The sequence below is a fragment of the Lutjanus erythropterus genome, chromosome 16 (genome assembly GCF_056507025.1).
Source record: "Lutjanus erythropterus isolate fLutEry1 chromosome 16, fLutEry1.hap2, whole genome shotgun sequence".
NCBI classification, from domain to species: Eukaryota; Metazoa; Chordata; class Actinopteri; order Lutjaniformes; family Lutjanidae; genus Lutjanus; species Lutjanus erythropterus.
The window spans coordinates 17111872-17182345 of NC_139332.1; the positions used below are offsets into that span (position 1 = coordinate 17111872).

Here is a 70474-nt window from a genome sequence, read left to right on the forward strand (position 1 = left end):
TGAGTAAATACTGCAAATATTTAGTAGTTAAAAAATCCTTCTGTTGCAGCTATCATTAAAGACAACACTTTTAAAGACTGCACAGAGGCACGTCTGGTATAAATTTGCATTTTTTCCCATTTAGCTCCATAAATTTGAAGCAAAACCTGGTTTACTTACTTTGAGCACCATGTTTAACAGATAAAGTTGTCATGACAGGAATGAAACCTGTTTTTGTGCCTCAGTGTGGATGTATGCAGTAATTTTGCTCCCCCGTCAGGCAGAGTCAGGGAACTGCAATCCAACAAGATCAGCTTCTGTCCTCTCATATAGAAAGATGTCTTCTGTAAGCCTGACCCTAAAATGACCTTAGAGTAGCTCAGAAGAACCCACTGGGTTATAGCAATCCTGCTTGCTATAAATTGTGTCTAAGTGTAAAGGCACATCAGCATAATTCCTAAATTATTACACACAATTAACCAAAACAGAATCTGATCAATTTTTCAGGCAAACTGCTCAATGCCGCTTTTCCTCTTCTTCTTGGACTTTGGCGTTTCAGGATCTTCACTAACTGTACTAGTTTCATGTTTCCTCTTTTTGCTTGACTTAAGGTAACCGTTGGAGTCACTGCCCTGGACGTCCAGAGGAGAAACCTTAACCTCCTCCTCCTCTTCTTTTGGATGTTTGTCCTTTTTCTTCTTCTTCTTCTTTTTCTCAACAGTTTCGTTGCCGTTTGCTTCACCCATTGTTCCGTTCATCTCTGGTGTCGTGGTGCCGTCCACCTGGCAGGAGAGTGCACCTGTGACCTCCATTTCTGTGTCCTCGTCTTTGACTTTGTCTTTCTTCTTTTTCTTCTTTTTCTTGGGGGTGTCTGCAGGAGACTCCTCTGTGGGTTCTGGGTTCAGTTCTGGGCTCGGTTCTGTCTTCGGTGGCTCTGGCTGGTCTGCGGTGACGCCAGACTCTGAGCTCTCACCCACAGCCAGCAACTCCTGCACCCTGAGGTGCACACAGACAAAACACAGTCAATCGAGGGTTAACCACACCTTGAAAATATCATTTATACAACCAGTTTCTACTTAAAAAAATTGTCATAATAAGGAAACTGTCAATCAACGGAATACTAACTGAATATTTTCTGTCACTGACTGATTTTATTTTTAACAATGATGGAAAAATCTAAAGACAGCTGGTCATTTTGACAGATTAAAACACTCAGGGTGATGTCCCGTATTGAGTGGTGGTGTGGGTTGTGATGAGGGAGACATTACCTTTAGCCGATAACCACAAACTCATTACAGTGACATCATATATTAAAATAAAAAAAAAATTAAGAAAAGAAAATCCATGAAGGGGGGGTCAAGAACTATTTACATTTTGCCAATCTGGGGATGTGATCCCTTTTTGGCAAATTAATGTGCTGCCTGTGTAGGGTTGCATAATCAAAAAAAAAAAAAACAATACATACAATACAAACAATATATTGTGATTATTTTGACAAATATTGATGTGATTTACTGTTTGTGGGAATGATCATTTTTGCATTTTCATTTTCACTGAAAAATACGACTAAAATCATGATGAGGAGACATTTGTTGGGGTCTGTACCAAAGAAACGTGTTTTCTAACATCTGGAGAACAACATTTGTAGGCCAGGGAACCAGCAGCACTACACTACTTCATTATAATGGTGTTTTGCCACACATTTTTGAAGCACTTCACCATACTGTGATTTCAAATAATTGTGCAGCTAATCACTTGCATCCCAGAGAAACTGAATACAATTATGAACTATGCTTCATCACGCACCTCTTTTAACTGTTTCCTGGTGTCGCTGGGGTAAACAAGGCTAAAGTTACCTCGAATTGGAAGTTACATTCTGCAGCTCAGTTTAGGAACAACATTTCAAGTAGCAAACATGTGATCAAACACGGCCCTGCTTCAAGCGCAGATGTGTCTGTGATTTGCCAAGGTGGAGAGCAGACAACCTCACACCACCAGTGCACACTAACCTGGTCCTGTCCAGTCGTCCTCTGATCAGCAGCACCCCCACAATGTCAGCGTCAAGCGCAGTCACCTCAAACTCCAGCTCTGCTCCGATCCTCGGCCCTGCGTCCCGCCAGGTTTCCACAGACACCAGGTTGGGTTTTGGGATGCTGGCGTTGAAGCATCCGTGCACCAGACATCCTACGTGGCTCACTCCTAGTTTATTCACCTTACCCTGTGAACAGAAACAGTAGAAAGAAAACAAGGATAAAAGTCAGACAGAGGTAAAGATGTGTTATTGTTTTCTTTGTTTACATGGGTCTGATAAACAATACCTGTTTGAAAAACCTGCAACTCTTGTTTTTTTTTACCAAAATGCACCAATCATATGCTCCCACAAATCCTGCACAGTTTATAACATTGTATTTTCCCATGAACATTTAATCACATGAATAGACTGTGCTGCATATTATTTTTGTTTACACAGTGATTCAAGTTTTTCCCTGAGCCCTGTTCATTGAAAGCCTTACAGCAAAACTACTGTGCCAAAACTGAGACGTACTGTAAGCAACTCTGGTTAAAAACCTCTGCTGAGAGCTGTAACTGTAAATCTCACCAGCAGTTTCTGTCCTTTCTTTGGCTGAAAGACAATAAAGTTGGCCTCTATGTCCATGTGGATGTAGCCGCTGTCGTCGTAGATGTGTCCATGCTGGCCCACTATCCTGATGTTATCATACGCCAGGGGGACGCCCTTTAGACTGAAAGAGTCAAACAGGTTGAGCTGAATTAGCTTAGTGGAGAACAGTTTGATACAGAACAACATGATATGATAAATATTAATGGTCAGATGAAACAAAGAGTCGTAATCCCATTTAGACATAATTTCAACAGAGCACAGGTCTGTTGTAGATTTCATCTTGTGCTTAAATTAAAAGTTGATAAATCAATTAGATATTTGACAGTAAATAAACACATTTAAGATTGTTCTCCACTACATTTATTGGATAATTTAAGCAACCAGTTTGTTAGAAATTTACACACAAAATGTAAGATCAGACTTGTGTTTCAAAATCAAAAATGCACATTTTGAACCAGTTACTCAAAATAATCCACAGATCTTGTTGTGAGAAGTTTTGTGCAGGGCTGCATGATTTAGTGAAAAAAAAAAGTCATTTTCCAGTTATTTTGACTGCAACTGTAATTGTGATATGCAATACGATTAGTGAAAATTTTGCATTACAATGTTCACTGAAAAACTATTACATATTACAGTCAACTACTTCCTTAGAGGGACAAAGTTCCAGTAGATTCTGCTGAAGAATTAAAGCAGTTCCTACATGAAACTGCTCACAACAAGGTCTGTGGATTATCTTGAAAAAGCCAGTCATGATAGTGATGTCAGTTAGATTTGGTTCAGTCACAGCTATAAAATATTAACTCATCTACCTATCTTTGCTCTACAACCTAGCCTTTCTTCTCCTCAGATGAACATAAACTGCAGATTGTATGAACCTCTTTTAAAAATACAAAATATATGAAATTTTGGGTAATTGGTATCAGCAAAAAAAAAAAAAAAATCCATATTCCTTGACAATAACACTAATACAGTAATATAGTTCAGCACTGACAGGGGGAGTCTGCTGCACAACTTGTGCGTTTACGTTTGATACTTTGAGTGCATTTTGCAGCTCATCAGGGATGTAAAAATCACAGTAAATAGATGACTCGATAGCATACCGAACTGTGATGATATCTACTGCATTAATTATTATATTGGTGTTTTATCTTATAAAGGACTAATGCATTGTTTTTGTTTTGCATTTGTGCAAACACAATCCAAGCATTTAGTGCCATTAAGAATTAATACCAATTTTTGGACTTACCAAAATTTGGAGTTTTGAGTCTTTGATATTGTTGCATCCCTATTATTCATACATGTGGTATACTTACTACATACTTACTATACTTATTTGCAGTGGAGCGTTTTTACCTCGAGGTACTGACACTTTTACTAAAGCAACAGGTCTGAGTATTTTATCCACCACAGAACAGGTCTAGTCTGGTTTTCAGTTCATTATCAGTAACATGGAGGTGAAAGTTTGGCCAGTAACTATAAAACTTGACTGTTTGAAAGACACAAGACTGTTAATCATGGTTGACTTTGTGTCAGTTTGTGGACGCTGTCTGCGTCGTGTCCTGACACAGCAGAGGTGTCATAAAGCTGAAAACTCGTGTCAAGTAACAGAAATAAACTTTGTGGTTGTTACCTCTGTGAGAACCTGAGCAGCTCAGCCTCCAGCTCCTCTTGTATACCCGTCCTCTTCTTGTTCAGGTACACGGGCGGCAGGCAGATGTGCCTGCGGTGCGTGTTCATCACCAGACACGAGTACTGCGCTGACAGCAGCTCGGAGGCGGCCGCAAACGACGGGATGGAGCAGGGGAGCGCGCCCGCGTCTCTGCCCGGCACAGACGACGCTTCGGCCGGCTGGTCTGGAGCACCGGCGGCGGAGACTTCGCCGGACATTTTCACATGTTTTGGGTCGTCTTCAGCATGCTCGAGGTTCGCCATACTGTTTAGGAAGACCGGAAGGAAGGAAGACACGTGATTTCCGTTTTGAAGAACGTTTCACAGCTGTTAAATTATTACATACGTTACTTTATATCGCCGCCTGGTGGCCAGGAGTGGAGATGACAGGCGGTAAAACAGTGACAGCCCAGTTTACAGACACATCCAGAGCTGTGAAAATACACACTGTAAAAATACTTCACTACAAGTAAAAGTCCTGCATTCACAAAACCTTACTGAAGTTAAAGTATGGAAATATTATCAGATAAACGTACTTAAAGTAAAAGTCTTCATGTTGCAATAAAATGTTCCCTGTTAGTGTTACTATGTCTGAATTAATATTATTGCTTTAATGTTACTGCTGTTTACTGGTGTAGATGTTTGAGGTTTAGTTCATTTTAAAGGGATAGTTCACCCAAACATTAAAATTCAGTCATTATCTTCTCACCCGCTTGTCAGCTGAAGGTCAGGTTTATTTTTTTTGGTCCATGAAACACTGCTGAAGTTCCACAGGAAATCAGTGTTGCAGAATCTCTCAAACACTGTAAGTGAATGGTGACCAGTTTTCAAATGTAAAAAAAAACAACTTAGTTTATTTAGATTTTGCATAATTAATATTTTGTTTGTGTAATGCTGTGGGCATCTGAAGTTAAGTTTACCAGAGCAGGGGTGGCATGCACAAACACACTCATTTTGCCATTTTTCTCACACCAAGAAACTCTGGCAAGATCTTTGCAGATTTGTCATTGATCAGGTTTTCAAAGAATTTGTTTTATTATGGCAGTATGTTGTATTTTGGTTTCTCTCAACAGCTTAAAAAACTGTCTTCTAACAAAAAGGCTCTTAAAACTTTATGTATCTCTTCATATTTTTATATAATGTATTATAATTTACTCCTGGCCCTTCTGTTATGTTCATTTTGTATACTGTCCCATGTATATTTGTTGTTTGTTAATAAAGTTTTTTTTTAAAAAAGACAGGAAACATGCTTTGTCTTTTCTTGCTTGTTTGTTGTTGGTTAAATAAACCATAAGAAACAGAGAAATTTTGCATGGACATAACTTCTTTTGCCTGAGTACATTACATGTCAGTGGTGCAGCAGTGCCTCTTTGAATTAAGTTTTATTTGATTTTTCAAGATAATTTTCAACATATTGGTGATTACAAAGGGGTTACATCAAAATATTTTTGGGGGGTTGCCTGGCAGAGGTGTGCACTCTATGAATACACACTTCAGTTTGATTTGCTTTTGGAAAGATGGATTACTGGGGCCTAAAAGCATATCAAGCAAAGCTCTACAGACCATAACAAAATATCTTTCTGGTGATCTGCACATCATTGTGATTTTTGTAAAATGATGAGACTTAATTACTGTAATTAAGCCATTTTGTAGGGTATGCAAGTTAGTATACATTAATTAACTTGATCATTCACAGTAGCCTACAACTTGTATTAAAAGTAGAATCAGTAGAATTTGTCTGTAGAACCCACACAGGATCTTGTAGCGAGATCAGACTGCCCCTTACTTCTCTAATAAACCCCACAGTCTAACAGACAAACAGCTTCTCAGATTCTTTAGGACAGATTGGGTTTGAAATGAAATGTTTGGAGCAGCAGTATTTCGACATGAATCTTTCCTGTTTTGAAACCACAAACATTTCCTCACCAACGTGTCCTTTGTTACGTAAAGTGAAAGCTGTGTCCTGACAAGCTTGGCAAGGATAAAGCTGTTCATCTCATAAGGGCCGATCATTGATTCTGCATCCTGTTCTTACCTGCAATGACACAGTAAGATCATTAGGGTGACCTGAGGTGTCAGTAAGTGCAACTAGTGCACATTCACACACACAAACACACACACACACGTAGACACGTGTAGAAAAATACACTTGTATACATGCACACAGAATAATCTAGAGTTACTGTTTTCTGACAGAGCAGCACCACAAGCAGTCACATGATTCAGCACTACACACACACACACGCAGTGCAGTGCAGAGCAGATCTGGTGCTCTCTGGGACGCCATGGCCCACTCCTGTCTGTTGTCACGGTGATATATAGTGACGTTGGTTTCTTAGTCAGCAAGAGCTCCCAGCGGCTTCTGCTGCTATGGGCCCTGGTTAACACACACACACACACACACACACACACACACACACACACACACACACACACACACACACACACACACACACACTGTGCAGTGCTTTCCGGAGTAGGCAAACACCATAATGAGGTATTGAACAGCATGATGTTGTCAGAATAATTGTATATCTTCATTAGAGGCCACAGCTGTGCGTCTGTGTGCAAGCATGTGAGCGTATGTGATAATGTTTTTATTGTCAGTGTCTGTGCTATTGCTTTGTGAAGCACTTTATATTTACAGGGTTGAGAGGTGCCGTAAAACTGATTTACATCACTGCTTAAGTTTATGATGAGAGTGGGAACTTCAAGCAGAGCTGAAGGCGTCACTGTGTTAAACTGTGGTCCCGCAGGAACACACCGGCTTCCTAAATCGTGCTCCCCACTGATTATGTTGACAGTGTGGTGCACATGTTGTCAATGTGGGATATTGTACACTTGGTTTTTGAGATTAACTACATGCATTTATTGAAAAATAATCATTTAGTGCATTGATTTAAATGTTGCCAGGTGGCTACCAGCTGAGTCATAACTCACAATGCGTGCATACTTACAGAAACATACCAACAGAGACACACACACACTTTATGTCTTGATTTGGAATGAATAGACATCATTAAGTACCAAGAGAATGATTAAGGCATTGTTGATTTTGTTTTTCACAACAAAAAAAAAAAAATATAATATATACCCCCAGACCTGTCTTTAGAGATGTCCCTTCTCTGTGTCTTTTACAAATATTTTAGTTTTCTGAACTTTTTCCCTGTTGTCAAACTGACCACTGTCAGTCTTGGAGACTGTGTCCGCCAGCCATGTTCACTGGTATCCAACTCTTATGCACACCCCTTCAAATAAAGTTTTACCAAAAGGTCTAATCTGCATATTTTGGGATCATAAGACCGAACTCATCTTGCTGCTCGCTGTGTGTCTGCAAATTAATCACTCGAATATTGCTGCAATAGGAATAATACTCTGAATTCCACTGAAATAATCCATGCCAGATAAACCACCACTCATATTTGTAATCCTTTAATTGAATTCACTTTTATAAGAAGCATTTATAAAAATATGTTTGATTTATAGATACGGCTGGATTCCTGATATACAAGCAGAGATATTCAGTACAGTACATTGCGCATCACTGTATTTTCATGTCAAAGCATTCCATTATCAGATGATACATACAGTCTAGTTAGTTACTGTAGGTTATCTCGAGATCTGCATTCCATAAACCCATTACAAGACAGAGAGAAGAAGAATAAGGACATTGAGACTGAAATAGCAGTAGCTCTTCAAAACAAGTGAATCAGCTGCATGCTTGGTTTGTGCTCATCACTTTGAGGCATCTGATTGGATAAAATCTATCCTTCCTGCTCATTAGTATAAAGGTCAGATAATGTCTTGCAGATGTTTGTCACCTGAATTATCAGCAAAATGGCAGCTCTCTATCCTGCTCTGAACCCATGTTTGCATAATTATTTAGAAGCACAAACGCCTCCCTCCTGTTTGTCAGTGTGTCCCTCTTGTACTCCGGCGGTGAAGAAAAGGCTTTTCCCTTCCTGCAGTCAGGATATAGTTACTGGGTATGCCGTAGGATATGTAGAAAGAAGTACATGCTGTATTTGCCGTCTGACAGCAAGCGATTCATGAACTGTCTCTGTTTCTGTGCGTCATGGCGATGCTGTGGTGTGTCCGTTGTAGGAAATCTGAGGAATGCCGTTACTGGAGTTGTCTAGGATCTCCTGTTGAGGGACACAAAAACACGCGATCACTTAACAAACGCTGCTCAAACATCAACTTTTAAATCCTCTCGGGCCATGAAACATGCATTTTCCCAGAGTCAAAGGCGATACTGTTGACGAACCTGGCTTTTGCTGTCATGTCCTACCTTCTCGGTCATCTCGTGCGAGTGGTGGAGCGAGTGTTCCCTCTCCAGGAACATCCTCTGTTGCTCAGAGCTGGCCAGGCGACAGGTCAGCCACGTGGATAAAGTACAGGAGGAGATCCCTGGACAAGACAGGAACAGGAAAAACAAGGAAATAATAGAGGAATTATTTATTGTAATGGGCCGTCCAATCTTTAGTATTTTATACTTCTTTAGCTACGGTCTTCTAGGATGGCAGTGTTGGTCTGTTGGTGGGTCAGCTGGTCCAGACTGAAATATCTCAACAACTATAAGTTTTGCTCTTTTTGCTCTGTGCTCCAATAACAGTTGAGCAAGCTTGGTACATCAGTCAACTTTCTCTTTTCCTATTTCCCGTACTTACGCTATATGCTGGACTTGTCTGTGTTGAAAAACTCAACATGATTAAAAGATGCTGCTGGGAGCTGGAGAATATAACCACACACGGTTGTTTAACAGCTATGGTACCATAGCTGATGAAAATCTGTCTTTCATGATTTAGACAGAAATCGTGTTCATGGATGAGATCATGTTGAAGTTTTATTTGCATTATATTTAGTCAGGTTTGCCAGCCTCCCTCCTCAACCTCTGACGTGTGTGACATATTCCTTCTTTTCCCAGAAGTTAAAGCAGCTAGCAAGGAAATTATCTTAAATAAATTACATATTTCTCTGGGTTTGACCATTGTTGGAAACATTTTGGGTACAAAATATGTAACATATGCATTTTAGACATTTTAATGGGGAAATGTTACATATTATAGCGTTAAACCTTTGATCTCTTTAGACACTTGAATGAAGACATATCGTAATTTTCTATATTATGAGATAATCCTCATGTCACCTACAGCAGACATTAACAGTTGTGTTCAGCTGAGTTGCATTCCATCTCACTGTGTTGTGTATTGTTTTTTTTTTTGTTTGTTTACCCAGACAGGCCAGAGTCATGGCAGCCAGATGGATCGAGTGCATGGAGTCTGGTCGTTTGTTCAGTGCCCGAACAAACTGGAAGTTGAGGATCCCACCAATCAGACCACAGATACAGCACGCTGAAAACAGGATCATCTGAGGGACAGAGACAGAGAGAATGGTTTATGTTAATGCAAACAGCAGAATTGATATCCTCTCGACAAAACTGTAAACAAACTGACAAAACGTGATGAGATGGGCGATATACAAACTGCTATTCAGCTTCCATTTCCATCAATCTGCTGTCTTTTGGACGCCGGCAGCTCTGATGAGTAATGCGTATCAGTCAAAATAAATCTCATTTCCTATTAGAAAATTGGATCGCTCTCAAAGCACACTGTCTCTTCCAGAAATATTGCACAGTCTGTAAATATGCTTGCATCACTCACATGCTGTATTTCTGCTTGTGTGTGTGTCTGATTTTACTTTCAGTATTTAATTGATCACATTTTACGGATTGCTTCCGTAGAATTGAAATCAAGTGGAAAACTCAAACCCAGGATGAGAATCAAACTAAAATGTTCTTTTTTCCAGCAGGATGTCATGGAAAATGATGAGGATAATAAAATCTAATCAATTTGATTTTTCTATCCCTTTATTATGTATACACGTGTGTGTGAGTGTGTGTGTTTTGTCTGGGAGTTCAGGTTCACTGCTCCCAGTACAGATGCCTTTAGTGCCTTTAACTGCATGGAAAAAAGGCATCTCCAATTTCAGTCATTACCCGGTGAAGTGTGGAAAGCGGCTGGCAGGAGTCCGAAGCCAAACCGACCTAATGTAATCATCACCCCACAGGCTGACAGGGAGGGAGGGGATGGAAGGAGATGAGGAGAGGAAGATGGAGAGAGTCGGAGCCTCGAAACGGGATGAGATTGAGCAGAGAAGGAAAAATGGGAGTGATAGAAAAGGGAAAGGCATGAGGATAAAGATGGTGAGAGAGACAATAGGTGGGGATGGATAGGGCGCGACAGAGGGAGAGAAAGGTTGAGGGATGTCTCTGTTACAGCAGATTGTGCTGACATTGATCCATCATTAGTGCCCTCCCCGCAGGAGACATTCAGAGTCAGAGAGAGAAACATGAGGACTCTGACATACAGAGAGACTGCGAGGCGATCACAGAGCAAAAAACAAAGAAAAAAAAAAAAAACACGGAAAGAATGACAGAAAGAGAAGAGGGGAGGTGACTGCCTGTCTCCTCTGGTTTCCTCAGACGTCTTTTACAGGACACACTGTATGCACCTGCTCAGGATGAAGACAACACACACACAAGTACCTTTGGGTATTTGGCAGAATTAGATTTGTAAACTTCCTGGTGTAGATTATGCAGACTTTGATTCATGCCACAGAACACACATAATCTTTGCCTTTTGCACAAGTACTTGTGTGTAAATTTGTAGTTGGTGCTTCACGAGTGACAGCACCTAATATTATCAAATGTTTTCATTGAATAGTGACATTATTTGGTGTTCAAAACCATCTTTCAAAGGAAAGAATGAGTAAAGATTTAGATTTCATCCTCAGCATCTCTCAAAGGCTCATCTGCTTCACCAAATGCCAATCATCTCAAAAATTCTGTTTTTGAATCTACTTTGAATTTGTTTCCAGATAGCTTTGAGTTTATTAAGTCAGCAACACGTCGCTGATAACATGAATATGATCTCTGATGAATGAGTGGGCATCAAAACGAACCAATCAGTGAGAATCTGAGCTCTAAACTTGCAAAAGTCTTGCAAAATTTCTATGAACTGTTTCTACACTGTGCCAACATATTATTTTTTACAGTGTGAAAATGCTGTGCCTAAGATCTGCTTAGGTTTAGGGACAAAAAACACTTGGTCAGGGTTATGGAAAGATCATGATTTGGGTTAAAATGCCACTCTCAGTTGTGTGTTAAATGTGAAGCTATTATGAATGTTCCTTGCAATTAATTTCCCTATTGATTAAATAATTTAGACTAGTCGAAAACTCTAAAAGCAAGAAAAAGATTGGAAACAGGGAGAAACCGTGTGCCTGGCTCAGTCAAAATGTAAAGAAATCCTCCCACCAGCACCCATAAGTTCACTAAGACATTAAAGCCTATGTCAGAGTCATGTTGCTGACTGTTTCATGGCAGCAAAGACTCCAGGAAGTTGCTTGAGTTGGATGAAACAAACAAGATAGAAAATATTCATCTGTGGCTTTTAGAGTTGGTTTATGGGGATTTTGCTGGCCACAAACATAGCCAGGTTAGCTGTTTCCCCATGTTTCCATTCTTTATGCTAAGCTAGCAGCGTGCAGGTGCATATTTACTGTACATATGTAAGAATGGTACTGATCTCATTTAACCCTTGGTTATACAGCAAATAAACAAGCTATCCAAAATTATTCTTTTAAAACACTCTAACTCTCCCATGTGTCATATCACTGGAGAGTCTTGCCTGTTTGCTGTAAATGTAATACTACCATGAAAGGACAAAAGACTACCGGGGTCTTGCGGAAACAAAACAACTAAATATACACATATACTTACAATAAGACCTGTCCTCTTTCGAGCACACAGCACTCCACACATCCCACAGACCAGAAACTGGAAAGAGAGACAGAACAAGAAATGAGTAAATGAACACTTTGAAAAGTAGTAATTACTTAAAATTACTGGCTAAGAAACTATCTGAATTTAAAACTATTTTTATCAATCCCCACTCAACCATCTTGACAACAGGAAGGGTGAATGTATTCTTTACACTCGGTTATTCAGATGCAATTTTCTCCCTCTAAAAATAGAGTGCGTCATCGTGGGTTTCTAGCAGGAAGCCATATTGTCCTGGATGTCAGTGATTCAGACTGAACTGGAACAGCACGGTGGTGGATTACGCTGGCAGAGTACACATACAAGTGGGACAGCACAATGAGCTGCAAGCTGCATTGTTTTTCTGAAAGTTGTTGGAAGCTGTAGTCAGTGTTTGAGTGAGTGTGTGTAGGTGTAGGTGTGTGTGCAAAGGGAGGGAGTGATGTCACTTCTTGGCTTCCTCTCATTTTTAATGAATTGTTCTGTCACAGTGTACTTGTTGGCTTGATGTAGTTTTAAATTAATTTATTGATTATATGGATGTACCTTAAAGGACCAGTTTGTCGGATTTACTGGCATTCAGTGGTGAGTTTACAGAGTGCAAACACCTGGCCTCACTCTCCTCTTCCATGCATGTAGGAGAACCTACGGGGGGCATGACAATTGTGACTGTAGGAATATGGTGGTGCAACATGGCGGCCTCTGTGGAAGAGGACCTGCGCCCTCTGTAGATATAAACAGTTCATTCTAAGGTTACAACAACACAATAATTCTTATTTAGGTGATTACACATTAATGAAAACATACTTATGAATATTATATTGCATTAAACACTGTTTCATAACTCGAAATGTACTGATGAATATCAGATATGAACGCTGATCACTCTCCCGTTTCATCAGAATCTATACCATTGGACATTTAATCTACCTTCTAGGACAGAGGTCAGTCAGTCTTAATGACTCCTAGTTCCTGTCCTGACAGGAGATCTAATCCTTTGGGTAACCATGGGAAGGGGTGGCTGACTCAGCATTCAACAGCTGCGAGGTTGATCACACAGACGTCAGATTGCATAACATCTTACAGCACTATGGAAGGCACACACACTCTACATGCACTCCAATATACAATCTATATAATATGATATCACACAATTCTTGGTTATTAACATGTATTACCTCACACCTATTACTTCTAGTATTTTAGATTCTCCAAACTTTTCTGACACTGATACGTTTCTTTAAGATTCATATTGCCAGAGCTCCAGGCACTTACAGAAATTCTCAGCAAGAGCTAAAAGTGTTGCCCCAGCTGGAGCAGCAGTCATAGTAAAGTGGCTGATTCAAGGTTATATATAGCTAATGAAGATGTCATAAACTCAACTTTTCATGGCTCAGCAGCAAAATCAAGACAATGAGGCTTAGAGTAGCAGTGTAACTGGAGGAGACATATGCAGAAGAGGGAGAGGATGATTGTGCGTAAAAGCTTTGACCCTCCCAAAGCACAGAGCAACAATTCAAGCATGAATTAATGAAACGGATCTTTACTTCCAGCACAGACATACAGAGGCATCCAGTGGGCCAAATGGCAGTGTGTGTCTCTCTAACATCTACGGGACAAAGATAAAGGATAACGGACAAATATGACCAAAAAATATTTATATATATACACACAAACACATACATATAAATGTATATGTATGTGTTTGTGTGTATATATATATACACACAAACACTCTCTATCTTATTTTTTAGCTAAACTAAGTTTTATGAACTGCCTGAAGCCCACAACCACTTCCTGTTCAACGAGGTGATATTGAAAAATCAAAAACTTTATATATATATATACATAAATCAAATAATTCTGTTTTGCAATTAAAATATATTTTCTTCAGTAAAAATATAGTATATAAGTGGTAAATAAAAATCCTTCAGTTGAAGTTAATTATCTTGGTGCGCTAAATCAGTGATTAATTACAGAAGAGGCAACTTTTTTTTTTCAACTATGCCAAGGTAATCATGGAGCTGACCTTCTCAAATAATAATGAGTAACTTCAGATAGAAGAAATATCTGTTTATGTTACATTATTTGTGTTTTCCTAATTGGATTTGGGGGCAATACTGCGCATTAAGCAAACGTGTTACAGAGTGATGTCACCAAGTGACAGAAAAAAGGCTGGATGATAAAGAAGGCATTTCAGGCAGCTCAGGAGCTGTGTGTCCTGTAGGAGTGAGTACCTCCCTTTGAATTTGATCTTTGTGACTATGCAGACCTGTTCCATGCACAAAAAGCTATACAACAAGGTAAAAGTATATGCATGATAAATAACTGTGCTGATACTGTTCTATAGTCCGATATGCTACTTGTATGTTTTTTAAATTCATAGTATTCATAAGTATTAAAATATGAAATATCAGTGAAAGTTGTGATTTATTCACTGATAACTGTAAAATGTCAAATTTTAGGGATCATTGTGTTTATGTATCTCTTCTAGGGATGAATGGTAAATTTTAGGAGTGATTAATTTAATATTTATTATTCCGCCTACAGTAATATCAGATTATGTCAAAGCATTGAATTTGAAAATTAAAGCCAAAGTATATATATGAGAAGTTTTTTGATGAATGATACTAGAAACAATAACTGAGCATTTAAAAAATCAGAACTCTATTTTGTTTTTGTTGTAATGTCAGATTTGGTTCAGACAGAGCTATGGCATATTAAATCAGCCATCTTTGATCACTACATCTTAGCCTTTCTTACTCTCAGGTGTGCATAAACTTCAGGTGAGCTTCTTTTTAAAATGCAAACGTGTGAAATTATCGGTTATCTTATTGATATCTGTCACGAGAAGCGGGCAATTATCAGTTATGGCTGGAAAAAAAATCGGAAATCTATATCATGCATCCCTAGTTAAGACAAAGGGGAAAACCACAAAAAGCATAATACAGCTTCATTTAAATGTTTTGTCAAAACAATGGTCGTTGCAGTTTTACATGGAAGTATTCATGTGGAACATTTATAAGAAAATCACAACTTCTGCATGTATGCATGTATATTTCTTGTCAAAATCATAATAAAACAACGATTAACCTGATTTCAAAGCATAATCAATCACGATGTTACCTTTATGGGGCCAATTATATTCATATATGCATTATTTTAATACTTGGAGCCGATAGTCTGAATGTACCTCAAAAACATTCCTCAAAGAGAGGCGATATGCAAAAAGACTGACACCTGAGTTTTGTCTGCGCCTCTTCACCCTCCACAACCTCCCCGGAAATACTTATCCTGGAAGAATAAGGAAAAGTGAGGACAAAAGTTGTCTCCAGGACGTACACAGAGTCCACTCCACACCGGGGACGCGTCGCCCTGCTGCGGCTTGTGCTGGCCCCGCACCCAGCTGATGCCCACGGCTCCGAGGACGATGCTCGCCACACCCAGGCCCACCTCCAGCACGGACAGCAGGAGCAGGCTCCACAGGATCTTGCGGCTGGAGCACATCTTGCCCCGGGCATCTCTCCAGCTCCAGCAGGAGGAGGCGGCAGGAGGCGGACAGAGGGCGAGAGGGGAGTCCGCTTCTCGGTGATCCGAGGGCGGCGCGACTCTACTGCTTCATGCACGGCTGGAGAAAAGAGCGGGTATCCGAACAAGCAGAGAGAGGGTCCGAGTGGAGGAGAAAGGTTGGAGGGAACTTGAGATGCCCACAAAGTGCACGAAACTGGTGGAGGAGAGGAGTAGCAAATCGGGCGGCGCTCCACTGGAAGTTCCTCCGCTTGCTGAAGCCTGGCGCTGTCCAAGGTGCCTATTTAACCACCGCCACTACTGCAGCTGCACACACGCACACACGCGCGCGCGCGCGCGCACACACACACACACACACACACACACACACACACACACACACACGCAATCCAGAGCGGCAGGGCCACATCCATGAGTTGCAGCCTCCACCCCTTTATAGAAGCACTGGAACACAAGGCTATAGGTTCACATGATGAAGGGCAAATAAATATTTGCTTCTGATTAAACTGACTTACTCTGAAATTCTGAATCTGTTGAATAAACTGCTACTATAACATTTTTCTTTTACATTATTCCTTCATAACACAGACTAAATGAAATGCACCACTCATCATTTGATTGACTCCATAAAAAATATAAACACAACACTTGTTTTTAACTCCCATTTTTCATGAGATGAAGTAAACAATTAGACTTCAGTTTACACAAAAGGTTTATTTATTATCTCAAAACACAAAATTTTAACATCTGTAGGCATATAACATTACATGCCTCAGGTGACTTTGTCTGGTGGCTTCATTTATGTCACATGACATACCTAAATTACCTCAAAATAAAAAATACAAAGTTTTCCTCTGGCCTATCCTGCTATTTGTTAATCTACATTTATTAGGTGTGAGTTGTAGTGTTTTGGAGATATCAGCCATAGAGTTGTCAGCCTTTCATTCAATATAATGGGACTAAATGGCTTGGGGTGCTCAAAGCACCAAAAAATTTATTTGAGAATTTCAAAACCAGTCTCTTTTTAAAAAAACACATGACCCAGTTACTTGATAAGATAATTAACAGACCTTGGTGAGAGCACTTCCTTTCTGCAATATTATCTACTGAAACAAAGTAGTTCCTACATGGATGTGTGTAAAATTAACCTATACGGTGACTGTTTCACAATGTTAACCACCTGTTAAAAAGGCTTTCTGCCAGTGTCTCATACAGCCTCTGAAGGGTATCTTGTGCATCGGTATGAGACGCAGAAGAGCAATGAGCTGGGACGAGAATGTGTTGCAAAATCTTGTATGTTAACTAGCAACAACTATATTAATTAACTGCATTATATTAATTTTTAACCAATAACCTAGATATAAAATTGATGTCAGTTTAAATTCACACTCATCTCGACTTAATACAGCAGAAAATAAAATACTGAACATCCATGAAGTAGCTTTCAGTTGTTTATTTGGTAGCTGTGCATTTTGAAATTCCATGATGAAACATTCAAAATCACTCATAAAAGTGATTCACATTTACAACTTCAAGCGGCCGCTGAGATAAGAGCTCCAAACAGAACATAATGAAGCAGTTGAACAATTTTCCCAAAGTAAAATCTACAGTAAAAATTCCCTTCATCTTTGACACACTAATATATCAGCATTAAATTAATTAAATTATTTTTTAAAGAGAGCATAACTATTACATCCACCATCTTCACCTTGCCTTTACGAGATTCAGATAAGATAATGACATTATTAATTTCAAATTAATCAAAGCAATTGTAAATTCCCAAAACCTGTGACCCATTCATATAAGAGCATTAATTAAAAGACTGTTACATACAGAGCAAAACATCCACAGAGAAAAAGAAATGTAAAATAAAGTAACAGTCATCATAGCCCTTGTAAGATTCATAAAAGATATTGGGCATTATCAGCCAGCATCAGGCATTGATACGGATGTAGTACTAAAAGTGCCAAAGTGATTAAAAAAAAGGTTTAGGTCTAGGAAATTCAAGATCTCATTCAATAACCTTTATCATGACAACTTTATCAGTCATATATACTACTATTTTATGAGAACAATACACGAGTAACAACGCAGTCACAGAGTCTCAGTGCCTTATTATTAACCCAACTAAACAAATGATGTTTTAATCTAAATATATTTACATCAGCATCCATCCTCTTCAGCCCCAAAGCTAATGTTTTACCTACACTGAGGTGTATGTCACCACAAAGACAGCATGAATGAACACACAACATGACAGATGAATCAAATTCTGGGTGCAAACTGTCAAAAGCATCTTTGTCTCCATCCCACCCAGTCCTACTGGCTCAAAGCATGATGACACAATGAGTGACAGAAAGGTTAACATGATGAACTTTTCGTCCTTGGGCAAACATTTGAGTTGGGGATGATTACATCCATACAGTGGATAAAAAAAGGACACTGCCATCCAAAAGTTGTACTCACAGATGAGAACCTTTTCTCATTTTGACTTTATTTTCATTGTTTTTTAATCAAACAATAACAAGAAGAGAAGATTCATACCACTCTCATGTTTTTTCCGTCAAATATGAAGCTACAGCCAGCAGCTGGTTGGCTTAGTTTAGTTTAGCTTAGACTAGGAGGGGAAAACAGCTGGTCTGGCTCTGTCCAAAAGTAACAAAATACACCCCTAAAGCTGACAAATTAACACATTATGACTGGACTGATACTTTGCTTTTGCTAATGTAGCTGGGAAAAGGGATGTCTGGGGTCCCCTGCTGGAACTGGTATTTAATTTAATCATTATGGAGATACATGCTTACCCAAATTAAACTAAATAAATAAATTAAAAATAGATCTGAGGGACTACACTTTCCAACTCTTCCAATATTCCAGGCAGATTTATGTTTTTCAGTGTCTCTTGTAATGTGTCCAGTTTCCTCCTGAGGTCACAATTCTCCCATACTTGTCCCACTTCAAATTTTCGCAACCTGTTTCTGACACTGCACAGCGTGCTAAGCCTCACGACAACGGCAATAAGGTTGAAGGAGCAGCATGTCAAATAAGTCCACCTATTGCAGTAAACTCCAAATAAACAGGAAGCAGCATTTCACCAGGGTAACCTCTAACTGCTGTTCACTCTCTGCTGTAACTCTCTTTGGCTGTAATTAGCCTCCTAGCTTATATTAGCTCAGTTAGCTGTGCAGCTAAAGGCGCTAACATGACTGCAGTCTGTTCGGACCTGCAGCTTCGATCACTAGGGGAGAGTTTATGGAAAATCGAATTGTGCTCGGCAGCCTCTCAGTTAAAGCAGTCTCTGAGACTGACAGGGCTTGACAACAGAGAAGTGACGATGAACATGGCAGGTGGGGACAGGTGAGGGGTGAAGCAGAGAGAAGTGACAGGGAGGTCATCACAGGGGCAGCACGGAGCCACATTATTTTCAAAAAAACCAAAGCTGGTGAGAAAAACGTGCTGGCCGAATTATCAGCTGGTGTGAAAGAAAGTAGAGATACACATCATCAGACTCAGTTGGGGTCAGTCTGTCCCTTAACCTTCTCAGAAGAACGTAACAGAAATTTAGGCAGATTTAGAATAAACAGAGATTTAAAGAGAGGTTTAAATTTAGTCTTAATTTGAAGCTAGTTTATGAGTTTGGTGCCACATTAAACCATGACTTAATTGGGCTTCGAATCAATCCTTGTTGGTGCAACCCAGCCTGTATTTAGTTTATTAAACTGCACAAAGAACAGTGTAAGCATATGTAAGGGTAAAAACAGTAATGTGCTGGGCTATTTCAGTTTATAGCCAGGCCAGATGTTTCTGCCTGTTTCTTGTGTTACTTCAGCAGAATAGTGTCGACATGTGAAAAATTATAGGCATAACAGTATATAATCTTGTATATAATCCGTGTGTTCATGTGAATGTGCGAGTCACTATCAATTAGGGATGCACCGATACCACTTTTTTTCAGACCGAGTACAAGTACAAGTACTTACATTTGGGTACTTGCTGATACTGAGTACCAATATGAGTACTTAATGTCGTTAAAGTTCTTACAATAACTTTTAAAACATGTTTTATTTTCATTAGATGATCACTTTCTAAATGGAACAAATCATTGTTGCTGTTTCCTGCTACAAGTGTAACCATAGTTACTATACACATTACATATTTAGGTTATTTGTGGTAAGTTACTTCACTGATTTTGTGTTCCTTATTAAGCTGTGCAGTTTACTGTGTATGTGATATATTTCAGTATAATCATTTCACAACATTATTATGGACTTGTAGAATTAAGTTTACTATTACAAATGGTGTTATATATGATAATTATTTCATTATCATTTACAGCACTTTAACTATTATTTTAATTTAACATTTACATGTGTAGTATTTAAATTTCTTCTCCATGTCCCTCTTGTCTAAGAGCTAATTAGTTCCTACCTGCCATTGTTTAGGGGGGACAGCTATGAGTGTGGTGCCATGTGTGCAACAGTTTTGTTTACCTGCTGTGAACCCCAGAGTGAAGTTGGGTTTACTGAGCTGTCAGGCCGTTTTGGCGAAGATTAAGTACAAAAAGAGAAGTTGTAGCAGCTTATTACCAAGAAAAGAAGGTTATGGACAGTATTTTTTCTTCGTCTTCAGATTAATTACTGAACAAGTTTACCCCCGATGGGACTTATTGGACAGCGACTGGCTGCGGTCAGCACGCTGCATTTACTTCGGTTTAACATGAACTTACATGGAATTTTATGGACAGTTTCCAAAATCGCTGCGGTCATTAGTGGATGATGTTGAGGACAGCAAGTCTCTCGCTGATGATGACGGCGCATCCAAAAAAAGAGGGTAAGCATCAGCAAACATCTTGAACTCTGCATCATGTTGGATCTTTAGATGTTTCGTTGTGTCGAGCGGCTACTTGCATGACGTGGTATTGGGTGTAGGGTATCAGAGTAGTTTTATGAGTTTATGTGTACAGTATCGGTCCGGTACCCGATGCTGGTATCGATATCGGTGCATTCCTACTATCAATCGATGTTCTCATCCATGGTACCACTTGTAAAGGTCATGAACTACATGATAATCCTTGTCTCTTGATATGTGATCACAGGCGAGGCAGACAGGATGAATGAATTCATTTTGGGTTGACAGGAGATGAGGGGTGGCTTTTAAGTACTTCCTCCACTCAAAGTAATGCATGTACGCCTCATCATTTTTGTCCAAGTCGAGCAGAAAGTCTGCCAGTGCCTTTGCATCAGGGAAATCATTTATGTGAATGAAGGAGTCAGAGGGAAAGAACTCCTCGTAGTTTTCTCTTGATGTACCCAAAACTACAGGGACTGTCCCAGCCACAAGAGGCCCGTTAGCCTTCTCTGTGATGTAGTCTTTGTGGACCGAGTTCTCAAATGCAAGGTAAAACTTACAGGTTGCAAGGGTTGAGTAATACTCTTCATAACTCAAATGGTTCCCATGAGCTGTACCATAGACATTAATCTTAATGTGTTTCGACAGTTCACGATAATATTGTTCCCTCACAGCTGTTCCAGTGGCTGGATTGTTGTTACTGACAACCCAACACGCCAGTTTGTCTTTCTTGGGCAGAACAAAGTCATCTTTCTCTTCTGGGTCCCGAATAGTGAGCTCAAACCTCACTGTGATGTCAGCGTCTCTTCTGTAGCTCAGGGTTAAGTTAAACAAGTTTTCTAGGCCTGGTAACTGTGCCGTGTTCCTTGGGGATTCCACATTGAACCAAATCCACTTCTGAAAAGCTGGACGTGGCTCCTGTGGCAGGTTTGACAAATACCAGTTTATGTCTCTTTGGTAGAAAATGACTCCCTCTGCTTTGCTGTACAGCGATCTGTCATCTGTCAGAATGCAGCTGTCAATTTTGAAGTAGTCAGAGCAAATTTTGAAATCAAACCTCACACCAATAGGCCAGTAATACAGCAGGACTATGGGCTTTTTACGTTGATCAGTGACTTCATCTTCAATAGTTTCCTCATCAGATAATGTAGAAAAAGATGTAGATGTACCCGGGCAAACAGGAGATGGAGGCTCAAAATACAGAAAGAATGCAGCAACACAGCAGACAAGGCCAACAGCAGATATCGCTGATATGAAGAGAGTTTTCATGGAAGCTGATGAAATCATCTGCAGAAGAAAAAGAAACTGAGGTGAGCGCTTCAGTTCATTGTTATCCATTATCTTGGTCAATTTTGGATGAATTCAGCAACTATCATGCCACATTTCTTTACAAATTTCCTACCTCTCTGATTCACAGTAGAAAAAGTACTGTACAAAAATAAAAATAGAATTATGCATACATCTAACCTCTGTTTGCTTATCCAAGTATGTAAGTTAAGCTACCTTTAGGCATGTGTGAAGTTGAGGTTGTATGTTTTTTTTTTTGTTGTAGCAAGTAACATTATGCATTAGTTTTACTAATTAAATAACAAGTTATTTATTTACCTTTTCAAATAAGCTAAATAAGACTTTTTAAAACAGACTGCATCCAGACAATGTTAAAACCTGTTTTTAAAAAGTCTTAATCAACAACATTATTAATTAAACACATCTTTTTTTTTGGAGCTGCTGATGGAAGTAGCTAAGAGTGAGACATCTAGTTTCCTTCTCATCTGTGTTGAGAGTTGTACATGTGCAGTGAGGATCTCTTGGTACTTTTGCCTGGGCCCTGCCATTTAGCTAGCAAACTGACTCTGTCCAGACTGAAATATCTCTGTGAACACACCCGGCTAACAGCTTCCAAGACAGTTGGTGGACAGTTTGACAACAGGGAATACAGTTCTGAGGTGGTTTTCTTGCTGGGTTTGGCTCCCTGGCGGCCCGGGCCTGATTCAGTTAATTAGATTCATGGCTAACCAAACTACCTAGTAAAAGTAGCTACAGAGAAGAGCAGACACAGTTAGCCTACTTCAGCAGCAAGTAAACCAGCTAACTGCTATTTGTCCATCTGGTAACTCTGTAAGCTAAATCACTTTGATACTGTATTCAGCTGACAAGTCCAAATATGAGGTCAATGTTAAAACATTTCCGTTCCCATTGGCTGTTCTGCTAGTACAGCTGTGTGTGCAATGTGTTTCAGTGAGACCCTGAATCAATGGCTGAAACTCCTGGAGGAAAAGTCGCAATAAACCTGAATTATCAGGAAGAGAATCTTAAAAAGAGTCCAGCTAATGAGCAACATAGTCAGCCCAGGAGTTTGTTTGTCAGCTCACTCGGTTACCTTTTACTTCACCTTCAGTTGTGTTCATTCACGTGTATCACAGATCTTTGCTGAGTGCCAAGAGGAGCAGGCGGAGCTGAGACACCGAGCCGACAAACAACTGCTCAGAGATGGCGAGCTCTTCAGAGGAGGATCTGCAGCAGACTGGCACTTCTGGAGAAAAAAAAAAACGCTGGAGTCGCTGTGATGCCGGCTGCTTTACTGGCAGGTTAAAGAGGATTTATCTTCACTCTTGCTTCAACCTTCTGCAGCAACAATGAAGGGATCATGGACCTGCCAGACGAGAGCACATCATTTGTCTTTTAAACTTTTGAGATGAAAAAGTGATCTTCATGTTTGCTTGTAAACCTGTGTGCAGCAGCCCCATGGAGGAGCTGACCATGCTGTTTACAGAGTGAGTAAATGACACACAACGACTGACACCATGCTTTTGTACTGACATTTTTGGCTACGAATAACTTCAGACTGTTGTTGTCTGAATTGATAATTTTGCAGAAATTGTTTTTATTTCACTTGAGCATCTGCCCCCTCATATATACTTCACTGCTAACACGAATGTGTGGCTCGACTGGATCAACAGAGAAGCTTGGACTACAAAACACACAGAGGAAGTGTGACTTCATTCTCTGCAGGATGCCCTCACTCAACTCGGTCTCTGCATAGAAAAAACGATGTTTGCTGTCATGTGAGTTAAATTACAGACCCGCTCCCCTCAACCCCCACCCCTGAAAACAAAAAACTGGTTAGGTGAGTCTTGGTTATTTGAAAAGACATATTCTGTGCACAGTGAAATGTGATATCTGTTTTTTGCATGTCTGTTGGTGATTTTTCATCCCTAAATGACAGACTTAACTGTTCACAGTTAGCTTGGTACGTATTCGTAATAGTTATTGCTCGTCAGGGTGATATAAGCACCAGCTACCAGAGAAAAACGTTGGTAAAACATGAAAGTGACTGGTAGATTTCAGACACAAAATGCCTACTTACTAGTGAGTGGCTGGTGAATTTGAACTGTGGTGACAAAATCCAACGAACCAAAAATGTGTTAATGCTCTGGGTGTGTACGCTTTTTTCTCCCCACTGCTCCTGACCAATCATACTCTGACTCATCTCCTGACATTTTCACATCTAACTCGGTGGATTAAATGTTAAGCCATTTCAAACCACACCTGAGTTGGTGACAGCTGGAACAGTGAAAAGCAAACCAAGACCTTTTCTGGTGAGTTTTATTTTGTTTCTGTCGAGTTTGAATGAAGATTGTGATGTTACCAGGTAACAGTTATCAATGAGGTGATTATCAAAATGCTCAAAAACACTTTATATAAAACAAATGGTGAATATTGACAAGGGAAAAAAAAGGGTTGATCCTGACTAACTGTTTCTAGGGCTGCAACTGGGTGGGGTGGCACTTACCCAAATTCTTTCTATATAAAAGATGGTACACTTTTTGTCCTCTATTATTATAACTATTATTTTGTCTCTTTATTGATTTCATTATTTTATTATTTTTACAGTATCTATCTCACACACACCCTACACCCATGGGTACCTACACAGACACGAACCACAGACACTCACATATGCACACTCATCAACACCAAACCTGCTGTTATACATGACAAAACTGACCTGTACTTGCTGTTTTTGTATTATTCCTGTTGCTCTGTCATACTGTTTTGTTTTGTAACTTGTTCTGTATTTTGTCTTATACCTTTATTGTTCTGTCCCTTAATCGCCAACTTTTCTGGTGAGTTTTATTTTGTTTCTGGTAAGTTTGAATGAAGATCATGATTATTTTGTTTCTGGCAAGTTTGAATGAAGATCATGATGCTACCTAGCTAGTTAACAGTTATCAAATGCAATTAGGTGATTATCAAAATGCTCAAAAACTATACACAAATACAAAAAATCAATAAATTCAAAGGTAGACAGACAGTAAGTTACATGCCCCTCAACAATATAGACAATATGATCAACAGCAGCTCAGGAGCACAACAGTCAAAGTTATGTTTGTTGTCTTCCTTCTGTGTTCTTGGCAGTCAGAAATTTTCATACAACTTTGGCTTTTATAATCTCACCGCATTTGTTCAATTATGAAACACAAATGACTACAACAGTCAATATTTGTTTTTTAAGTATAAAGAAGGAGGGATAATTAATGTGTTAAAGGACCAGTGTGTAGGATTTAGTGGCTTTTAGTGGTGACATTGCAGATTGAAACCAACTAAATCACCTTTTCTTCACCCTCCCTTTCCAAATGTGTCAGTAGCTATGAGGACCAAAAATGTCAATTATAACAATCACTTTACATCTAAAATAATTTTTAAAAAATACAAGACACAGAATGATTTTGTAGATTATAACAGGTCAACACAAGAGCCTTCAAAAATAAGCATTGTATTGCTTATGATTTAGAGCAGCAGTCCCCGTACTTTTAAGGTCACCCTCTCCAACAACCCCACCAGGAATGATGCATTACCCAATCCACCACACCTCCACAAGCAACATGGTCTGTTTATAACGGTCACACTGGTGAAGGCCCTACATTGTTGTAAATTATCTATGATTTGCAACTTGCCAAAGAACAAGGAGAATGACACATGCATAGGTGCAGACACAGATACAGTACACTCTCCCTCTGGTTAAAGACACAGAAAACAAGACAGAGATTACACCATTATGCTGCCGTTACAGTTTTCCTCTCACCTCTCACCCCTGCTTTGAGAAATTGTGATTTAGGAATCCAGCATTACAGTGAATTTTCTCATCCAGAACATGCTGTTCTTACCTTTATATGGCTCAGAAGGGCTGTGTGTCTCTACCTGGTATTCAATACACCAACTATGCCAGGAGTTTGATAGACACCCATAAGAATAGAATATGAAGGGTTGACAACAAGAAAAACCACTACCTAATTGATTTACTGAACACGCCTCTTTGTAGTCTTTGCAGGGCGTTTGTTTTTGCCATTGTGAAAATTTGGTCTGTGACAACAACTGTCACATGGGAATGAATGGGTGTGACGTGTCTCACTTATATTTGCAGTTTATCTTTCCCTCTCGTCTTTCTACCTCTTTAACTGTCAAGCCGGCCAGAGCTGTACAAGTCAGTACCATTTCATAGTCTTCTTGGACTTCTCACATATTACTGAAGTTTATTGTGCGTCTGATCTCTTGTAACCAAACCAACTCCACACTACAGAAGTCACATTTTTGGAACTAACTCTTCCACCGAACATTGCTATTATTATGATATGAACATTTGATCAATTGTGCCAGAGCTGGCAACACTTGACAACATGGGGAACATAATTTTAAACACTTACCAGGAAACTAAGGAAGGAAAGAGGAACTAACGGCTAGTGAACCATTGATTACTCAGTATCCACACAGTGACAGAAGAGACAGATAAAAAAGAACAGCCAGGGATCTACCCCAAATACCATGGTAACTCAAAAACTAATAAAATAATGAATAATGAATTGCTTGTGTAGCTCTACAGTGTAACAATTTTAGCACAATGTAAGATTAAAAGCAGGTGAATACATTCTAAATGAGTTGCAGGATGAAAAAAGGGGAAGAATAATGGCTGACCCCTCCCACACCAGAACATAACAATCACATACAAACATACTTAACACAGTCCACTCCACTCTGTAGTGTTTAAACACTATACGTCTGTACAGTGGTGATTTTTGGTGATTGTAATTTTTTTTTAAAAGGTAAACTAAAAGTTATTGTTTTATGAACTGAGGAAACTCTCCCACGTCTCAAGCAAACCATTTAACCCTTTATAACCAAATTTGGAAAGGCTTCAGGAGTTCATCAAAATGCTCCTGCCAGTGAAAATACATCACATTTAAGAAAGGTTTTAAATGGTCAATTTAAATTAAATCGTCAACCTGTAATCTACAGAGTGGAATTAATCTGAGTGGTCCTGATCTGAGCCCAGCCCCAGGTGTAACAAATGCAGCATAGTTAAAAGCAGTTTGATAGTTTGGTCAAAATGTTTGTTTGTGCCCTTGAGTTGATAATGACATTGTTGCTTGAAAGGTAAGTGTGTGTAGATCCAGACTGAGACTGCACAGGTCTAACAGGTTACACTCAGCTTAACAAAACTCCTATCACTCACAGGTTATGTGTTGTTTTAACTGAGGCCACACCTACTCATAAGTCCAAGCAATACTGTGCATGTGCAGGACTCAAGGTCAAGTTAGCAACTTTTGGGTGACTTTAACAAGAAAGGCACAAATACTTGGGTAGGTAGAGAAAACAAAACTGCTTGGATCCGTTTTTGAAAAGATTCTGTTTTGGGTTAAATTAAGGAGATTGCTTACATAAGTTCATATATGATACATAGCATAAGACGTATGTATTTATGTCCCTAATGTCTTTAAAGAGTAGTGAACTTTGACGATTGGTTTCACAGAGGACACAAACCCTGAGTTCCTGAGCAAAAATCCTGTGTTTGTTTGACCCATCCATCCATCCATCCATCCATCCATCCATCCATGCCAACTCTCCTAAAGGCACACTCTCTCACTCTTTATAGCATCTCACCTCACTTTGATGGCACATTTAAGCATAAGGCTAGACTAAAGCATCCAAAAACCTACAGTATCAGACTTTGACATATAGGTCACTGACACGTTGGGAGTGAGGATGGGCAGGTCATGACGGAAGAATCAAAGGAAAAACGAGACACAAACTGTCACTAGAATCTTTGTATCCATCTCTACTGGATCATCTGATCCATGCATAGACGGGCAACAAGTGACAGAAAGACAGGTTAACGTGTGAGATGGATGTTTGCTTCCTTAAACATTTGAGTTTGACATGATTTATAAAATGTCAGAACATAGGGGGAAACAGCCAATCCAGCTCTGTCCAAAGGTAACAAAATACCTCGAGAGCTAAAAAAATAACATGTTACATCTGGTTAAACTGTAGAAAAAACAAGGTGTACAAACAGGCAGATGTGCTGAGCAATTTCACATTAAAGCCAGTTCAGCAATTTCTCCCTGATTCCGGTTAAATTTTAAAGGGGATTTATTATGCTTTTCCTCTTTTCTGACCTATAAATGTTGTCACAATGTCGGATACTTGTGTTAAACGATTCCAAAGCGTCAAATATTGAGGTTCATGCATTTGGAAGTGAGCCCTGCAAGCTGTTTTGGATGGCTCTGCATGCTGTGTTTTACTGTCTTTTTTTTAACGGTGTAGTAACATTCACGTCAATGCGTGCCAGACTTACTTATATGGTCATACCCCGGCATGTGGTCTAGGCCTGCCCGCTCCCCCGCTCTGCTTCGGAAGTTATATCGCTGCTCTGAGGGGTGTACTACGAAGCGAGATTAATGTGTTAGCGAGCTATGTTGAGTCTAAACCCAGGATTTTTAGTGTCACGAAGGTGGCTCTCTTTTAACCTGGTAACCATGGTGACTTATACTAAACTTATAACCTGGTCGCGAGCAGGTTGTGTTCAGAGTTTCAAATTAAATCGTCTGTAAAACACGCTGTTCTTTAACTAATTATTGTCCTTAGCTTTTAAACTGAGGGAGGACGTTAACATTGAAAAATTACTGAGCTGTATGTTCATAATAATAAATTCATCATCATTTATCACGGACAATCTAAAATCAGTTACACTCATTTTACGTTGGTTTGGTCAAAAACTTTAGTGATGTCCACGTCTCTGTCATCATAGGACAGTGTCAGACAGACTTCCTCATGTTTAAATCTGCTGTATGGAGTTTTATTGTTTAATGTGCAGTTTTCATGTTAGAATAAACGGCAGCATTAAGAGCTTTAGTCAGTAATTTTCTAACAGCAAACTTCTCCTCCTGCTTTATTTGCAGCAACAATGTTGTTTTTTTGCCGTAATGTATTTAGTATACTTTCCACAGCTCATAATTATAACAACTTGATCATTTTGACTTAAGTAAGTGGCTCGCGATCGCTTCATTTCATGTGGAATAAGAGTCAAATAATGCAACAAATGCCCCTTTTATGTGAGCGTGCACAGAGTCTGAAGACAAAAACCTGGATTAACAAAGCAAGTTGATAACCACCATCGTGATACCTGTTATCTCTGATTGCAGTTTTAGGCTTTGTCGATTAAGATCATGCAGAAAAAGTCTGGCTGTGTTGAGCTTCTGCCGTAGTACACCCCTTGCTGTCTACAACGATTTAACAGTGTTAGCACGTTGAGCAATGGCTCCCAGAAAATTATTGTTCGGGTGTGAGAGAAAGTCAACTTTGTTTAGCTTTCCTAAAGAGGCAAGCACCAGGCAGAAGTGGATACAGTTGCTTTTTCCCGGCCAACAAAGGAAAAATACCTCAGTGTTTGTCTGTCTACGGCACTTCACAGGTGACTGTTTTGTCAACATGGGCCAGTACGAAGCTGAATTAGCCGGTAGCCAGGCTCGGCAGCGCTCGCCAGTCCTTCGGAAGTCCTTGGGAGTGTGACCAATCACACAAAAATCAGTTTTTTGCGGGATGCAGAAAATACAAGGAAGAGATCCAGCGGGCGATTGTGTGTAGCTGCTCCAAAATCAAATACAAAGGCCTGAAAATTAGTATAATAGGTCCCCTTTAACAAAATAGTATCCACATATGCCAAAACCTAGGTTGAATATTCAGGTATTTGTTCTTGTATATAATATCTCAATCAAATCTTGTCAATCAAAGTACCACTTGTAAAGGTCACGAACTACATGATAATCCTTGTCTTTTGACATGTGGTCGCAGGCGAGGCAGATGGGCTCAATGAATTCATTTTGGAGTGACAGGAGATGAGGGGTGGCTTTGAAGAACTTCCTCCACTTAAAGTAACGCATGTATGCCTCATCATTTTTGTCCAAGTCAAGCAGAAAGTCTGCCAGTGCCTTTGCATCAGGGAAATCATTAATGTGAATGAAGGAGTCAGAAGGATAGAAGTGCTCATAGTTTTCTCTTGGTGGACCCAAAACTACAGGGACTGTCCCAGCCACAAAGGGCCCGTTAACCTTCTCTGTGATGTAGTCTTTGTGGATCGAGTTTTCAAATGCAAGGTAAAACTTGCAGGTTGCAAGGGTTGAGTAATAGTCTTCATAACTCAAATGGTTCCCAAAAGCTCTACCATAGAGCTGGATCTTAATGTGTTGGGACAGTTCACGATAATATTTTTCTCTCACAGCTGTTCCAGTGGCTTGGTCTTTGTTACTGACAATCCAACACACTAGTTTGTCTTTCTTGGGCAGAACAAAGTCAACTTGTTCTTCTGGGTTCATGACAGTGAGCTCATTTCTCACTGTGATGTCAGCATCTCTTCTGTAGCCCAGGGATAAGTTAAACAGGTTTTCTAGACCTGGTATCTTCCACGTGTTCGTTGGGGATTCCACATGGTACCAGATCCACTTCTGAAAAGCTGGACGTGGCTCCTTGGGCATGTTTGACAAATCTCCATTTATGTTTCTATGAAAGAAAATGACTCCCTTTGCTTTGCTGTAGAGGGATGTGTCATCTGTCAGAACGCAGCTGTCAATTTTGAAATAGGTGTAGCAAAGTTTGAAATCAAACGTCACACCAATAGGCCAGTAATACAGCAGGACTGTGGGCTTTTCATGTTGATCCGTGACTTCATCTTCATCAGTTTCCTCATCAGATAATGTAGATTTAGATGTAGATGTACCCGGGCAAACAGGAGATGGAGGCTCAAAATACAGAAAGAACGCAGCAACACAGCAGACAAGGCCAACAGCAGATATCGCTGATATGAAGAGAGTTTTCATGGAAGCTGATGAAATCATCTGCAGAAGAAAAAGAAACTGAGGTGAGCGCTTCAGTTCATTGTTATCTATTATCTTGGTCAATTTTGGATTAATTCAGCAACTATCATGCCATATTTCTTTACAAATTTGCTACCTCTCTGATTCACAGTAGAAAAAGTACTGTACAAAAATAAAAACAGAATTATGCATACATCTAACCTCTGTTTGCTTATCCAAGTATGTAAGTTAAGCTACCTTTAGGCATGTGTGAAGTTGAGGTTGTATGTTTTTTTTTTTTTGTTGTAGCAAGTAACATTATGCATTAGTTTTACTAATTAAATAAGTTATTTATTTACCCTTTCAAATAAACTAAATAAGACTTTTTTAAAACAAACTGCATCCAGACAATGTTAAAATATTTACTAAGTTTAAAAAGTCTTAATCAACATTATTAATTAAATATATTTTTTTTTGGAGCTGCTGATGGAAGTAGCTAAGAGTGAGACATCTAGTTTCCTTCTCATCTGTGTTGAGAGTTGTACATGTGCAGTGAGGATCTCTTGGTACTTTTGCCTGGGCCCTGCCATTTAGCTAGCAAACGGACTCTGTCCAGACTGAAATATCTCTGTGAACACACCCGGCTAACAGCTTCCAAGACAGTTGGTGGACAGTTTGACAACAGGGAATACAGTTCTGAGGTGGTTTTCTTGCTGGGTTTGGCTCCCTGGCAGCCCGGGCCTGATTCAGCTAATTAGCTTCATGGCTAACCAAACTACCTAGTAAAAGTAGCTACAGAGAAGAGCAGACCCAAACTGTTTCTCAATATGCGTTCTTCTCTGTACTTGTGTTCTGGTGTACTTGAGAAATGTCATCAGTCTCAGTCCAAGTTCCAATTCAAAAGTCTGCATCTCGCCAAGTACAGTCAAATACCCGGATGTGTTCCTGCCCCGCCCGTTTTATTGAGGATGCAGATGGTGACTTGTGTGGATGTATCCCAGAATGCATTTTGTAGTAACAATGGCAGAGGAGAAGACCCACAACTTTAAGTTACAAGTGTCGAAATACGACTGTTTTAGCATCACGGAATGCAATTTTAAGATTATTTTATGTGAGAATGTAGACATTAAAACTCTGGTAAATCTGTGGTCGATTCATCACGATAGCACGCAGTTTAAAATTTGCTCTGAAGTTTTCAGAGATGTGTCATCCTGCTAATGGGACACCCAGCATACCTCGCCAGCTGGCAAGATGACTGGGCTGTTAGCATTCATGTTACCCCGTTAAAAACAGCCTTATCCCAGCATGACCTTTTGAAATTGGCTGCTGGCTCTGATATCTCAATAGTAGTAAAACGAGATATAATTCATTTTCCTCACATTTAAACCAAAAGATAGAAGGTTGTATTTTATGTCATATTTTGTTTTATTTCAAATATACATTAATGGTGAAAAGTGGTGGAAGTGGGTAAGCCAAGACAAGTTGAGATGGTGACATACTGTCCCAATAGCAGAATGACCGTCCTGTGTCCTCCTGTCCCCGAGAGACTGTACTCCCAAGTCGAACTTGCTAAGTCCGAACTGCCAAGTCCGTAAGTCCGAACGTGGCGTACTTGGTATTGAGAAATGGCTCCAGTTAGCCTACTTCAGCAGCAAGTAAATCAGCTAACTACTATCTGTCCATCTGGTAACTGGTAAGCTAAATCACTTTGGTACTGTACTCAGCTGTAAAACTGGCTTTAATAACATTTCGTGACATCTTTATTACAAGTCCAAATGATACCACTTTTCTTGAAGTCAAGGGAACTCATACTCATATTCATGTTTTATAAAACATTTGACAATGTAAGAAAATCTTTGACATCTTTTTGACAAGTCCAAATATGAAGTCAATGTTAAAATGTAAATGTTTGACATCATTGAGAAAAATTTTATAATAATGTTTCAGCATATTGTATTGTAGAGAATCTGGCTGTGACGGTAGCACAGGTCTTCTCAGACCAGGCGTTCCCACTGGCTGTTCTGCTAGTGCAGCTGTGTGTGCAAATTCTTTCAGTGAGACCCTGAATCAATGGCTGAAACTCCTGGAGGAAAAGTCGCAATAAACCTGAATTATCAGAAAGAGAATCTTAAAAAGAGTCCAGCTAATGAGCAACATAGTCAGCCCAGGAGTTTGTTTGTCAGCTCACTCGGTTACCTTTTACTTCACCTTCAGTTGTGTTCATTCACGTGTATCACAGATCTTTGCTGAGTGCCAAGAGGACCAGGCAGAGCTGAGACACCGAGCCGACAAACAACTGCTCAGAGATGGCGAGCTCTTCAGAGGAGGATCTGCAGCAGACTGGCACTTCTGGAGAAAAAAAAAACGCTGGAGTCGCTGTGATGCCGGCTGCTTTACTGGCAGGTTAAAGAGGATTTATCTTCACTCTTGCTTCAACCTTCTGCAGCAACAATGAAGGGATCATGGACCTGCCAGACGAGAGCACATCATTTGTCTTTTAAACTTTTGAGATGAAAAAGTGATCTTCATGTTTGCTTGTAAACCTGTGTGCAGCAGCCCCATGGAGGAGCTGACCATGCTGTTTACAGAGTGAGTAAATGACACACAAAGACTGACACCATGCTTTTGTACTGACATTTTTGGCTGCGAATAACTTCAGACTGTTGTTGTCTGAATTGATAATTTTGCAGAAATCGCTTTTATTTCACTTGAGCATCTGCCCCCTCATATATACTTCACTGCTAACACGAATGTGTGGCTCGACTGGATCAACAGAGAAGCTTGGACTACAAAACACACAGAGGAAGTGTGACTTCATTCTCTGCAGGATGCCCTCACTCAACTCGGTCTCTGCATAGAAAAAACGATGTTTGCTGTCATGTGAGTTAAATTACAGACCCGCTCCCCTCAACCCCCACCCCTAAAAACAAAAAAGACTTAATTACAATTATGAGAGCTTGTAATTCTTTAATTCCCTCCCTACTCATCAGAGGACCAGACTACGTGACAAACGTTTTTAAGAACTTCTCCTGTGTTGAAAAAGAGAAACTACAGAGAACACTGGTTAGGTGAGTCTTGGTTATTTGAAAAGACATATTCTGTGCACAGTGAAATGTGATATCTGTTTTTTGCATGTCCGTTGGTGATTTTGCATCCCTAAATGACAGACTTAACTGTTCACAGTTAGCTTGGTACGTATTCGTAATAGTTATTGCTCGTCAGGGTGATATAAGCACCAGCTACCAGAAAAAACATTGGTAAAACATGAAAGTGACTGGTAGATTTCAGACACAAAATGCCTACTTACTAGTGAGTGGCTGGTGAATTTGAACTGTGGTGACAAAATCCAACGAACCAAAAACGTGTTAATATTCTGGGTGAGCACGCTTTTTTCTCCCCACTGCTCCTGACCAATCATACTCTGACTCATCTCCTGACATTTTCACATCTAACTCGGTGGATTAAATGTTAAATTATTTCAAACCACATCTGAGTTGGTGACAGCTGGAACAGTGAAAAGCAAACCAAGACCTTTTCTGGTGAGTTTTATTTTGTTTCTGTTGAGTTTGAATGAAGATTGTGATGTTACCAGTTAACAGTTATCAATGAGGTGATTATCAAAATGCTCAAAAACACTTTATATAAAACAAATGGTGAATATTGACAAGGGGAAAAAAGGGTTGATCCTGACTAACTGTTTCTAGGGCTGCAACTGGGTGGGGTGGCACTTACCCAAATTCTTTCTATATGAAGGATGGTACACCTTTTGTCCTCTATTGTTATAACTATTATCTTTTCTCTTTATTAATTTCATTATTTTAATGTTATTACAGTAGTAGTAGAATTAATTATTATTATTATTATTACACAGACACTCACATATGCACACTCATCAACACCAAACCTGCTGTTATACATGACAAAACTGACCCTACTTGCTGTTTTTGTATTATTCCTGTTGCTCTGTCATACTGTTTTGTTTTGTAACTTGTTCTGTATTTTGTCTTATACCTGTATTGTTCTGTCCCTTAATCGCCAACTTTTCTGGTGAGTTTTATTTTGTGTCTGGCAAGTTTGAATGAAGATCATGATGCTACCTAGCTAGTTAACAGTTATCAAATGCAACTAAGGTGATTATCAAAATGCTCAAAAACACTATATATAAAAATATTGTGAAAACATAAAACAAATGGTGAAAACACTATTTGTAAAACAAATGGTGAATATTAACAATATGTACCCAGCTAAAAATTGATAAATAGAAAGACATGCCCCTCAACAATATAGACAATATGATCAACAGCAGCTCAGGAGCACAACAGTCAAAGTTATGTTTGTTGTCTTCCTTCTGTGTTCTTTGCAGTCAGAAATTTTCATACAACTTTGGCTTTTATAATCTCACCGCATTTGTTCAATTATGAAACACAAATGACTACAACAGTCAATATTTGTTTTTTAAGTATAAAGAAGGAGGAATGATTAATGTGTTAAAGGACCAGTGTGTAGGATTTAGTGGCTTTTAGTGGTGACATTGCAGATTGAAACCAACTAAATCACCTTTTCTTCACGCTCCTTTTCCAAATGTGTCAGTAGCTATGAGGGAAAAAAAAAACAGTAAATTGTAACAATCACTTTACATGTAAGATAATGTTTAAATAATACAAGACACAGAATGATTTTGTAGATTATAACAGGTCAACACAAGAGACTTCAAAAATAAGCATCGTATTGCTTATGATTTAGAGCTGCCGTCCCCGTACTTTTAAGGTCACCCTCTCCAACAACCCCACCAGGAATGATGCATTACCCAATCCACCACACCTCCACAAGCAACATGGTCTGTTTATAACGGTCACACTGGTGAAGGCCCTACATTGTTGTAAATTATCTATGATTTGCAACTTGCCAAAGAACAAGGAGAATGACACATGCATAGGTGCAGACACAGATACAGTACACTCTCCCTCTGGTTAAAGACACAGAAAACAAGACAGAGATTACACCATTATGCTGCCGTTACAGTTTTCCTCTTAAACACCCTGCTTTGAGAAATTGTGATTTAGGAATCCAGCATTACAGTGAATTTTCTCATTCAGAACATGCTGCTCTTACCTTTCTGTGGCTCAGAAGGGCTGTGTGTCTCTACCTGGTATTCAATAAAGACACTATGCCAGGTGTTTGATAGACAGAACATGGAGGGCTGTAAACAAGAAAAACCGGTATTTAATTATCTTACCAAACGCATCTGTTTGTAGTCATGCAGGATGTTTATTTTTATTTATCAAGAACCATGTAGCTGTCGAGTTGTACTTGTGGGACTTTAAGCTCTCCTCATACTTAACTGTGTGCTTCTGCCTGAAGTGGTGAAATGAGTTTGTTGTATTCCCTCTCTCTCCTATCATAGTCTTCTTGGACTTCTCACATATTACTGAAGTTTATTGTGCGTCTGATCTCTTGTAACCAAACCAACTCCACACTACAGAAGTTACATTTTTGGAACTAACTCTTCCACCGAATATTGCTATTATTACAATATGAACATTTGATCAGTTGTGCCAGAGCTGGCAACACTTGACAACATGGGGCACATAATTTTAAATAGTTACCAGGAAACTAAGGAAGGAAAGAGGAACTAACGGCTAGTGAACCACTGATTACTCAGTATCCACACAGTGACAGAAGAGACAGATAAAAAAAGACCAGCCAGGGATCTACCCCAAATACCATGGTAACTCAAAAACTAATAAAATAATGAATAATTAATTGCTTGTGTAGCTCTACAGTGTAACAATTTTAGCGCAATGTAAGATTAAAAGCAGGTGAATACATTCTACATGAGTTGCAGGATGAAAAAAAGGGAAGGAAAATAATGGCCGACCCCTCCCACACCAGAACATAACAATCACATACAAACATACTTAACACAGTTCCCTCCACTCTGCAGTGTTTAAACACTATACGTCTGTACAGTGGTGAAGGTAAACTAAAAGTTATTGTTTTATGAACTGAGGAAATTCTCCCACGTCTCAAGCCAACCATTTAACTCTTTATAACCCTGTTAGGCCTCCAAAAAATGCGTTGTCCAAAGACTGAAACTGGGCTAATTTTCTTTGGTCATGAAAAAGTCTGAAAAGTTTTGACAGAATAACAACTATATTAAAGTACAGTCTGTATAGCATGATCCTAATTGTGCAAATTTGGAAAGGCTTCAGGAGCTCCTCAAAATGCTCCTGCCAGTGAAAATACATCACATTTAAGAAAGGTTTTAAATGGTCAATTTAAATTAAATCGTCAACCTGTAATCTACAGAGTGGAATTAATCTGAGTGGTCCTGATCTGAGCCCAGCCCCAGGTGTAACAAATGCAGCATAGTTAAAAGCAGTTTGATAGTTTGGTCAAAATGTTTGTTTGTGCCCTTGAGTTGATAATGACATTGTTGCTTGAAAGGTGAGTGTGTGTAGATCCAGACTGAGACTGCACAGGTCTAACAGGTTACAGTCACCTTAACAAAACTCCTATCACTCACAGGTTATGTGTTTTTTTAACTGAAGCCACACCTACTCATAAGTCCAAGCAATACTGTGTCAGCATTTGAAACTTTTATTCAATTCATTTCAATTCAAAGAGGCTTTATTGGCATGGTCAAAATAAAGTACAGTATTGCCAAAGCACATCGTACAAAATGAAGCAAGAAAATCAATGCAAAAAATGCAATAAGACAAAATGTGCAAAGTACAAGAACACAAAACTGGACATATCTGATAGATGTCAGCAACAATATGTAAATAATAACGATAATAACATTATTTATTTATGTGGACATTTATGTACAGCTTGGTCTCATTCATGACTCATCGCGTACTGACAGTTTGTCACTGCCCCTTGGGGACTCATACAGACGGGCACAGTACCCATTAGCTGACAGCAAAACCCGTCTGTGGCTGTATAAGACTTACACTACACTGAGGTGTGTGAATGAAAGGAATGAATCTGGGAATTTGTTATACATAAAAAAGACATCAACAATCGCAATTGACAGCACTTAAACATAAAACATAAGCATCCTAAGACACATCATGAAGCATCATTTGGAAAATGATCATATCATATCATGGGATTAGAGCTCGTTAAGCAGCTGAATGCTGTGTGGGACAAAGGATCTTGTTTTTAGTCTGCATACTTTTGTCCTGAAGAACAAAGGACATATGATCTGTGCTAAACTGGTCTGACATGAAGTAATACTGCTCATTGGTTCCACAATAATCTTGTCATCCACTTTAACAACCCTGACCAGTTTGTTCTTGTTTTGAACAGACAAATTTATTTTTGGTCTGACAGATTATTACACCAAATTATCATATTTATTATAATCACAGTATTGTTACAAGGCACTGAAAAGTTTCAAAAAGTACTGATACACACAATGAAATAATGCCACTAATTTTTATATTAAAAACCTCTGAATGACTTGAAATCACATCACGTTTCTACTGTCATTGTTTTCACTGATGCAAAACAAAAAGGAAGGCTTTTTCTAACTTTGGTGGATGCTGGACAGTATTTACAGTTTAGAACGCTTCTGTAGTTAAATGGATTTCCTGGTGTGTATGGTGTGCTCTTACTGCACTGTTACACACATAATGGAAGCATGGCATATTAAAACATATTAAATGATCAATAGGTCCCCAACTCCCAAATTGTTGAATTCGAGGCTTACTCCTCTAGTGTCAGTTTTGCATGTGCAGGACTCAAGGTCAAGTTAGCAACAACACATATGCAACTTTTGGGTGACTTTAACAACAAAGGCACAAATACTTGGGTAGGTAGAGAAAACTAAACTACTTGGATAAGTTTTTTGAAAAGATTCTGTTTTGGATTAAATTAAGGAGATTGCTTACATAAGTTCATATATGATACATAGCATAAGACGTATGTAATTATGTCCCTCGTGTCTTTAAAGAGTAGTGAACTTTGACGATTGGTTTCACAGAGGACACAAACCCTGAGTTCCTGAGCAAAAATCCTGTTTGTTTGACCCATCCATCCATCCATCCATCCATCCATGCCAACTCTCCTAAAGGCACACTCTCTCACTCTTTATAGCATCTCACCTCGCTTTGATGGCACATTTAAGCATAAGGCTAGACTAAAGCATCCAAAAACCTACAGTATCAGACTTTGACATATAGGTCACTGACACGTTGGGAGTGAGGATGGGCAGGTCATGACGGAAGAATCAAAGGAAAAACGAGACACAAACTGTCACTAGAATCTTTGTATCCATCTCTACTGGATCATCTGATCCATGCATAGACGGGCAACAAGTGACAGAAAGACAGGTTAACATGTATGAGATGGATGTTTGCTTCCTTAAACATTTGAGTTTGACATGATTTATAAAATGTCAGAAAATAGGGGGAAACAGCCAATCCAGCTCTGTCCAAAGGTGACAAAATACCTCGAGAGCTAAAAAAATAACATGTTACATCTGGTTAAACTGTAGAAAAAACAAGGTGTACAAACAGGCAGATGTGCTGCGCAATTTCACATTAAAGCCAGTTCAGCAATTTCTCCCTGATTCCGGTTATATTTTAACAAAATAGTACCCACATATGCCAAAACCTAGGTTGAATATTCAGGTATTTGTTCTTGTATATAATCTCTCTTACTGTGCAGTGAGCCACTTTCAAAGGATGTTGTCAATCAAAGTACCACTTGTAAAGGTCATGAACTTCATGATAATCCTTGTCTCTTGACATGTGGTTGCAGGCGAGGCAGATAGGATGAATGAATTCATTTTGGGTAGACTGGAGATGAGGGGTGGCTTTGAAGTACTTCCTCCACTCAAAGTAACGCATGTACGCCTCATCATTTTTGTCCAAGTCAAGCAGAAAGTCTGCCAGTGCCTTTGCATCAGGGAAATCATTTATGTGAATGAAGGAGTCAGAAGGAAAGAAGTGCTCATAGTTTTCTCTTGGTGGACCCAAAACTACAGGGACTGTCCCAGCCACAAAGGGCCCATTAACCTTCTCTGTGATGTAGTCTTTGTGGATCGAGTTTTCAAATGCAAGGTAAAATTTGCAGGTTGCAAGGGTTGAGTAATACTCTTCATAACTCAAATGGTTCCCAAAAGCTCTACCATAGAGCTGGATCTTAATGTGTTGGGAGAGTTCACGATAATATTTTTCTCTCACAGCTGTTCCAGTGGCTGGGTCTTTGTTACTGACAATCCAACACACTAGTTTGTCTTTCTTGGGCAGAACAAAGTCAACTTGTTCTTCTGGGTTCATGACAGTGAGCTCATTCCTCACTGTGATGTCAGCATCTCTTCTGTAGCTCAGGGTTAAGTTAAACAGGTTTTCTAGACCTGGTATTTTTATCGTGTTTGTTGGGGATTCCACATGGTACCAGATCCACTTCTGAAAAGCTGGACGTGGCTCCTTGGGCATGTTTGACAAATCTCCATTTATGTTTCTATGAAAGAAAATGACTCCCTTTGCTTTGCTGTAGAGGGATGTGTCATCTGTCAGAACACAGCTGTCAATTTTAAAATGGGTGAAGCAAAGTTTGAAATCAAACCTCACACCAAGAGGCCAGGACCACAGCAGGACTGTGGGCTTTTCATGTTGATCCACGTCTTCATAATTTTTCTCATCAGCTAATGTAGATGTAGTTGGGCAAACAGGAGGCGGAGGCTCAAAATTGAGAAAGAATGCAGCAACACAGAGGACAAGCCCAACAGTAGATAACCGTGCTAACCACAGTGTTTTCTTGGAGGCTGGTGGATTCATCTGTGAAAGAAAAAAAAAAGAAAGTGATGCGATCATTTTACAATCTACTGTGTAAATCAGTTCATTGTTTATTTCTGGGTCAATTTTGGATTCAGTTCAATCCAAATCAATTTTCAGTAAGTACCATGAAACCCATAGTTCCCACCCAGAGGAAGCACTGAGTCAACAGTTGCAAGGAAAAGCTTCCTTTTAACAGGCAGTTGATTCAGCAACTATGGCGCCACATTTTGTTTACAACTGCAATGATGAAGTGTTTGAATTTGCTACCACTGTCATCCATGCCTCTTCTTCTCCATAGCAACAACGGCTGGGGCTCATGTAGTACATTGTAGTATTAAGACTCATCAGCCATGCCAAAATTACAGATAAGATATGATTTCTCAGAAACTAAGATGAAATAATTCAAACTTGCATCCACAATATAAACCTATAAGGTTGTTAAATTTTCCTGGAGAGCCACAATTCTAAGGGTAACAGCTCTAATCTGAGACTTGTTCCACACAAGTGTACTGTTTAAAGTGAAATATACTTTCCAAAAATACAAATAATAAAGCAAATATCTAACCTGTGTATTGCTCCTTCCAGTATGTCAGTTAAGCTCCATACAAGCAAGAGTGTAATTTTGACTTGTAAAGTGGTGAGGACATAAATTCAGCAGTTGGTCTGAGGGTCTGAGTACACTTTCACTTTCATTACAGCAATTTCCTGAATACAATATGTAAGAAATTATCAAGAGCTGCCAATCACAGTATTTTAACATTTAAACAACTGGTGTTTGTGCAAATATGCACATCCCTTATCTTTGATCGGTTTTGTATCGTGAGCCAAGTTAAATGTAAAAGCACAAATTCACCACACAAAACACCCTGTCACAAGCATGGCAAAGCATCTAAGTCAAATGCCTCAAGCCTCACTTCCGTTACTCAGTGCTGTTTTCAGATTCATCTAAAATGTCTTCCAACAATCATATCACCGTGTATCAGCGAGAGGCTCCACCTCATGAGTTACTTCAGGTTGTTTACTGTTGTTCATTAGTAGAAGGTAGGTTAGCTCAGTTTATGTGAATTATCAATGAGAAAATACCCTCTGAACTATTAAACCAAACTCTTTACTGTATAAACTGAAGTTCCACCGTCACTAAGATGGTTTCCTGATTCACTTCAATCTACAGGTACATTCGGCACACATCAGTTACTCAGTATCATAGGGAACTAACCTGTGATGAGTGAAGCCTTTGTCAAGAACGTACATGTATTGACTGGCCCTGTTGCCAGTACAGTGCTTCTTCACCCGACAAGCGGAAAGTGAAGTATGCGGTTCAGACCACTGAGCAGAACAGATGGGGGGGAGGGAGACAAACAAAACCTTCAAAAAGTGTTATGTTTATGTGTGGATTATTTCAAAGGGGAGTGTGCTTCTATCAAATGCACGTTTTCAATTACATAAATGATGTAAAAATAATTTACTGAAGGAGACAACTCAATGTTTTTCAGCAATTTGGGTGGCACATCCCCTCAGATTCCCCCAAAGACCCATGTCTATGCTCTGGTCGAAACTATTTCTCATTCAGGGTGAACATGAAGAAATTAACCCTTTGGAGAGCTGATGGCGATTAAACACATAATCATATACTAAATTACTTGTGGGGTTCAAGTAATCTGAGAAGTGGTGGGGACGTATCCACACTGTTCCTAACACAAATTACACCCACGCTAATATGTTAGAAACTGAGGTAGTATTTCATTGTGATGAAATTTTATACATGGTTTTATAAGTGCATCATTTATGCTTGTTCTTCAGCTCACACCATCGTTTAACTGATAAATATTTTTCTAAATTTCAGATGGAGCTCTTAATGATAGTCAAACAGGCCTCAACAGTAATTGTAAATGTATTGAATACTGTGCTATTATACAAGGTTGGTGTAAAAACTGAAAAAGGAAATCTAATGTTTCCTCATTTCATTTACCTGAATAACAGAGTTAACTAACAGTGTATCTTTTGCACGAACATTTACAAATCCTTCCAGATGCTTGCTTGTGTTTTATCAGCTCTCAGATGTACTCACTTTGGATAAAAGCATCTGCTAAATTAAATCATAAATTGTAAATTGCACTCAGGAGCATAAGCCATGTATGTTGCCCTCTGCCTGCAAACTTGACAATCAGACATTTCTGTATATTTGTAGCTTTTTTAGCTTCATTGCTTTGCATTTGTTTTTCAACTCTGGAAAATATCTCTGGTACAGCAGTCAAAATTCATCTTGTAAGTATAAATTAGGAAGAACCTCTGTTAAAGGACCATTGTGTAGATTTGGGTGACATCTAGCAGTGAGGTTCCAGATTGCAACCAACTAATTACAGCTCCCCTCACCCTCCTCTTCTAAGGGTGCAGGGAAACTTACAGTGGCTGCGAAAAATGCAAAAGATTCTTTCTAAAGCCAGTGCTTGGTTTGTTCCCTCTGAGGTAGCCTCCTGTAGAAACAACTCTATGGAAGAGGACCCGCTCCCCACAGTGATGTATCTAAAACACTTTTATTTATGACCATGAAAGATTTTTTTTTTTCCACAGCAGTTGTTTATATGGTGGTGATACATTTTGAAAATCCATGTTGAAACATTCAAAATCAATCCTAAAAAGAATGGCTTTACCTTTGCAACTTCAAGCAGGTGCTGACACGAAGGCGGGCAATAAAAGTATGAAGTAACTGCATCATCAGTAAAATTGAGCGTAAAAAAACAGCTACATGCCCATGTTTGAGCATTAAATAACTTAATTATTATTTTATGAAGTTATAACCACAATAAATGTATTACAGCTACAGAAAAACAAAAGAAAAACAAGAAAAGTCATGTTGCCTTTATAAGTTTCATGAAAGATATTGCCATTATCAGCCATTATCAGACATGGATACTATTTATTTATGTGGACATTATGTACAACCAGGTCTCATTTCCAACTCATCACATACTGACAGTTGTCAGTGCCCTTCAGCAACTCACACAGACACACACGGTACCTGTTAATTTCAAGTGATGTCAATGTAAAACCATCTGTTGTTGCTTCACAGCACCTGTTCAGTGAGGAACAAAATCAGTTAGAACAATCTAGTAGTACAACCAATAGTATAGGCCTACTAAATTGCCCCACAATGGCCCACCTTGACTAAAAGTACATACACATTACCTTCGCAAACATTTTAGCTGAACATGATTACGCACTGCAGCACAACACAATGCAAAAGTTGTACTCACAGAAGCAAACTGTTTTATATCTTTACTTTATTATATATATTTTTTTAACAAATCCTTTAATTTATACTGTCAGAAAACAGTCAAAAGGAAGACTTAAAATAGCAATTGTCACTATTAATATTATAAGTAAAACTAAGACACAAGCAAAAGACACTAAAACAGTAAAGTAAGGCAAAACAGTTAAAGGAGATAAGAACAAGAAAACATGAAAAACATGACAATAATAAATGAAAACAGAGGGAGGAAATTACAGAAACATCATCTGATGTTGTCTAGTCAATATAAATAAATAAAAAAAATTAAATAAGACAACTTCATGAAATGGCAATAAGTTCAACTATATTAAAACGAGATGACATCACATAAAAGTAAAAAAAAAAAAAGGTTTTAAGAAGTGACTTAAAAGATATCACTGATTCTGTAAAACCTGTTTCCATTCATATTTTAACAAAATAGTATCCACATATGCCAAAACCTAGGTTGAATATTTAGGTATTTGTTCTTGTATATAATATCTCTTACTGTGTAGTGAGCCACTTTCAAAGGATGTTGTCAATCAAAGTACCACTTGTAAAGGTCATGAACTTCATGATAATCCTTGTCTCTTGACATGTGGTCGCAGGCGAGGCAGATAGGATGAATGAATTCATTTTGGGTAGACTGGAGATGAGGGGTGGCTTTGAAGAACTTCCTCCACTCAAAGTAACGCATGTACGCCTCATCATTTTTGTCCATGTCAAGCAGAAAGTCTGCCAGTGCCTTTGCATCAGGAAAATCATTAATGTGAATGAAGGAGTCAGAAGGATAGAAGTGCTCATAGTTTTCTCTTGGTGGACCCAAAACAACAGGGACTGTCCCAGCCACAAAGGGCCCATTAACCTTCTCTGTGATGTAGTCTTTGTGGATCGAGTTCTCAAATGCAAGGTAAAACTTGCAGGTTGCAAGGGTTGAGTAATAGTCTTCATAACTCAAATGGTTCCCAAAAGCTCTACCATAGAGCTGGATCTTAATGTGTTGGGACAGTTCATGATAATATTTTTCTCTCACAGCTGTTCCAGTGGCTGGATTGTTGTTACTGACAATCCAACACACTAGTTTGTCTTTCTTGGGCAGAACAAAGTCAACTTGTTCTTCTGGGTTCATGACAGTGAGCTCATTTCTCACTGTGATGTCAGCATCTCTTCTGTAGCTCAGGGTTAAGTTAAACAGGTTTTCTAGACCCGGTATTTTTATCGTGTTCGTTGGGGATTCCACATGGTACCAGATCCACTTCTGAAAAGCTGGACGTGGCTCCTTGGGCATGTTTGACAAATCTCCATTTATGTTTCTATGAAAGAAAATGACTCCCTTTGCTTTGCTGTAGAGGGATGTGTCATCTGTCAGAACACAGCTGTCAATTTTAAAATGGGTGAAGCAAAGTTTGAAATCAAACCTCACACCAAGAGGCCAGGACCACAACAGGACTGTGGGCTTTTCATGTTGATCCACGTCTTCATAATTTTTCTCATCAGCTAATGTAGATGTAGCTGGGCAAACAGGAGACGGAGGCTCAAAATAGAGAAAGAATGAAACAACACAGAGGACAAGCCCAACAGTAGATATCTTTGTTAACCACAGTGTTTTTTTGGAGGCTGGTGGATTCATCTGTGAAAACAGAAAAAGAAACTGATGTGATCACTCTACAACAAAATGCGTAAGTCAGTTCATTGTAAATGGGTTAATTTTGGATTGTTTTTATACAGAGCAGGGCGGGAACTGCACTCTTTATGAACGTGATTGTTCCCCTTAAGAGCAAGAACTAAGGTGACACTGGCGAGGAAAAGTTTCCTTATAACAGGCAGCCAATCCAGGAACCATGGTGCCACATGAGTTTGAATTTGCTACTGCTGTCACACTTCTTCTTCTTCTCCATAGTGACACTGGCTGAGGCTCATGGTTTTTGAGTGCCTAAGTCAGTAAGTGCTCCATGGGACCTAAATTCTGAAAAAATATGAACAGATTTTCAGTACTTGTAAATTTATATTTGCTTTGTCAATAACCATCAACTACAGTTCATATTTTTTCCAAAGTTAGGTCCCCACAGGGAGGGTTTTGATGTAGGCCCTCTATGGTAGTATTAACACCCTTCTGCAGTCTTGACAATCATTTTCATACAATTTTAGGTTCTATAACTCTGCTGCATTTGTTCATTTCTGCAAAACAAATGACTTGAACAATCAAAAGCTGTCTTTTAAGTATAAATCAGGATGATAAAGGACCATTGTGAAGAATTTAATGGCATCTCGCAGTGAAGTTCTTGACTGTGACCACCTAAGTACTGCTCCCCTCACCCTCCTCTTCCAAGGGTGTAGGAGAACCCATGATGGCCATGAAAAACACAAAAGGCCCTATCTAAAGCCAGTGTTTGCTTTGTCTGTTCTAAGGTAGCCTCCTGTAGAAACATGGTGGTGTAACATGGCAGAATCCATGGGAAAAAAAACACTCCCCACAGTGATGTTGGGATGCTGGGTACGATGTCATATTAACATTTATGCTGTTTATTGATTTACAACATCAGCTCAAGCATTGAGTAACATGCAAGAAATCATTCCAACGTAAAAGTTAGCAGCACAGTGGATTTAATATTTTTTCTCCAGTCTGTAGCTGGCTAATGCTAACTAATAAAGTTGAAAAGGCAGCAAAACATCCTTTCATTCATCATTCATTCTTCTAATTTTTTCTTTATTAACTCTGCCAGATTTAAGCCTGGAGGGGATGTTTGCTTGCTTGTCTGTGTGCTTGTCTGCAGCTTATCTTGCATACTAATGGACCAATCAGCTCTTTGTTGACATCACAGTGTCTGATCCATTGCCATTAAAAGCTCAGACGGATCAGTAATAATTTTTGTGCTGCCTACGCTGTAACCACACCTTCAGTGATAGAACTAGAGAGAGGGGAGTAAAAATAGCCAAGTGTAAGGTTTTCATGCCCATGTACAAGACTCCAACTGGTAACTGGTCCAACACGTCAGTTATGACCACTGCTTTGCATTAAATGCAAGAAATATAATTATTGTAAGAGACATGCAGAACAGCAGCTGTAGATTACAAAAAGAGTTGAAAACAAAAGACTCACTAAAACAAATGCTTATGATTTAGAAATCCAGCATTACAGTGAATATTTTCTTTCTTTAAAGGAATTAAAACATGCAGTTCTTACCTTTCTATAGAGTAGAAGTGCTGGAAGTCTCTCCCTGGTATTCAGTAGAGCAACTGTTGCAGCAGTTTCATATGAAGATGCATTTTTCCATTGTGACGGGATCTTAGTAACAACAAACACCAGTTTTATTTGCTCACACTGCTGAACACGACGATGGTCTGACATGACACACCTCTGGTTTCACAAGATGGCTCATTACAGGATATGTGATGACACCATATCTGTCCATCAGGTAACTATAAAATACTCTGTAAATACTCTGTCACCAAACTGGCCTTATGACATTTAATGACATTTTTATGACAAATCAAAGATATGCCATTTTAGTTGAAGTCAAAGTAGTTGAAGTTAAGTATTCATTACACTGTTATAAAAGCATTTGACAGTGTAATAACACTTAATTACATTTTTATGTTGTATCTAAAAAATGTTAGTCAGGCTGAAGTGAATAATTCATGACACCACAGTGAAAGCAGTGTAATAACATGTCCAAAATGTACCATTTTACTTGAGATCAAGTGAATTATTCATGACAACATAATAAAAGCATTTAATTGTATAACAACAATTCCACAACAAGTTCAAAATGTATCACTGTAGTTGATATTAAGGAAAATATTTATTACATATTTATCATGACAGTCAATATCAAAACCAGCCACATATGACAGAATAATGTAATGATATAAAGCAAAATATAGATTTTTTTTTTTTAAGTTTAATAATATCAAGTTATCATAAAAAAGGCACTGATAGGTTATGTTGTCTTTATTAATATCAAGTTGAGATAAAAAGATGTGTGTGTGTGTGTGTGTGTGTGTCTGTGATCTACAGGATCCAGACTCACTGCACCGGTCTGAGAAGTTACATTTGCGTTGAGCTCAAAATAACTCCCTCACTTTTCTCTCTCACTCACAGGCCATGTGTTGATGACTGATGCCACACCCACTCTTTAGCCCAACCTACACCATATCAGCATTTGAAACTTTTATTGATGACTGTGAAACACTTTATTTTCATAGAGACTGTTTATTTGGTGTTGATCCATTTTGAAATTCCATGATCAAACATTTAAAATCACCCCCAAAAGAGAGAAAATATAAAGTGATTGCATGATTTTACAAAAGTAAAATTGCTTGTAAAAATCCATGACATGCCCATATATGAGTATTAAATAAGTTCACCGGGGTTTTATGAGGTAATAAACAAATCAAAACCATTACATCTACAGAAAAAAACAAAAGTAAAATAACAAAAGTCACCTTGCCTTATAAGATTTGATATCAGAGTCAGTCTGACATCATCATGTTTTTAAGGACCAGTGTGTAGGATTTAGTGACATCTAGTGGTAACCTTGCAGACTGCAGACACCTCCTTCACCCTCCTCTTCCTCATATGTAGAAACTACAGTGGCTGCAAAACTAATGAAAATTGTGAAACGAAAATCAAGAAAGCAGTGTTTGGTTTGTCCATTCTGGGCTGCTGCAGAAACATAACGGTTCAACATGGTGGCCTCCACTGAAGATGACCTGCGACCTCTGTAGATATAAACAGCCCATGATCCAATATATTTATTAAGATTATATATTAACAATTCATCTTCTTTAACTCAAAAGAATATTTTACCTACACCAAGGTGTGTGGATGAAAAGCAAAAAGAAAATATGAATGAACATAAGACATGACAGATGAATTAAAGCAAATACCAGACACAAACTGTGTAATCAGTGCATAAACAGGCAACAAACGACAAGTTAAGACAAGTTAACAGACATTTAAGACAGTCAACTTTTCCCTCCTTCTGCAAACATATGAGTTGGAGATGATTACACACTGCAAAGGTTGTGAAACATTTATACTCTTGATGATCTATGTCACTCCTTATACACAACCCAAAAATGCTTTCCTGTTATTTCTCTACTAGATTACACCAAAAACATTTTCAGGTAATATCACTGATTGTATTTGACATTTGAGAAAATTATGGCAACACCATTTTCTGTTTTAAGAGTTTGGGGGAAATTCTCCACTTTGTTTTCTCAGTACAGTAAGAGGAAGAGAAAACTGATACCAGTCTCATGTCTTTCCGTTAAATATGAAGCTACATAATAATAATAATCCCTGTCAATCAATATGTGTTGTGGTGTCTGTATCTGCAGAAACTCTGCCCTCTGCCTGTACTGTCTGATTTTCTCATATTTTGCTGTGGTTGGGATGCTTCTGCACTGTAAAACCACATTTTAGTGTTCACAAACATTTTAAGGACTGTCAAAATGACAGGAAACTTACTTTAAGTGAACTTTATGTTGATTTTAATAAATTGTATAAAGGTAATATAGCCTAATTCCTTCAAGAGCAATTAACAACACATACAGTGTGCATTTAACATGTACTTTGAGAGCTGAATGAACTAAAGATATGATTACAAATATGTTTTTATAACCCTTAGTCAGTTTCTTTTTATATAATTATAAACACAATTCATGTTCAATTAACATAACAAGAGTTCCAGTGGTGTGTCACACTCAGCTAATAACAGCATGCAGATTGTGAGGTCATGATTGTATAAATCCATAGTGACCAACGGTCAGTGAGAGCTGCAGAGACACACACAGGCAGAGCAGACTGAGGATACAGTGACAGAGTGAAGGTTTGCTTCAGCAGTATGCACACAAAATCTAATGTTATGCAGAGGTGTGGGCATATTTAGTTGTGCTCTCTAACTTCATTCACTCTCTTGTTCTTTCAATCAGTGCTGCTGTCTCTCCCCCCTCGCATTATTTGAGCTGGGGATGAGGGGACAACTTTGAATCGTGCATTTAATTGAAACCTATAAATCCTGAATTTTATACTTTTTTGTGCAAAAAATGGTGTAAATGGGCTATTTCAATATATAGCCAGGTCAGTTGTCTCTCCCTGTTTACAGTCTTACTGTAACCAATAATGTTTACATGCAAAGTTATGAGTAGAATATTCAAGTAGCCTATCTTGATCTGTTAGTGTTCATGTGTGAGCTTCTATCAATGGATGTTCTCATCCATGGAACCACTTATAAAGGTCATGAACTACATGGTAATCCTTGTCTCTTGATATGTGATCACAGGCGAGGCAGACAGGATGAATGAATTCATTTTGGGTTGACAGGAGATGAGGGGTGGCTGTGAAGTACTTCCTCCACTCAAAGTAACGCATGTACGCCTCATCATTTTTGTCCAAGTACAGCAGAAAGTCTGCCAGTGCCTTTGCATCAGGGAAATCATTAATGTGAATGAAGGAGTCAGAGGGAAAGAACTCCTCGTAGTTTTCTCTTGTTGTGCCCAAAAGTACAGGGACTGTCCCAGCCACAAGAGGCCCGTTAACCTTCTCTGTGATGTAGTCTTTGTGGGCCGAGTTCTCAAACGCAAGGTAAAACTTACATGTTGCAAGAGTTGGGTAATACTCTTCATAACTCAAATGGTTCCCATAAGCTGTACCATAGATATTAATCTTAATGTATTTGGACAATTCACGATAATATTGTTCCCTCACAGCTGTTCCAGTGGCTGGATTTCTGTTACTGACAACCCAACACGCCAGTTTGTCTTTCTTGGGCAGAACAAAGTCATCTTTCTCTTCTGGGTCCCGAATAGTGAGCTCAAACCTCACTGTGATGTCAGCGTCTCTTCTGTAGCTCAGGGTTAAGTTAAACAGGTGGTCCACACCTGGTATCTTCCACGTGTTTGTCGGGGATTCGACATTGAACCAAATCCACTTCTGAAAAGATGGACGTGGCTCCTGTGGCATGTTTGATAATTGCCAGTTTATATCTTTTTGGTAGAAAATGACTCCCTCTGCTTTGCTGTACAGCGATCTGTCATCTGTCAGAATGCAGCTGTCAATTTTGAAGTAGCTGGGGCAGATTTTAAAATCAAACCTCACACCAATAGGCCAGAACCACAGCAGGACTATGGGTTTTTCACGTTGATCCGTGACTTTATCTTCAACAGTTTCCTCATCAGCTAATATAGAAAAAGATGTAGATGTAGCCGGGCAAACAGGAGATGGAGGCTCAAAATACAGAAAGAATGCAGCAACACAGCAGACAAGGCCAACAGCAGATATCGCTGATACGAAGAGAGTTTTCTCAGAAGCTGATGAAATCATCTGCAGAAGAAAAAAAAGAAACTGAGGTGAAAATAAGTTCATTATCTGTTATCAAGGTAAATTCTGGATGAATTCATCAACTATCATGCCACATTTCTTTACAAATTTGCTACCTCTCTGATTCGCAGTAGTACTGTACAAAAATAAAAATAGAATTATGCATACATCTAACCTCTGTTTGCTTATCCAAGTATGTAAGTTAAGCTACTTTTAGATAAGTGTGAAGTTGAGGTTGTATTTTTCGTTGTAGCAAGTAACATTATGCATTAGTTTTACTAATTAAATAACAAGTAATTTAATTACCTTTTCACATAAGCCAAATGAGACTTTTTAAAACAGACTGCATCCAGACAATGTTAAAACCTGTTTTTAAAAAGTCTTAATCAACAACATTATTAATTAAACACATCGCCAAACTGTGTTGAGCCTCCTTTTCTCCCCCTTGGACAAGCGAGTGTTGTGATACTCAGCTCATGTGTGCAGGAGAGGAAAGAGAAAGACATTTTTCTCTTTATGATCAGCTCCCAGTACTTCTGTAGCTTTACACTCAATCTTTACGTTTTGAAATGTAGTTTCTGTCCATCCTCGCTCATGATTGTCTCATTAAACTGTTGCGTGCACACAAGAAGCGCATGCTGTTTGTGTGGTAGGAGGAGCTCAGGAGAAAACAAAACCTAACTCAGATGACTTTCTACCTACTGCAGCTTTAATGTCAAGTTGTCAGAACAAAGAATGTCAATGAATGTCAAACAATGTCAACATTACATTAAAAATTACATACTTGTTTACTTAATGTAGTTGATAACAAAGAAAGCATATTTGTACATTTGAGGTAGGTGTTTGTGTGTGAGAGAGAGAGACAGAAGGAGAGAGAGCAGTGGCTGTTTGAGCAGCGGTACAGGAAGTATTTGGATCCTTTAAAAGTAAAAAGTCCTGCAATGAAAATCTTACTTAAACAAAAAAGTATTTAAGTATATTCAGGTAAAAGTACTTTTAAAAAAATGTCCACTGATACTTTTATAGAAATTTAGGAGGGGAAAGGAGAATAAAATCAAGACAGAGGAGGAAAAGAAAATAAGGACAGGAGAGTGAAGAAAAGGAGTAGAGAATAAAATAGGGAGAGGAGAAGGCACTTAGTCTAAATGCAAATGAACACAGACTAAATGGGATTTCACATGATAAGAACTTTGTCATGGGTACAGAGATGCAAAGCACAGCACTGTACTTCATGTCTGCCAGATATACAAACAGCTAGCTAACTTTAGTATTGGAATTAGCTCAGTTCATAAACTAATGTCATCACAAATCTTCCAATCTGACTGCTAACATTTGGCCTTGCATTGTGTTTACTAGCAAGATTGTAGTGTGTTTTTAATGTTGAGTTTGGGAAACTTTGAAACTTTTGTGCAGTGTGATTTTTCTTGATTGTGCTCATTTTACAAACGTTGAAATTAGAGCTGCATCGATTAATTGAGTAACTGGTTATTATTCAACTATTAAATTATTTTGATAATCAAATAATGGTTTTGAGTCATGTGTTCATTAAAAATGTACAAATTCTCTGATTTCACCTTCTAAATTGTTGGTCTTTACTCCTCTCAGACAGTAAAGTGAATATTAGAGGTGTAAATCACAAGTTCTATCATAATATGATATATTGATTCTTTGGACTACGATGTGGCGAATCTGAGCAGCGCTTCACGCCAAGGGTAGCGCTGCTTATTAATTGGGTGCCACTGCTCTCTCCATAGGGAAACGACGGGACAGCAAGCACAGAGCCGTTTCACTGCTGATCATGTGTGGGGGGTCTTTACTTTGTATTTTGGAGATTAGATTGGTTGGCTTTTTCAATATTGTGTAAAGATTTGTTGATTTTGAATGAATATGTATTTTACAGACCATTAAAGCAGTGGGACATTGTTTCATTTTTTACCTGCTCTTGTGATAAATAGTGAATAACTTCAGACTGTTGTTGTTTGAATCACTAATTTTGCCATGCATGCAAGTTCATCCATGCAAGTCCCTCTCTGTCTTTCCCACGTCCATTTTGGTGAGTAACTTTCTTGTATTACAGCTAAACACAAAAAATGCATTTCTGAAAACATTTTAGGCAAAAAAAAAAAAAAAAAAGGCGTTGCAGTAACAGAATCCTGTGACATATTTTGTCAGTACTACCCAGTCTGACAGTTTGATTTGAATTTTATGAACAGTGTGTGTTCAGATGACACTTTCCCCCAACTTTATTGAGTAACCAAAGAAACATTTGTTTCTATCTGAGATACTGTGGTCTCCTGCAACATCTAGAGGAAATAAATATTACATACAGCACGATGAATAAAAAGCTGTAAAGGGGATATTATTATGGGCCACAGACTAGACTAGGTAATGACAGTAGAGTCAATAAATTCAAAGGTAGACAGACAGTAAGTTACATGCCCCTCAACAATATAGACAATATGATCAACAGCAGCTCAGGAGCACAACAGTCAAAGTTATGTGTGTAGCATCGTATTGCTTATGATTTAGAGCAGCCGTCCCCGTACTTTTAAGGTCACCCTCTCCAACAACCCCACCAGGAATGATGCATTACCCAATCCACCACACCTCCACAAGCAACATGGCCTGTTTATAATGGTCACACTGGTGAAGGCCCTACATTGTTGTAAATTATCTATGATTTGCAGCTTGCCAAAGAACAAGGAGAATGACACATGCATAGGTGCAGACACAGATACAGTACACTCTCCCTCTGGTTAAAGACACAGAAAACAAGACAGAGATTACACCATTATGCTGCCGTTACAGTTTTCCTCTCAAACACCCTGCTTTGAGAAATTGTGATTTAGGAATCCAGCATTACAGTGATTTTTTTCATTCAGAACATGCTGTTCTTACCTTTCTGTGGCTCAGAAGGGCAGTATGTCTCTACCTGGTATTCAATACACCAACTATGCCAGGTGTTTTACACAGACTCCCATTTGAAAAGTACATGAAGGGTTGTAAACAAGAAAAACCAGTATTTGCGTGCCTTTCTGAACACGCCTCTTTGTAGTCATGCAGGATGCTCCTATAGATTACCACTGTGGCAATTTTTCCTGAACTCCCATGTGACAGAAAACCCCCCACCCCCTAGCTTGAACAGGTGTGACATGTCTCACTGACATTTCCAGTTTTTCGACCTCTTTCCTTCTCGTCTTTCTACCTCTTTAACTGTCAAGCCGGCCAGAGCTGTTCAAGTCAGTACTCTTTCACAGTGGTGTGGTCACATGCAAGCAAAATAGGAAGCAGGTGACTTAGTGTCAGTTGTTATAAATCACTCTGTTGCATTTTATTGTTGCAGATTAAACTTAAACTTGACAAAATAAACTTTAAAAACATTTTATTTATAAAGAACTAGGTGCAATACTAAACACAATTGCTAACCAAAAGAAGGGAATGAAGGAATGAGGAACTAACGGCTAGTGAACCATTGATTACTCAGTATCCACACAGTGACAGAAGAGACAGATAAAAAAGACCAGCCAGGGATCTACCCCAAATACCATGGTAACTCAAAAACTAAGAAAATAGTTTATAATTAATTGCTTGTGTAGCCCTACAGTGTAACAATTTTAGCACAATGTAAGATTAAAAGCAGGTGAATACATTCTAAATGAGTTGCAGGATGAAAAAAGGGGAAGAATAATGGCCGACCCCTCCCACCCCAGAACATAACAATCACATACAAACATACTTAACACAGTCCACTCCACTCTGCAGTGTTTAAACACTATACGTCTGTACAGTGGTGATTTTTGGTGATTCTAATTTTTTTAAAAGGTAAAATAAAAGTTATTGTTTTATGAACTGAGGAAATTCTCCCACGTCTCAAGCAAACCATTTAACTCTTTATAACCCTGTTAGGCCTCCAAAAAATGCATTGTCCAAAGACTGAAACTGGGCTAATTTTTTTTGGTCATGAAAAAGTCTGAAAAGTTTTGACAGAATAACAACTACATTAAAGTACAGTCTGTATAGCATGATCCTAATTGTGCAAATTTGGAAAGGCTTCAGGAGCTCCTCAAAATGCTCCTGCCAGTGAAAATACATCACATTTAAGAAAGGTTTTAAATGCTTAATTTAAATTAAATCACCCCAGGTGTAACAAATACAGCATAGTTAAAAGCAGTTTGATAGTTTGGTCAAAATGTTTGTTTGTGCCCTTGAGTTGATAATGACATTGTTGCTTGAAAGGTGAGTGTGTGTAGATCCAGACTGAGACTGCACAGGTCTAACAGGTTACACTCAGCTTAACAAAACTCCTACTCCACACCTACTCATAAGTCCAAGCAATACTGTGTCAGCATTTGAAACTTTTATTCAATTCAATTCAATTCAATTCAAAGAGGCTTTACTGGCATGGTCATAATAAAGTACAGTATTGCCAAAGCACATCGTACAAAATGAAGCAAGAAAATCAATGCAAAAAATGCAATAAGACAAAATGTGCAAAGTACAAGAACATAAAACTGGACATATCTGATAGATGTCAGCAACAATATGTAAATAATAACGATAATAACATTAAACATTATGAAAATTAATGGGTACACATAAATAAAGAAAGTTTATTTGGTGGTGATGGAACCATTCAAAGTCAATCCCCAAAAGAACTTTACATTCACAACTTCAAACAGATGCTGAGACAAAGGTAGGCAATAGAAAACATGACATAAGTGCATGATTTTACTAAAGTAAAACTGAGCATAAATTTTAAAAATCTGTTGAATACCCATATATCTGTTACTACCCATAGCATTAAAGAACTTAATGAATTTATTTAACACTTTCTCACTTTTTATACCATCTCACCTCACTTTGACAGCATATTTAAGCATAAGTCTAGAGGAAAGCATCCAAAAGTGATGTTAGAGAGGTACCTACAGCGTCAGACTTGACATATAGGTAGGTAGTGGTGAAAGTAACTAATTACAAATACTCAAGTTACTGAAATCAAGTAGTTTTCTGGGTACTTGTACTTTCATGAGTAGCTTCTCAAGCCTGTACTTTTAGTTATACTTAAGTATTCATTACAAAATGTAATCCACTTAGTTACTTTTAAAATCATAATTGAGTACTGAGTGTAATTTGAATTAATGTCCAAACCTTCATTTAGATTTCAGAAGTCAATCAGGTGATCCAATCACAAATGGGCCAGTGAAAACATTGAGATACAAATGAAAAACAAAACAAAACGCTGCAACAAATATAGGTTGGCTTAGCCTAAACATGACAAGCAGGGGGAAACAGCTAGTCCACCTCTGTCCAAAGGTAAAACAATACACCCTTCAGCACCACGAAAGCAAAGAAATTAACATGTTACATCTGGTTTAATTGTACAAAAAACTAAGTGCACAAACAGGTAGATGTGCTGAGCAATTTCACATTGTAGCCAGGTCAGAAATTTCTCCCCGTTTCCAGTCATATTTTAACAAAATAGTACCCACATATGCCAAAACCTAGGTTGAATATTCAGGTATTTGTTCTTGTATATAATCTCTCTTACTGTGCAGTGAGCCACTTTCAAAGCATGTTGTCAATCAAAGTACCACTTGTAAAGGTCATGAACTTCATGATAATCCTTGTCTCTTGACATGTGGTTGCAGGCGAGGCAGATAGGATGAATGAATTCATTTTGGGTAGACTGGAGATGAGGGGTGGCTTTGAAGTACTTCCTCCACTCAAAGTAACGCATGTACGCCTCATCATTTTTGTCCAAGCCAAGCAGAAAGTCTGCCAGTGCCTTTGCATCAGGGAAATCATTAATGTGAATGAAGGAGTCAGAAGGATAGAAGTGCTCATAGTTTTCTCTTGGTGGACCCAAAACAACAGGGACTGTCCCAGCCACAAAGGGCCCGTTAACCTTCTCTGTGATGTAGTCTTTGTGGATCGAGTTCTCAAATGCAAGGTAAAACTTGCAGGTTGCAAGGGTTGGATAATAGCCTTCATAACTCAAAGGGTTCCCAAAAGCTGCACCATAGAGCTGGATCTTAATGTGTTGGGACAGTTCACGATAATATTTTTCTCTCACAGCTGTTCCAGTGGCTGGATTGTTGTTACTGACAATCCAACACACTAGTTTGTCTTTCTTGGGCAGAACAAAGTCAACTTGTTCTTCTGGGTTCATAACAGTGAGCTCATTTCTCACTGTGATGTCAGCATCTCTTCTGTAGCTCAGGGTTAAGTTAAACAGGTTTTCTAGGCCTGGTATCTTCCACGTGTTCGTTGGGGATTCCACATGGTACCAGATCCACTTCTGAAAAGCTGGACGTGGCTCCTTGGGCATGTTTGACAAATCTCCATTTATGTTTCTATGAAAGAAAATGACTCCCTTTGCTTTGCTGTAGAGGGATGTGTCATCTGTCAGAACACAGCTGTCAATTTTAAAATGGGTGAAGCAAAGTTTGAAATCAAACCTCACACCAAGAGGCCAGGACCACAACAGGACTGTGGGCTTTTCATGTTGATCCACGTCTTCATAATTTTTCTCATCAGCTAATGTAGATCTAGCTGGGCAAACAGGAGACGGAGGCTCAAAATAGAGAAAGAATGAAACAACACAGAGGACAAGCCCAACAGTAGATATCTTTGCCAACCACAGTGTTTTTTTGGAGGCTGGTGGATTCATCTGTGAAAACAGAAAGAGAAATTGATGTGATCACTCTACAACAATTTACTGCGTAAATTCGATTCAATTTTATTTGTACGATACCAAATCATATCTTAGTTATCTTAGGACAGTTTTCATATAGATCAGGGCAGGAACTGCAAGGAAAAACTGCCTTATAACAGGCAGTCAATCCCAGAACCAAGGTGCCACATGTTGTTTACAACTGCAATAATGAAGTGTTTGAATTTGTTACAGTGGCACGAGGGGAGCGGCCACACACCTGACTGCAGCAGTTTAGGTGAGGCACAGTGTGGCAACAAGCAGGTGGAGGAGAGCCACCAAAAGCCGCAGCACAATACACTGCAGCAAACATACAACACAATCCACCCGGGCCAAAATGACAAGCAAAGTAACAAAGGCGGACAACATCGGCGTACCATGCAGGCACCAGACACAACCCACAGCACGCCGATCGGAGCGACCCGTCTCCCGGCGTCTCAGCAGTCAGCTGCGCAACAGAATGGAAACAGCTGTCACCAAATGCGCGCTGCGCGCATGAACGAGGGATACTGGCAAAGCGCATTACCTGTTCAGGTGGTAATGCTGTGCAGACCAATATTGTCAGGCCACAGACCTGCTCCACCAGGTTGCAGCCACAGGAGGAGATCTCTGAGCGGAAGGAAATAAGGAAAGAGGTGAGGCCGCCCACCTGTTCATATAGATGCACCAGCACCAGATGCCACCATGCAGCCACAGCGCCGGTAAACTTGGCACAGTGCCATGCAGTGGCCAGGAGGGAGAAACCATCCGGCTACACTACCACACACTTTCACACTTCTGTCACACTTCTTCTTCTCCATAATAAAATATGAACAGTAGTCTATGGCGAGAGAGAATTTTTTTTATTCTGTTTGAACTGTGCCACAAATTACACATTTTTAGTTTTACAAGTCATGACAGTCTCAGTTTGTCATAGGTTTGTTGTAGTTTAGTTTGGTATCAAACTGCTCAGTGAACTACATCTCTCATCTCACCAACACCAATCTCACTGCCCCTTATAATGTTATGTTAATTGAAGTGTTATATTCAGCAGATCCTGGTCTTTAAATCAGCCTTGGGCATTGTAACTTAAGCAGCTAATGTTAGCTGTTGGAGGGAGAAAGTAATGACTTAACTTATGCTACTTCTGAGTGTGTAGCGACTGTCTTGACTTCTAAATCAACTACAGTTCATTTTTGCAATTTTTCTGAAGTTTTCCGCACTCTATGGTAGTATTAACACCCATTAGCCTTCTGCAGTCTTGCATTTGTTCATTTCTGCAAAGTAAATGGCTTGAACAATCAAAAGCTGTCTTTTAAGTATAAATCAGGATGATAAAGGACCATTGTGAAGAATTTAATGGCGTCTCGCAGTGAAGTTCTTGACTGCAACCACCTAAGTACTGCTCCCCTCACCCTCCTCTTCCAAGGGTGTAGGAGAACCCATGATGGCCGCGAAAAATACACAAAAGGCCCTATCTAAAGCCAGTGTTTGCTTTGTCTGTTCTAAGGTAGCCTCCTGTAGAAACATGGTGGTGCAACATGAAAAACTCCAGACTCCATGGGAAAAAAAAAACTCCCCACAGTGATGTTGGGATGCTGGGTACACATCCTTCATTTGACACATTATCATCCAAAAGGATGCAGTTATCTTACTATCAGCACTTCCAGAGGACGCACCCAATTTTTTTTTTTTACCCGAAAACGCTACATTGTGAACAACAAAAATAATGTGGGAAACCGCCATATAGTCATCATAGGTGGAGTGCTGCTGGGAATGATGCCCCACCCCTTTTTTTCTCTGAGGAAATACAGTGTGTTACGTGTGGCATCCTGCTCTCTCTCTCTTTCTCTCTGTCAGCCTTGTCGCCCTCATCCCTCTGACTGCTGTGCAACTAAGTGCAATCAGCACTCAGGCAGAGAGAGGAGTAGGGGATAAGAGGGACAGACAGTGTGGAGACAGGGAAGCACATGGTTCACAGCACACATGGACAGCAGCACAGGTGGTGAGGAGAATCTCTTCTCTTCATCCTTTTTTCTCCCCAAGTAGGTTTTTCCCTCCATGCATATTTAGGTGCTGGGGTTTTGTTGTTTTAGTTTGGTGTGTCAGTTTGCATTAGAGATTCCTTGTAGTTTAGTTTAGTTATTTGTCTCTTTTGTTTGTGTTAGGTTTAGTTTCTGTTTTAGACAGTTTAGGGGGAGTTAAATATTTTGGCTTTATTCAGTAAAGCTTTTGGGTAAACTGTTACCTCTTTCATATGTTGCAGCCTCTTACCCATATTGAGCCATGATTTTCTTTTGTATGGATGCCATAACACAGTCTGGCTAAAATTCATAAACATTTTTAAGTGCTTGAAGATTAATTCATCACTAAAGCATATATCATGCAAGTGTGTAAATAAAAACAAGTCAATGAGCAAAGTTGTCATATTAACATTTAGGGTGTGTTTATTGATTTACAGCATCAGCTCAAGCATTGAGTAACAAGAAATCATTCCACCGTAAAAGTTTCCTGCAGCTGGCAGCCAGCAGCCAGCAACCTGTTAGCAGCACAGTGAATTAAATTGTTTTTTTCTCCAGTCTGTAGCTGGCTAATGCTAACTAATAAAGTTGAAAAGGCAGCAAAACATCCTTTCATTCATCATTCATTCTTCTAATTTTTTCTTTATTAACTCTGCCAGATTTAAGCCTGGAGGGGATGTTTGCTTGCTTGCCTGTGTGCTTGTCTGCAGCTTATCTTGCATACTAATGGAACAATCAGCCTTTTGTTGACATCACAGTGTCTGATCCATTGCCATTAAAAGCTCAGACGGATCAGTAATAATTTTTGTGCTGCCTACGCTGTAACCACACCTTCAGTGATAGAACTAGAGAGAGAAGGAGGGGAGCAAAAATAGCCAAGTGTAAGGTTTTCATGCCCATGTACAAGACTCCAACTGGTAACTGGTCTAACACGTCAGTTATGACCACTGCTTTGCATTAAATGCAAGAAATATAATTATTGTAAGAGACATGCAGAACAGCAGCTGTAGATTACAAAAGAGTTGAAAACAAAAGACTCACTAAAACAAATGCTTATGATTTAGAAATCCAGCATTACAGTGAATATTTTCTTTCTTTAAAGGAATTAAAACATGCAGTTCTTACCTTTCTATAGAGTAGAAGTGCTGGAAGTCTCTCCCTGGTATTCAGTAGAGCGACTGTGGCAGCAGTTTCATATGAAGATGCATTTTTCCATTGTGACGGGATCTTAGTAACAACAAACACCAGTTTTATTTGCTCACACTGCTGAACACGACGATGGTCTGACATGACACACCTCTGGTTTCACAAGATGGCTCATTACAGGATATGTGACGACACCATATCTGTCCATCAGGTAACTATAAAATACTCTGTAAATACTCTGTCACCAAACTGGCCTTATGACATTTAATGACATTTTTATGATAAATCAAAGATATGCCATTTTAGTTGAAGTCAAAGTAGTTGAAGTATTCATTACACTGCTGGCATTTTTATGACATCACTAGAAATCAAGTGAATTATTCAACATAATAAAAGCATTTAATTGTATAATAACAATTACACAAGTTCAAAATGTATCACTGTAGTTGAGATTAAGGAAGACATTTATTACATATTTATCATGACAGTCAATATCAAAACCAGCCACATATGACAAAGTAATGTAAAGATCTTAAGCAAAATATTGATTTTTTTTAAGTTTAATAATATAAAGTTGTCATAAAAAAGACACTGACAGGTTATGTTGTCTTTATTAATATCAAGTTGACATAAAAAGATATCTTAAACAATTTCATATTTACATTAAAAATTACATACAGCAGTTGAGTGAATGCCAGCTGTCAAGACTCCTTCACGTTCATGACAGGTGTCATATCATGGTTATAACAGTATCATGTCTGTCTCATGTGCACCTTTAGTCTGATTGGTCCAGTAGTATGTGAGATTAGCTGCGGACAAGAAGCTGGGAACTAAACATGCAAAATGAAGCAGGACAGACAGCTAGAAATTAGTATGAGGTATCCTCTAATGAACAGTGCTGAGCAATTGAATGTTTGTTATATGAATCAAAGTCATAGTAAAAATAGACACTGTCTTGTAAGCATGTATCATTTAGTAAGTTTAAAATATTTTAATTCATTAATCATTCTTTGTTCAGTACCAGTAATATGGGCAGTACTAAACAATGCCATTGTACTGTAAGTATTTAGCACCATGTCAGCAACCTCTTACACATTAATGGAGACATTCTGATATTTAATGGAGAGGTTTTATTTTAATAAATTAGCTGTTAATGATTTGTTTACCTTATCTAATTTGTAAAGGACCATGTACAATATCAAACATAAATACACTCTTTGCTCCCAGTTTTCATGAGTTTAAGTAAAACTTCTGTATTCTGGCATACAAAATAAATATATAGATTAAACAACATGATTATTGCATGGATGTGTCTTAGACTGCTCACAATAAAAGCAAACTCTAAAATGTGCAGTTGTATCTTGAAAAAAGACATTTATTATTCATTATTTATCATTATAGCACATTTTTCTCCAGTGAGGTAAAGTCATGACCCATCATACTCTGCCTCTGATTGGCTCGTACTTGTTGGTTGGGTTGGTTAGGTTTAGGCATGAGGAAAGAGTCGCAGAGTGGGGTGGGTCATGACCTTGACATCCTGGAAAAAAAATTACATCTGTATTATTATTTTTTTTTTTTAGTTTTAAACGCTTAAAGGTAAAGAATTAAATGTTGCTTTATGGACTGAGAAAATTATCTCCCTTGTAAACCATTTAACCCTATCTGAATATCTAAAAATGCATTATCTCAAAAAATATAAATGAGGCTGTTTTCTGTTGGTCATGACAAAGTCTGGAGATTTATGTCTTTTTGTAAAGGCTAACAGCTATGTCTCCCACAATGTTTCTACAAAAATACCTTGATGTTGAGCCCAAAGTTTTTTTTTTGTTGTTGTTTATTTGTTTTTACAGACAGTACAAGAGACATATCTCCAGATTGCATGATCCTAATTGATCTTTTGAATCAGTACAGAGGAATAGTAGATCAATAAAAGCATCATGCAAAGAACCACTTGTACACATCTGGTACGACTCTATACACTTTGCTCACGCCCAGATGTTGACAGGCCTTGCAGATAGCATATGTAAACTCATGCTTCTCTTCAGTAGGATGATGTTTGACAGTATAGAATCGGCGCCAATCAAAGTATCTCATATAAGCCTCATTATTCTTATCCAGCTCCTGGAGGAACTCGGCCAGCTTTTCAGCATCAGGGAAGTCATTCACATGAATGAAGGAAGTACCCGGGACAAAATCCTCATAGTTCTGTCTTGGTGGGCCCAAAGCTATCGGGACAGTGCCAGCTGCAAGAGGCCCATTGAATGTTTCTGTGATGTAATCTCTGTAAATTGAATCCTCAAAGGAAAGGTAGAATTTGCAACTGCTGATAGTCTGGAAATAGTTGTCACCCTTCAGCTCAGGGGACTTAAAAATGACATCCACCTTGATGTGTTTTAAAAGCTCTTTGTAGTAATGGTACCTCTCCCCTGATTTTTCGTCCAGGTCTTTGCTATCCGCAATCCAACAAAGCAGCCGTTCTTTCTTAGGTAGAACAAAATTTTCATCTGTGTTATTCTTGGAAGTCAGTGTCCACCGAACGTGAATGTCTGCTTCCCTCTTGTAGCTCAAGGTTAAATTGAAGAGGCCTTGAATGCCTTCAATCTTGCGTGTGTTGTTAGGCAGGTCCATGTTAAACCAAATCCACCTCTGAAATCTTGGTCTGGGTGAGCTGGGAAGGTTGGAGAGGTCGTCCTGGATCGCTCTGTGAAATACCAAAACTCCTTGAGCTCTGGAGTACAAAGATCTGTCATCGGTGAGGTGGCAGCCGTCAATCTTGAAAAGCTTCTTACAGTCTTTTAAATCAAACATTTTGTTTTCGGGCCAGAACCACAGCAGCAGCACAGGCTTTCTCAGCCGCTCTGAACGAACCAAGGGGGGATGACATTTTGGAGATGGTAATGACTTGTAGTACATTAAAAACAGAACTATGAATCCGGCCAGGATGAGAATCACTACCATGGTGGCTCGTAAAACATGAAAAATGGGAGTGGAAGCCATAATAAACCTGTAAGGAAAGAAGAATCCTGCATCATAATCATTGGAAACACATTCCTAAATCCTCACAGAAGTTATCACAAACAGATTAAACACTAGCTTGTCAATCAAAAGCAGAGGGGGTAATTCATAATCTCAAGACCACCTTAAAAACATGAAACAGTACAACACAGCACAATATCTTCACTACATGAGGTCCCTCCACCAAAAATGGCAATGATCATTTTCAAAGCAGCAAAGTGTAAAGCAGATGAAAAGTTTGGATGAAATACTTGCATGTACCCTTGAGCTGAGAATGACGCCTTTACTGGGAAGGTGTGTGTGTGTGTGTGTGATTGTTCTACAGGATCCAGACTGACTGCACCGGTCTGACAAGTTACATTTGCGTTGAGCTCAAAATAACTCCCTCACTTTTCTCTCTCACTCACAGGCCATGTGTTGATGACTGATGCCACACCCACTCTTTAGCCCAACCTACACCATATCAGCATTTGAAACTTTTATTGATGACTGTGAAACACTTTATTTTCATAGAGACTGTTTATTTGGTGTTGATCCATTTTGAGATTCCATGATCAAACATTTAAAATCACCCCCAAAAAGAGAGAAAATATAAAGTGATTGCATGATTTTACAAAAGTAAAATTGCTTGTAAAAATCCATGACATGCCCATATATGAGTATTAAATAAGTTCACCGGGGTTTTATGAGGTAATAAACAAAGCAAAACCATTACATCTACAGAAAAAAACAAAAGTAAAATAACAAAAGTCACCTTGCCTTATAAGATTTGATATCAGAGTCAGTCTGACATCATCATGTTTTTAAGGACCAGTGTGTAGGATTTAGTGACATCTAGTGGTAACCTTGCAGACTGCAGACACCTCCTTCACCCTCCTCTTCCTCACATGTAGAAACTACAGTGGCTGCAAAACTAATGAAAATTGCGAAACGAAAATCAAGAAAGCAGTGTTTGGTTTGTCCATTCTGGGCTGCTGTAGAAACATAACGGTTCAACATGGTGGCCTCCACTGAAGATGACCTGCGACCTCTGTAGATATAAACAGCCCATTCTAAGGTAACGAGTGACAACACACTTGTGAATATTATATCCTATTTCTGTAATAAATAAATACCTGTCAACCTTACACACTAGACCTTTGATCCAATATATTTATTTAGATTATATATTAACAATTCATCTTCTTTAACTCAAAAGATAATATTTTACCTACACCAAGGTGTGTGGATGAAAAGAATAAACAAAGTATAAATGAACATAAGACATGACAGATGAATTAAAGCAAATACCAGACACAAACTGTGTAATCAGTGCATAAACAGGCAACAAACGACAAGTTAAGACAAGTTAACAGACATTTAAGACAGTAAACTTTTCCCTCCTTCTGCAAACATGAGTTGGAGATGATTACACAAACATTTATACTCTTGAAGATCTTATTACATTTCACACTTATTTTCATTCAAACAATCTTTTCATCTGTGACATGTCAAATATTTGTAGTCACAAGTTGAAACCAGTGAATTCTTGCTTTAAAATGACTATTCATATATAACCTTTAATTAATTTCTTGTTATATAATAATAAACACATTCATGTTCACTTAACATAACAAAAACAAGAGTTGTATTGTTATTGCACTGTGTGTATTGAAACTTTTAGACCAATCTCAAGTTACCTTTCTTTTGTCTTGATTTTTTTGTTTGTTTTTTTCACAATAATGAAAACATTGCAAACCATGAAGGTCAAAATTGAAACACTGAATTGAATATTGCTTTTGTGCTAATGCTGGAAAAAAGTAGCTTCAAGTTCTGTTTGAAAAAAATGGACTCAAAACTAAGAAAAATCTAAAAAGAATAAAATGTTTGTCAGTGTAAGCGAATACTTGTTGGGGTAATTTAACATACGCTTAGTGCTCTCTCTTATTAGTTTTTTTTTTTTTTTTTTTTTTTTTTTACAAAATTCAAACTAAACTAATCATTCAACATCAATTCAGTTAATGTAGATTTTTAATTTGAACAAATTCCAAATTATGTATTGTGCACATCAAAGTTGTGTGTAGCCGTTTGCAGTAAAGTTTAAAGTTGAGTGAACAAATTTGTGTTATAGTGTAACTATGAGGTCATGATTGTATAAATACACAGTGACCAACGGTCAGTGAGAGCTGCAGAGACACACACAGGCAGAGCAGACTGAGGATACAGCAACAGAGTGAAGGTTTGCTTCAGCAGTATGCACACAAAATCTAATGTTATGCAGAGGTGTGGGCATATTTAGTTGTGCTTTACAACATAACTGTTGGATAATTGGATTCATTGCTTTGTGCTCAGAAACGCCACTCTCTAACTTCATTCACTCTCTTGTTCTTTCAATCAGTGCTGCTGTCTCTCCCCTCTCACATTATTTGAGCTGGGGATGAGGGGACAACTTTGAATCGTGCATTTAATTGAAACCTATAAATCCTGAATGTTATACTTTTAATGCAAAAAATGGTGTAAAAGCAGTCTCGTGCTGGGCTATTTCAATACATAGCCAGATCAGCTGTTTCTCCCTGTTTACAGTCTTACTGTAACCAATAATGTTTACATGCAAAGTTATGAGTAGAATATTCAAGTAGCCTATCTTGATCTGTTAGTGTTCATGTGTGAGCTTCTATCAATGGATGTTCTCATCCATGGAACCACTTATAAAGGTCATGAACTACATGGTAATCCTTGTCTCTTGATATGTGATCACAGGCGAGGCAGACAGGATGAATGAATTCATTTTGGGTTGACAGGAGATGAGGGGTGGCTGTGAAGTACTTCCTCCACTCAAAGTAACGCATGTACGCCTCATCATTTTTGTCCAAGTACAGCAGAAAGTCTGCCAGTGCCTTTGCATCAGGGAAATCATTAATGTGAATAAAAGATTCAGAGGGAAGGAACTCCTCGTAGTTTTCTCTTGGTGGACCCAAAACTATAGGGACTGTCCCAGCCACAAGAGGCCCGTTAGCCTTCTCTGTGATGTAGTCTTTGTGGACCGAGTTCTCAAATGAGAGGTAAAACTTACAGGTTGCAAGGGTTGAGTAATAGTCTTCATATCTCAGATAATTCCCATAAGCTGTACCATAGACATTAATCTTAATGTATTTGGACAGTTCACGATAATATTGTTCCCTCACAGCTGTTCCAGTGGCTGGATTTCTGTTACTGACAATCCAACACGCCAGTTTGTCTTTCTCGGGCAGAACAAAGTCATCTTTCGCTTCTGGGTCCCGAATAGTGAGCTCAAACCTCACTGTGATGTCAGCGTCTCTTCTGTAGCTCAGGGTTAAGTTAAACAGGTGGTCCACACCTGGTATCTTCCATGTGTTTGTCGGGGATTCGACATTGAACCAAATCCACTTCTGAAAAGATGGACGTGGCTCCTTTGGCATGTTTAGCAATTGCCAGTTTATGTCTTTTTGGTAGAAAATGACTCCCTCTGCTTTGCTGTACAGCGATCTGTCATCTGTCAGAATGCAGCTGTCAATTTTGAAGTAGCTGGAGCAAACTTTGAAATCAAACCTCACACCAATAGGCCAGAACCACAGCAGGACTATGGGCTTTTCACGTTGATCCGTGACTTCATCATCAATATTTTTCTCATCAGATAATGTAGATTTAGATGTAGCCGGGCAAACAGGAGACGGAGGCTCAAAATACATAAAGAATGCAACAACACAGCAGACAAGGCCAACAGCAGATATCAGTGCTAACCACAGTGTTTTCTTGGAAGCTGGCGGAATCATCTGTGGAAGCAGAAAAAGAAACTGATGTGATCACTTTATAATCACTGCATAAATCAGTTAATAGACCTTTTCCACGACAGCCATATCGACATAAAATGGTAGGGTAAATACAGGTGGCAAAATCCCTCGCTTAATTAATTTTCAGGCTAGGAAAATGATGAACTCCTCAGCCTTTGGTTAGCTTTGCATTTCACATTATACTGCAGTGAGTGTCGTCCCAACCCAAAACCTGTCATGTACTAGTACTTTTAATGTTAAAAGTGAGCCATAATAATCAAAATACAATAAAGCTTAAATAATAAAACTTATATTTAGTCTCTGTATTGGTTTTTCAATACATTATATAAGTTCAGCTGTCTATAGGTATGTGAGAAGCTGAGGCAGTATTTCATTGTGATGAAATTCTGTCGTTCTATAAATTTACTATTAACTGAAATATTTTAAGAACACTGTTGCAGATGGAACTGCGAGATTCGGTCGGTACCATTTGAAGTACCAAGGTCACGTTCTATGTAGTATAGCAGAGCCCTTCCAGTGAGGCAGCATACACAGTAACTGTACCCTGACTCTGACCTGAATGGCATGGAACCCTTCAGTTCCTATGAAACGGCTATGCGTTTTTATTGCATACGTGTTCTGTAAAACAGGCCACCAGGGAGGGACTTGATTGGCATTCACAGTAGTCAACAGTGATGTGCGTTACACTAACAGCAGTTAGGGGTTAGCCAACTTACTTCAGCAACAAGTAAAGCTGTATTTCCATCAGGAAAGTCAACCTCAGTACTGTATTCTGTCAGTCTCTGAGGCTGTGTTACTTGCTAATGGCAGCTAACAGTTATGGTTAGCTACTTATGGAACAAGAAAGCTAAAGTTACCCGTCCATTAGGAAAGCTCTTTAATAGATGAGCAGCTAAGAGTTGAAGCTGAGCAGCTGGAGGACATGAAAGGGGAAAACAGAAAATATTTTCTCCATAATATATGATCCAGTGTCACCCAATTTATTGAATAAAGTTATAACGTGTTGCTTTTGTACAGTTGGACCTGTTCACCAGAAACAGGTGAACACAGTGCCACTGCATCATAATCGAGAAAGAGTTTCATTTGAATTTAGTAATGCTCCTTAGTGCACTGAAATACCATTAAAAATACTAACAAAATAACTTTTTTGTCAATATTGGGCCAGATACTGGTGTATATGTGACATATAGCATAATATATATATGAGTAAAACATTGATTTTGACTTCATGGGAACTTCAGTTAGTATCATTATTAACACCTGTGTTTAACCTACTATTTCATGTCAAAATGGCTGCTGTGAAAAGGTCTATTGTTCATTTTTAGGTCAGTTTTGGATGAATTCTTTTAAAACTGCAAGGATGATTCATGCCTCTTTTTTTCCATAGTAACAGCAGCTAAGGCTCATGGCTATTTAAGACCCTTCAGCCATGCCAAAATGACTGTTTTCCCATTAATTAAAATGAAATACTTCAAACTGGTGTCCATGACAATATCCAGATTTACATATTTCTAAGGGTAATGATTTTGAACAGAGACCTGTCCTTTACTAGTATTTATAATGTTAAAAGTGAGCAGTGAGCTACAAATAATGAAGCTTATATCTAATCTCTGTATTGCTTTTCCAAGTATATAAATTTGGCTGTCAGTGAGAGAAGTTGAGGCAGTATTTAATTGTGATGAAATTGTGTCTATGGTTCTATTTTACCTGACATATTTTAATAATACTTTGTTGCAGATGGAGCTCTTCAGTGTAACGATAGTCAAACAGGCCCCAACAGTAACTGTAAAGTGTAAATAGTGTGAAAATAAATCTGTTGTTGTCGTTTCATTTACCAATTTGCCCAATGTGAGATTTCTGAACAACAGGGTTTACTCTATAATTAAGATTATAAATATTAATTGTGTTATGATAATATGGTTTCCTGACAAGAATATATGACTCTTTACACGTACCGCTTTTTCCCTACGCCTGTGTGCATCTATGAGTGTCAGTGTAATATCATGTGTCATAATAGTAATCAAATATTTAATATAAAAATGATACACACAGCTTTCTTGTCATATATTTCACCGTATTCTTTTGAATATTCATTTATATATGTATGTACACGTGTGTATATAAACATATATATGTATATATATATATATATATACACACACACACACACACACACTACATATTATTATACATTACATTATTACACAACTACTGAAATACATTACATTCTAACCACCATAATAAAACACTTCTGATCAGTTAAAATAGTTAGTAGTAAACTAAAGAATACTTAATACATTTGGAGAGTCATTCGTTAGACTGTGTAAATAAATTAGGTTGTTAACTTATCTTATCTGTTTTGGACTGATGACTAATAATGTTCCACATTACTCGCTCTCATACCCGGGCTGCTTTGGAATCATGGGTAATAACCACTCTGACTTCTCGTTCTCAGACAGACCACAAAGAGGCCTGTAACTGTGACATGTTCCACTTCCCTGTCCACCTACTCTCTGAACAGAACAACAAGATAAATGAGAAAAACTAACTGCAGAGTTAGTGATAGTTCTCACTGCAAGGGACCCCTTTTAACATCAAACAGTTATTTGATCTATTAATGTAAGAAATACCGAGACTGATGTAATTTTACCATCACTGTAAATGTTTATATCTTTGTGTTTCTCCATATTTAAGGTTATTCTAACAGGTCTAGTAACATGTTTAATTAGATATGTAAACGTTTGTTTAAGTGCCACATATAAAGCCAGAATTACACGAACTGTGCTCAAAATATACTAAATGTAAACTAAATGCTACCGATGGCATGACGTATTG

The 70474-nt window shown here is 38.7% G+C and overlaps 10 protein-coding genes across 14 annotated transcripts in view; all 10 read right to left on the bottom strand.

Annotated features, from left to right (window-relative positions):
- Nucleotides 1-4561, bottom strand: part of polr1f (RNA polymerase I subunit F) — a 4752-nt gene extending 191 nt beyond the window's left edge. The window contains exons 1-4 of the mRNA XM_084739693.1: nucleotides 4230-4561; nucleotides 2579-2720; nucleotides 1989-2197; nucleotides 1-975 (exon numbers count right to left, since the gene is read on the bottom strand). The exon at nucleotides 1-975 is cut by the window's left edge and continues 191 nt beyond it. Of these exons, the coding sequence (XP_084595819.1) occupies nucleotides 483-975; nucleotides 1989-2197; nucleotides 2579-2720; nucleotides 4230-4531 (1146 nt within the window). The 5' untranslated portion in view covers nucleotides 4532-4561 and the 3' untranslated portion in view covers nucleotides 1-482. The remainder of the gene's footprint in view (nucleotides 976-1988; nucleotides 2198-2578; nucleotides 2721-4229) is intronic.
- Nucleotides 4562-7683: 3122 nt separating this feature from the next.
- tmem196 (transmembrane protein 196) lies at nucleotides 7684-15877 on the bottom strand. Of its 2 annotated transcripts, none has more exons than XM_084739180.1 (5): nucleotides 15432-15877; nucleotides 12051-12107; nucleotides 9502-9637; nucleotides 8559-8677; nucleotides 7684-8412 (listed from the first exon to the last, which is right to left on the bottom strand). In XM_084739180.1, exons 1-5 carry the CDS (start codon nucleotides 15594-15596, stop codon nucleotides 8341-8343), a joined length of 549 nt encoding a protein of 182 aa, XP_084595306.1. In that variant the 5' UTR covers nucleotides 15597-15877; the 3' UTR covers nucleotides 7684-8340. The 2 variants fall into 2 exon arrangements, with proteins under 2 accessions (XP_084595306.1, XP_084595305.1); XM_084739179.1 differs by having other exon boundaries at nucleotides 8535-8677.
- A 3508-nt stretch (nucleotides 15878-19385) lies between these two features.
- Nucleotides 19386-21752, bottom strand: LOC146312907 (4-galactosyl-N-acetylglucosaminide 3-alpha-L-fucosyltransferase 9-like). Its single transcript, XM_084738787.1, has one exon. The coding sequence runs from the start codon at nucleotides 21750-21752 to the stop codon at nucleotides 20643-20645; it is 1110 nt and encodes a 369-aa protein (XP_084594913.1). The 3' UTR covers nucleotides 19386-20642.
- A 7771-nt stretch (nucleotides 21753-29523) lies between these two features.
- Nucleotides 29524-30634, bottom strand: LOC146312908 (4-galactosyl-N-acetylglucosaminide 3-alpha-L-fucosyltransferase 9-like). The gene has a single exon (XM_084738587.1). The coding sequence runs from the start codon at nucleotides 30632-30634 to the stop codon at nucleotides 29525-29527; it is 1110 nt and encodes a 369-aa protein (XP_084594713.1). The 3' UTR covers nucleotide 29524.
- An 8420-nt stretch (nucleotides 30635-39054) lies between these two features.
- Nucleotides 39055-41736, bottom strand: LOC146312909 (4-galactosyl-N-acetylglucosaminide 3-alpha-L-fucosyltransferase 9-like). The gene is made up of 2 exons (XM_084738590.1): nucleotides 41600-41736; nucleotides 39055-40383 (listed from the first exon to the last, which is right to left on the bottom strand). Exon 2 carries the CDS (start codon nucleotides 40381-40383, stop codon nucleotides 39292-39294), a length of 1092 nt encoding a protein of 363 aa, XP_084594716.1. The 5' UTR covers nucleotides 41600-41736; the 3' UTR covers nucleotides 39055-39291.
- Nucleotides 41737-44189: 2453 nt separating this feature from the next.
- On the bottom strand, nucleotides 44190-45281 carry LOC146312910 (4-galactosyl-N-acetylglucosaminide 3-alpha-L-fucosyltransferase 9-like). Its single transcript, XM_084738592.1, has one exon. It carries the CDS (start codon nucleotides 45279-45281, stop codon nucleotides 44190-44192), a length of 1092 nt encoding a protein of 363 aa, XP_084594718.1.
- Nucleotides 45282-49334: 4053 nt separating this feature from the next.
- Nucleotides 49335-51103, bottom strand: LOC146312911 (4-galactosyl-N-acetylglucosaminide 3-alpha-L-fucosyltransferase 9-like). Its single transcript, XM_084738585.1, has one exon. It carries the CDS (start codon nucleotides 51018-51020, stop codon nucleotides 49869-49871), a length of 1152 nt encoding a protein of 383 aa, XP_084594711.1. The 5' UTR covers nucleotides 51021-51103; the 3' UTR covers nucleotides 49335-49868.
- Nucleotides 51104-55580: 4477 nt separating this feature from the next.
- Nucleotides 55581-57645, bottom strand: LOC146312912 (4-galactosyl-N-acetylglucosaminide 3-alpha-L-fucosyltransferase 9-like). The gene has a single exon (XM_084738591.1). It carries the CDS (start codon nucleotides 57643-57645, stop codon nucleotides 56554-56556), a length of 1092 nt encoding a protein of 363 aa, XP_084594717.1. The 3' UTR covers nucleotides 55581-56553.
- Nucleotides 57646-62697: 5052 nt separating this feature from the next.
- Nucleotides 62698-70474, bottom strand: part of LOC146312913 (4-galactosyl-N-acetylglucosaminide 3-alpha-L-fucosyltransferase 9-like) — an 11164-nt gene continuing 3387 nt past the window's right edge. For 2 of the 3 annotated variants that reach the window (XM_084738593.1, XM_084738594.1), the window contains exon 2: nucleotides 62698-63837. In XM_084738593.1, coding sequence (XP_084594719.1) covers nucleotides 62769-63830 — 1062 coding nt within the window. In that variant the 5' untranslated portion in view covers nucleotides 63831-63837 and the 3' untranslated portion in view covers nucleotides 62698-62768. Of the gene's footprint in view, nucleotides 63838-64109; nucleotides 65258-70474 lie in introns of those variants that run through there. The other variant, XM_084738595.1, reaches the window with a different exon arrangement.
- The window catches only part of LOC146312914 (4-galactosyl-N-acetylglucosaminide 3-alpha-L-fucosyltransferase 9-like), an 8046-nt gene continuing 3391 nt past the window's right edge, over nucleotides 65820-70474 (bottom strand). For both annotated transcript variants that reach the window (XM_084738589.1, XM_084738588.1), the window contains exon 2: nucleotides 65820-67621. In XM_084738589.1, coding sequence (XP_084594715.1) covers nucleotides 66518-67621 — 1104 coding nt within the window. In that variant the 3' untranslated portion in view covers nucleotides 65820-66517. The remainder of the gene's footprint in view (nucleotides 67622-70474) is intronic.

What these genes read in the sequence shown, in the direction of transcription:
- LOC146312909 (XM_084738590.1), bottom strand. Translation starts at nt 40,383, where the DNA reads ATGAATCCACCAGCCTCCAAGAAAACACTGTGGTTAGCACGGTTATCT.
- LOC146312912 (XM_084738591.1), bottom strand. Translation starts at nt 57,645, where the DNA reads ATGAATCCACCAGCCTCCAAAAAAACACTGTGGTTGGCAAAGATATCT.
- LOC146312911 (XM_084738585.1), bottom strand. Translation starts at nt 51,020, where the DNA reads ATGAACTTATTTTCACCTCAGTTTCTTTTTTTTCTTCTGCAGATGATT.
- LOC146312910 (XM_084738592.1), bottom strand. Translation starts at nt 45,281, where the DNA reads ATGAATCCACCAGCCTCCAAAAAAACACTGTGGTTAACAAAGATATCT.
- LOC146312907 (XM_084738787.1), bottom strand. Translation starts at nt 21,752, where the DNA reads ATGATTTCATCAGCTTCCATGAAAACTCTCTTCATATCAGCGATATCT.
- LOC146312908 (XM_084738587.1), bottom strand. Translation starts at nt 30,634, where the DNA reads ATGATTTCATCAGCTTCCATGAAAACTCTCTTCATATCAGCGATATCT.
- tmem196 (XM_084739179.1), bottom strand. Translation starts at nt 15,596, where the DNA reads ATGTGCTCCAGCCGCAAGATCCTGTGGAGCCTGCTCCTGCTGTCCGTG. An exon ending in GAAAGAGGACAGGTCTTATT is followed by an intron (nt 9,638 to 12,050) that starts GTAAGTATATGT and finishes TCTGTCCCTCAG; the next exon opens with ATGATCCTGTTTTCAGCGTG. An exon ending in CATGACTCTGGCCTGTCTGG is followed by an intron (nt 8,678 to 9,501) that starts GTAAACAAACAA and finishes TGTCTTGTCCAG; the next exon opens with GGATCTCCTCCTGTACTTTA.